Source organism: Carya illinoinensis, chromosome 3 (genome assembly GCF_018687715.1).
Source record: "Carya illinoinensis cultivar Pawnee chromosome 3, C.illinoinensisPawnee_v1, whole genome shotgun sequence".
Taxonomy (NCBI): Eukaryota; Viridiplantae; Streptophyta; class Magnoliopsida; order Fagales; family Juglandaceae; genus Carya; species Carya illinoinensis.
In genome coordinates this window covers 18,825,528-18,886,475 of record NC_056754.1, presented here as the reverse complement: position 1 = coordinate 18,886,475, position 60,948 = coordinate 18,825,528, and the positions used below count along the sequence as shown (strand labels likewise).

General features: G+C 36.5%; 4 protein-coding genes across 10 annotated transcripts; 3 read left to right on the top strand and 1 right to left on the bottom strand.

The window, feature by feature from the left end:
• Positions 1-3,608: 3,608 nt before the first annotated feature.
• Positions 3,609-5,326, top strand: LOC122304091 (protein FAR1-RELATED SEQUENCE 5-like). Its single transcript, XM_043116134.1, has 3 exons — positions 3,609-4,931; positions 5,017-5,078; positions 5,183-5,326. Exons 1-2 carry the CDS (start codon positions 3,661-3,663, stop codon positions 5,063-5,065), a joined length of 1,320 nt encoding a protein of 439 aa, XP_042972068.1. The 5' UTR covers positions 3,609-3,660; the 3' UTR covers positions 5,066-5,078; positions 5,183-5,326.
• Positions 5,327-8,032: 2,706 nt separating this feature from the next.
• LOC122303632 (probable LRR receptor-like serine/threonine-protein kinase At5g10290) lies at positions 8,033-27,090 on the top strand. Of its 6 annotated transcripts, XM_043115497.1 has the most exons (14): positions 8,034-8,232; positions 8,873-8,931; positions 9,363-9,503; positions 10,514-10,658; positions 11,071-11,203; positions 11,370-11,441; positions 12,492-12,635; positions 12,727-12,798; positions 12,932-12,997; positions 18,558-18,628; positions 18,733-18,876; positions 20,054-20,395; positions 24,907-25,301; positions 26,482-27,090. In XM_043115497.1, exons 6-14 carry the CDS (start codon positions 11,383-11,385, stop codon positions 26,794-26,796), a joined length of 1,608 nt encoding a protein of 535 aa, XP_042971431.1. In that variant the 5' UTR covers positions 8,034-8,232; positions 8,873-8,931; positions 9,363-9,503; positions 10,514-10,658; positions 11,071-11,203; positions 11,370-11,382; the 3' UTR covers positions 26,797-27,090. The 6 variants fall into 6 exon arrangements, with proteins under 6 accessions (XP_042971427.1, XP_042971429.1, XP_042971431.1 ...); XM_043115493.1 differs by lacking the exon at positions 10,514-10,658 and having other exon boundaries at positions 8,033-8,232; XM_043115492.1 differs by lacking the exons at positions 8,873-8,931; positions 10,514-10,658.
• Positions 27,091-31,265: 4,175 nt separating this feature from the next.
• Positions 31,266-33,739, bottom strand: LOC122303631 (protein SENSITIVE TO PROTON RHIZOTOXICITY 1-like). 2 transcript variants are annotated; one of them, XM_043115490.1, is made up of 2 exons: positions 32,488-33,739; positions 31,266-31,747 (listed from the first exon to the last, which is right to left on the bottom strand). In XM_043115490.1, the coding sequence occupies exon 1, from the start codon at positions 33,634-33,636 to the stop codon at positions 32,506-32,508; it is 1,131 nt and encodes a 376-aa protein (XP_042971424.1). In that variant the 5' UTR covers positions 33,637-33,739; the 3' UTR covers positions 31,266-31,747; positions 32,488-32,505. The 2 variants fall into 2 exon arrangements, with proteins under 2 accessions (XP_042971424.1, XP_042971425.1); XM_043115491.1 differs by lacking the exon at positions 31,266-31,747 and adding an exon at positions 31,773-31,977.
• Positions 33,740-43,456: 9,717 nt separating this feature from the next.
• Positions 43,457-52,590, top strand: LOC122304580. Its single transcript, XM_043116843.1, has 5 exons — positions 43,457-43,648; positions 43,882-44,229; positions 50,169-50,273; positions 50,331-51,131; positions 51,250-52,590. Exons 1-5 carry the CDS (start codon positions 43,457-43,459, stop codon positions 52,588-52,590), a joined length of 2,787 nt encoding a protein of 928 aa, XP_042972777.1.
• The last annotated feature ends 8,358 nt before the right edge of the window (positions 52,591-60,948 follow it).

Here is a 60,948-nt window from a genome sequence, read left to right as displayed (position 1 = left end):
AACTAAACAAAACCAAAAACTCGGAACAAAAGCACCGGCAGGGACTGTAATAGGAGCGTGCGATCCACGCGCCGCCATCGGAGCATGAGACGACAGTCAGCTCCTGAGAAAACAGATGCCCCGGTCCTAGATAAGCCGCGCGTGGCGACAGAACAGAATCCTAGGCAGTGGCGTTTGAACTTCAATCACCCCGCTACGAACCGCGCGTGCTATCCACCCGCCGCTGCGTTCGGCGAACTTCCTCTTCCTTCCGACAGATCGGCACATTTGAAGGTCCACTGTGGTGCGCGTGGAAGCCGTCGAACACCGGAGGCCAACAGATCGAAACATCTCCACCAAAAAAATGCCGGAATCAAAAACGGAAAGAAAACGGAAGAAAAAACTCCCGAAAAACAGAGAGAAACAAAGAGAAGAGGATGAAGAGGAATAGAGGGGAAGAGGGAAAGGAGATGGAAGGGAGGAGCCAAAGCTCCTCCCCCCTAGATCAGCGACACTAGGGTTTGGAAACCCTTTTTCAGAAAAAGATAGAGAGAAAAGAGAGAGAGGAGAACGCTATAAAATAATATAATTATACTATAATATCAATAGACTAATATTTTAACATATAGAAACATTATATTATTATTAATATAAATAATCCGTAAAATCGGACTATATAAGACCAAAATTCAATAATAAACATTTCAATGATAAATAGGTCTAATATCTATTTTTAAATCTGTAAAACAGATATATACCAATCTAATTCTAAAAAAGATCTAAAATACGATCGAATCACACCGATCACGTCCCTATACAGTAGATGTTCTTACTACGGGAAGAGGAGCTGAATCTAGGAAAAACATACAAAACCGCTTCTAAGCGGTCGGGCTGGTAAATGGCTGTTAACAGCCAGCCAATAGAAATTAGACACGTCATCTATTACACCTTAATAGAAGTAGAACCGGTTACACAGGATTGAAGGAAACAATCTGAAACCGAAACCGAGTGAAAAGAACAGCACCCCCTCTCTAAAGTCGAACGACTCTGAACCTCACCCCAACATTTTTCCACCTGAGCGTCGTCCACCTCGCCGACGCCACCTCCACCAGTCCACCACCTAGATTCCGAGGCTGAGTCGTGCTTAGTTTGCCCATGATTTTAGTCGGCCACGAAGCCGATATTCACGTCCAAGCCTGAGCGCCGACCACCTCCAGACGCCACCTCCACCAGTCCAGCACGATTCCGAGGCTGCCACCTCCGCCATTGATTCAGAGGCTGCCACTTCCACCACAATGCCTGAAAGTCGACCGATTGTTGACGCCCAGGTAAAAACGATTTTCCGCACACTTTGTGTTTATTTTTATTTTTGAATCGGTTGATTTATTTTTTGAATCGGTTTAAAGCTTTGTTAAATTGAAGAGAATTCCTTTTATGTTTATGGTTCGGATTTATTTTTATGTTTCCGCACAAATCATAGATTACTGGATGAAACTTGAACCTCATCAACAATTCATCCCCACCAGAGGTCCCTTTAGAGTCCGCAAGTTCATTTCTTTGTGTGAATTTTCTGAGACCCGTTAATACTTTTGTCGACAGTTCCTTCATTTTATTTTCTTTTAGTTTTTTGTCTATTTGTTTTGGTTCATATTCAACCAGAACTATACATGTTAAAGAGAAGTTTTTTGGTTTGGTAGAAACAACTTGTTATCTGGTTGAAGAATTAGGAATTTAACGCAAAGTGAGGAAATGGGGGGTCTGCGAGTTATTTTCTCCTCGATTTTTGTGGTGAGTTTGGTTTTCATTCAGGGTAATGCAGACCCAATCGAGGAGAAGCAAGCTTTGCTTGACTTTGTGAACAAGTAGACATATTTTGTTGTTTTGCTGTGAGAAGATGAGACAAGGGAGAGGAGGGAGGGGAGAGGATGGGCTCGTTCAGTGGGTGCAAGTTTTCACTTGAGATGCAAGTACATCAAAGTTAGAATGGGGAGTCTACTTGTCAACAGCACATTAGAGGGCTGTTATTTGATGATTATTAGACCGACCAGTCTAAAGTTATTCTCAAAATGGTTCTTTGCACCCATTTGGGAAAGAAAGGAATTTATTCATCATCATGGTTTATCTGATATGATGATTACAATGGCCCACCAATTGTTCAAAGTATGCTCCACTTTTACTCCATACTCAATAGCGATCACAGGACCATGATACCATTCATCTTGAGTGCTATTGTACAGAATAAACATAGAAAAAAAGAAGCACCTCAACCCAAGTGCCCCCAACCCCTCCCCCCAAAAAAGGAAGTACTTCAATGTTACACCAGAAAGGATCCTGCAACAAACAAATTGGTAAACTAGACGTATCTGGAAACCTACAATGAAGTTAAGAAAAAGGTCAAAATGGTAACCCTTGAAAGTCTATTTTCAACTTAATTGAAAGTTATTTAACTTCTTCGAAGTTCTATATAAAGTTCTCGTTCTTAAATTAAACACTTGAGTAATTCCAATAATATGCAGTTTGTATTACAAATATTAAGATGAAATATATTTTTTTTTAATGTAAATATAACCATAGAAATAGCCCATGTACTGACTTGTATTTCTTACTTTGACACAATAGGACAAAACAATGAGTTCTGATAGTGATGAAGTTGAGATATTGATGAGTAACACAAGTGTACAAGGTGGTGTGAATTTAGAAGATGTGAATTTTGAAGATGTGAATTTGGAAGATGTGAATTTAGAAGATATTGTTAATTTGGAAGATGGAGTCCAAGTGGAACATGGAGCGAATGTTGATGGAGGAGCCAATGTCATTTCCTCGTCGAGTAGTGGTCCTTCGGAGCCATTCATTGGTATGTTATTTGAGGATGTGGAAGACGCCCAAGCATTTTACAAGGCATATGCAAGACGAAAAGGTTTTGCAATTAGAACGAATCATACTCGGTTGTCGAAAGATGATAAAACTCTTTGTGCAGTAGACTATGTATGCACAAGAGAAGGATTTCGGCGGGCAAGTCGGAAAGAACAAGATCGAACAATCCCTGAACCAGCTGAGACGAAAATTGGATGTAAAGCAATAATGGGAATAAAAAAGGATGGTGAAAAATGGATAGTCAACAAGTTTGTGGTTGGTCATAACCATATTTTACTTACACCGAGAAGTACTAGTTTTCTTCGTGGACACAGGGGAGTTAGTAAAGTCCAGAAAAAGCTTATTATGACTTTGAATGAGTCCGGTGTACCGACAAGAAAGATTATGTCGGTCTTGAGTAAAGAATCTGGTGGTGACTTTAATGTTGGCTGTATTGGCAAGGATGTTGAAAATTACGTGGGAAACAAAAGGAGAAAAGTTTTTGAAGAGGGAGATGCACAAAGGTTATATTCCTATTTTGTTGATCGACAACTCAAAGAACCTGGGTTTGTTTTCTCCATGCAAGTTGACAAAAATGGGTGTATGGGAAGTTGTTTTTGGGCTGATGCGCGATCAAGGGCTGCATACCAGTATTTTGGGGATGTTGTTACATTTGATGCCACGTACTTGACTAATATTTATAAGATGCCATTTGTGCCATTTTCTGGAGTTAATCACCATCATCAAACCATTATGTTTGGTTGTGCTCTGTTAGTTAGTGAAACAGCCGAATCATATACATGGTTATTACGAACATGGCAAGAGGCAATGCTTGGTCGTGCTCCCTCAACTATAATTACGGATGATGACAAGGCGATGGCAAAGGCCATTGGAGAGGTACTCCCGAATACAATTCATAGACTGTGCTTGTGGCATATTTTACAAAAGTTCCCCGAACACTTGGCTCATGCATATAACAAATATCCGGACTTTCAAAAAGATTTCCGTCATTGCATCCATGAGACAATTACAACTGAGGAGTTTGAGCAGGAATGGGCTTTGATACTAGTGAAGTATGAGTTAGGAGAAAATGCTTGGCTGCAAAATCTTTATGCCCGACGGGATAAGTGGGTTCCGGCGTACTTACGTTCAACATTCTGTGCTGGTATGTCAACAACTCAAAGGAGTGAAAGTATGAATAAATTTTTCAAAGACTATGTCAAATCAAGCACTATGGTTAGTGACTTTGTGCATCAATATGAAAAAGCTATAGATGCACGTTATTTCAAAGAGAAAGAGAAGGATGTGCGGACAAAATCTACACGGGCGATAATGAAGACACCTCTTAAAATTGAAGAGGAGGCGGCAATGGTTTATACAAGAAAGTCCTTCATGATCTTCCAAAATGAACTTTTCGATAGTCTACGATACCAAGCAAGAAAATTATCAAAAGAGGGTGAGACCAAGACATATGGAGTCAATGCTTATGGTAAAGAAACACCTCTTTACCATGTGACGCTTGAGGGTGATGAAGAACATGCAACATGTACTTGCCATAAGTGGGAGTTTATGGGAATTCTTTGTAGGCATATATTGTGTGTTGTTGGGAAGAAAATGAAGTTAGATAGATTGCCACAACATTATGTGCTAGAAAGATGGACTATTAATGCTAAGAGCCGACCCATTCCTGACATACCATCTCCTGAAGGGCATATTCGGGAAGGACTAGATGAGCCTACGATGAGAAAAACCAAAACAATGTTACAACTTTACGACATTGTCGAACTAGGCTCACAGTCAGTAGCGAAACATAATCACCTCACATATGCATTGGAGAAGGTTCACAAAGAGTTACTTGAGATGGAGGATAATGTAGAATGTTCACGAGCATGCGAACCAACGAAAGATTATCACAACATGGGAAGTCAAGTTATATCGAACTTCTCACAAACGGTCCAGGATCCTCCAAGGGTGCCAACAAAAGGACGTCCAAAATCTTTGAGAGCGAAGAACCCAAAAGAAACACATGCGACGAAGAAGAGACACTGTAGCATTTGCAAGAATGAAGGGCATGCTAAAAACAATTGTCCGTCGGTGAGGTAATGAAGATTTATATTATTTTGTCTTTATAAAGTTTTTAATTGAAGATAATAGATTGGGCCAACAATTGACTTGTTTATGTAGGGATATTGGGCCAACAATTGACAACATATCGCAACACGTTGATCCATAGTGCTATATTTATGGTATGTTATGTTATTTGTCTTTTAGCATAATGTATTGGTCGTTATTTGTCTTTTTATACAACCTTTATTGTTAATCTAATCCAATTTTATTGTTAATGTGACAGGGAGATTATGTGGGTGGAAGCTTGGGAAGAGTGGGCATGTTGATTCTGAGCTAGTAGTAGAGTTCTTGGGAAATTACATGTTTATTGAATTGTTTTGTTAAATTTTGTTAAATTGGTAGATGGAGGTTGTTAAATTCCGAATAGATGGAAATTAAGTTAGTCAATTTTATTTGGGCGGAAGCTTTGTACAATTTTATTTTTTGGTAACTTGGTTGTTAAATTTTGTTAAAAACAATTCTAAGTTAAATGTTATTTGGGCGGAAGTTTTGTTAAATGGAAACTTTGATTATTTTGTTTTTGGAAGATGCATTTTGTGCCATTATATTTTTTGGAAGCTTTGATAGCCCCATCGAGGTGGAAGCTTTGTATGTATGGAGAAAATTGATTATAAGGACATGTAGAATTTAGTCGGGTTGCTAAAAACATGAAGGTTGTTTGGAGTTTGGTTGCTAAAAACATGCAGGTTGTTAGGTTTTTTGGACTCCGGCGGCACCCTTATGATTATAAGGGTAGAGTGCTTGTGCTTGATTTAAGGGTCAATTGTTAGCCGTATACATGGATATGCAAAAATGTAACGTGCAGGTAGACTATGTAGGGTATTCTTCAGCATTTGAACATTGCAATTTATTCCAAAAAATACCACTCAACATGATAGATGGACTTAGAGAATTAACTAACCAAAACATCCAGTTACATAAACTAACCATCCAGTTACATAAAGGGCCAACAAGTTACATCCAGTTACATAAACTAACCATCCAGTTACATCTATTCAAGTTACACTAACTAACCAAAACATGCCTTAAATTACACTAACCAAGACGTCTTAAATTACAGCACAAACCAAAAAAAATAAAACCATGACAAAATTAACACAATCAAGACTCTATTGTACTTCTTCTCCATTGATTTGAATCTAGTTTGTTCGATGCGTAGACGTTCATGAAGTACCCTCTCGTTCCTTCGTTCCGCTAACTCCAATGTCAGCTTACAGCAGTTGTTTTGGTCACTTTGAAGATCAATCCACTCAAAAAATTCACATTGTTGCTTCATTTTATAATTTGGACAATTGTAAAATCTTCTACCAAAACTATTGGATTTTCTTGAAATCCGTAACGATGCTTGGCATCCACAATAGCAAAATGGTCGCTCAACACACGCTTTGTCTTCCCCTTTTCCAGTACACTCACTTGAAGCAGAAGAGGAGGCCATTCTCTAGAACTTGCTGTAAAACAGAGGCATGATAATCTATGCTAAAAAAGAACCAAGCAGCTAATAAATTTCACAAACTGTTAACACAAACTAACCAAGCAGAGGAAAAAATTCTGAGAATGTTAACACAATATTCCAACTTGAACATAAAGACATCGAGAAGCAAGAAAAATTTCAGTGTAGAAAAAGGGAAGGCATGCATATGTTTGCTTGTTGTTCTTGCCTACAAACACCAAAGTTCTCTATGCCACACTTACATCAGTTCTCTATGCCACACTTACATCAGCAACCAAAGTACAAAATATCACAACTGCAATTATCAGGAAATTGGTACATACATTTTTAATTTCATGTAATGTTTGCTCATTTTTAATTAAAAAAAAAAACAGGAAAGAAAAAGATGTATACATTCAAGCCGCAATCCTACAGGGCAGCTCGAGTCCTCTGCTAAATATGTCAAGATAAAGACTCAAACAGGTCAGTCCAGAGCAGAAGCAGATATAACACCCATACCTAACTTAAATCTAACGGAATGAATTAAAGAAGATAGACGAAAGAAGGAGCTCCAATTAAAGTATTGGCAATTAAAACACAATCAATGACCAAACTCCTAGATTAGATCAGAGAGTGTAGGTCAGTGGTTCTGTTTGGTTAATCTCGTGGGTGTTTAGAAGTCTCCTTGGACCAAGTTTTCTGACCCAATTCTGAGATCCAATTTCATAAATTTGGGGCTAAATTCCAAATTTTAGATCGACTTTTGATCGACACTACAAACCCTAAAAACTGTAAAACTATTTCATAACTATTTGTATATTCACGAAATTGAAGTGTGTGTGCGTGAGTGGTGGTGACAATCTGAGTGTGAAATCAGTGGCTGCAAAAATGCTTACCGGCGTCGAAATCGCAGATTCGCTTTTTGCTTACCGGCGTCGAAATCGCAGATTCGCTCCTTCACCTGCGACGACACGAGCACGATTCGCTCCTTCACCTGCGACGGCACGAGCACGAGCATGCGTTCGGTGGTTCCCTTCGTCGGCAGGGAAGGAAGGGCACGAGCACGAGCACGCGTTCGGGGTTCGAACTATACGATTCTAGGTCTCGTTGGGTGGAAGGGCACGAGCACGGGTGGAAGTGATGATTTCGGTGAGGGCGTTCGGTGGTTCCCTTCGTCGGCAGGGAAGGAAGGGCACGAGCACGAGCACGAGCACGCGTTCGGGGTTCGAACTATACGATTCTAGGTCTCGTTGGGTGGTAGACCAGTCGAGCACGGGTGGAAGTGATGATTTCGGTGAGGATGATTCGGTGTAATAGAAGTCCACCTTAGTTCAGGTGGAAGACTTACGTGTCAAAACATTATTGGGTGGCTGTTAAATGGGAAAAGGCAGCCCGACCGGCTAGAAGGAATTCTCAAAAACATAACATGAAAGAAGCGGGAATTGCCATCCCTCACTTTCTCACAAACACGAGCGAGAAAATGAGGAAACACTAATCAATGGCTGTCTATGGTCACAGGGAGTGGACCCTCCAACGAGCCAGAGACCACTTTTATAGTCTTTTATCTACCGACTCTTTCCAGAGTACATTTACCGCGAGTCAAACTTCTACCACAGGTCCACAAATACATTTTTTTTATTCATTATATATATGTAAGGTCCTAAAAGATCGAAAACCAAACAACCTTCTCTTCAGGATTCGCTGTTAACTCCAAAAGGATTCTCGCTCGGAGCAGCTCATCTCATCCAGCTAAGCTTACTTCAAATAGTAATCCAAACCAAAGGAAAAAGATCAGAAAGTTTGATTCAGTTCTTTACGTTAACCAATTTGATTCCTCTCAACAGGTGTTTCTTCTTCTTCTTTGACGTTTTATTGTTAATTTCTCATATTCTTTTATTTTCTCTTAACTTAAAAGTGATTTTGACTCTCCGTTATTCAATTTTCCTTTTCCTTATTACTTTAACGTTTCTATACGCTTTAGTTGTGAAGAACCTGTGGGAAATAGAAATGAAGATCTCAGAAAAGAATAGTGGATAAACAAATAGTCGTTGTGAACGAGGCGATTAAATACTCTAGTTTGACTTAGTTTCTTTCATCTTCACTGATTTTTTTTTTTTTTAGGTTATCGTTTATCGACTTGATTTGAGCTAGTTTGAGTTTCAGTTGAAATTCATTTTTTTTTTCCCCTTTGCAGTCTTAATTAAATGGCATTGAAAATTGTGTGGGATTGAAAGATCATGGCCAGATTGATTTAAACACTCTGTTTTTGTATATTTTTCTTTGCGTAGACAGGAATACTAATAATTCGAGGGCCCGTTTTGAGTATTTTTGGGGATGGAGGGGTTAATCAAGTCAACGTCAAAAGTCTACTAACTATTTGGTTGAAAGTGGAAACCATATAGAAAGCGGAATATTCTGTTTAAAGTTCTTTCCATGTTAAATTTTTGACGAAATAGCTTTCCCTTATGGTGATTTATGCAACAGAACTCTCGCTGATTGTAATTCAAAATGGAAGACTGGAGTTATGGTTGAGGTCACACTTGGTATGGCGTCTTAGCTCAAGAAGTTAGCTTTTATAGCCATTGTCACATATATATATATATATATATCTAACCTTGACACTTTTAAGACTCACAAGGAGATGGGATGAATGACAAGAGGTTACCGGGGTGGGATATGTAACCCCCTTTAACTTTCAGTCTGTCAGTTTGCTTCATTATCAATGCGTTTTCAGGATTGTGGTATAATTCTTCTGCCGTTAAACACCAGCAGAAGACTACTCTCACACTGACACAGAGAGTTGTAGAGAGACACATCCAATTGACCCTGACAAGGATAAGCATAGAAGTTAATGTTGATTTCCTCCTTGTGAAAAATATCAACTGCTGTAGTCTGCCTTAACTTAGAATACATTATGCATGGGGTTGATCTTGAATCTAAACGTTTACAATTCAATGATGGGATTTCTTTGCAGCGATGGCTCTCATTCACGTGTTCATTGATGATAGCATCTTGCTGGGCGGGTAAAAGGAATTGATGTCATAGAAAATGGAACTTGTTTTCACTGTTTTGATATTGGCTTGCTTGCAGTCTTTTGCACTGCCTGATTCTCAAGGTATGGTAATGTGACCTGCCCGGCCATATTAGTTTATTTATTTATCTATGCTGTACATGTGTGCCAAGTTTATCAACTGTTTTCAGTTTCAACTGTTGCTATGTAATGACGGAAAAAAGCTAAGTTAAACGGTCTAATGCTGTAGATCTCAACAAAGGTGTTGGATTGCAAGTCCAACAAAATTAGAATCAGTGTTGTGCACTTTTTGTACATGGCTAGCCATCCTTTCATCTATTTTAATGAACTTATTGAAATAGAAAACAAATATAAACTGTTGGTTTGTATCTCTTTCTGTGTCTCATACATTTGCCATTGAATTGCTTTCTAGTTCTGGGCTTGTTACAAATGTAAAACAAATAACAAAATATTAGATCTTTTTAGGTTGAGAAGCTGAGTTATTCTTTTTTTTTTTAAGAAGTTAATGGAAAGGTTGGCTCATATATGGATAATTATAGTATTGTTGCAGCAAGTGCACTTTGATATAGGAAACAGTTATTGAACAAGAGTGATGAGAAGTGCTCAACATCAATCTTATGAGAAAGTTCACAGTCAATCAGACTACACGTGTTACTAGCCTGATATGCCAGGAAGTTTTTGAACAATTAGAAACCTTTCAACTTCGTTTTGAATCCTGTTATTGATGAGTAAGATCATGATTTATTCTGTGGTGCAACCCAAAATCATTGGCAGTCAAAGCTGAAGATTAGCGAAGGCAGGATTTGTAGCATTTATCCATTGGATTGTTTTTTGATTTGTTACAAACCTGATTGAGCACGTCTTTTAGCCGATGCAATTTTACCTCCCCCCCCCCCCGCCCCCCCCCCACGGCCTCCCAAAAAATAAAATTCTTTTTCTCTCCTCCTGTCCATCTGAAATTCGAGAAAGATGATTCTGAGGGTTAGTGGGGGTGTACTGAGAGTATCTACTATCCTTTTGAAACCTCAACCATTGGCAATTAAAGCTCAAGACTAGTGAAGGCATGTTATGCATCATTCAATTTTTACTTACAGGAAAAAAAATGCATCATTCAATTTCCTACCTGTGTGCAATTCTTCAAATACGATTCTGAGGCTTAGTGGGGTGCAATGAGGGTACCTATTCTCTGTTCCAAACGTAAACCACTGGTAATCAAAGCTGAAGAATAGTGAAGATACGGTATGCATTATTGATCTTTGGCATGTTACTTATCTTATTTGGAACCTGATCAAGTATGCCTTTTGAATGCTGATAAAATAATGGCTATTTTCTTTATGTAAAACATAAACTAAAATGACTGATTATGACACATACATGGCATGCTGTTTTTAACTCTAATATGACAGATTCTCCACTTTCCTCCCATCCCCCGAAAGAAAAGGAATAAAAAAAAAAAAAATCCCTTTTCTCCTTTCCATGGCGAAGTTCAGTTCTAGAAAAGAAGACTGCAAGGGTTAGTGGGACTTAATGAGGATATCCTTTTTTTCTTTTTTCTTTTTTTCCTTTATGTGATATTTTATGTTTTTATGAAGTGTTGCATCTTAACGTATTAGCTTGATTAGGTGGTGAGTATTCCTGTGTTCTGTTTCAGGTGATGCCCTGATTGCATTGAAGACTTCATTGAAGGCTTCAGTTGATCAACTTGTTAATTGGAATGGCGATCAAGTTAACCCTTGCACTTGGGCCAATGTTCGGTGCGATAGCAATAATATTGTTCGGCATGTGTAAGATACCATTTAATGTAGCCCTCCTTTTATTAATCATATTAGTCTTGGTGATATTGTTGCCTACAAATCATAACTTCCTTGATTCACAAAAGGTTATATTCTTTTCTAGCATATTTTTTGAACTTTACTCTTGCCCATGCTTATATGTATTGTTTCTTTGCAGAACATTGTTATCAATGGGATTTACTGGAACCTTGTCCCCAAAAGTAGGAACTTTAAAATCTCTTTTGTCTCTGTAAGTATGAAAAACATTAGTGCTGCCAGTGTTGATTCTATAAAACTGGGATTTGAGATTTAAAAAAAAAAAAAAGAAAAGGCTATAAAGCAAAGAATTGAGAAAATAAGCAAAACATCCCATGGAAAATTCTTTAACCACACTATTAATGGCTACTGCATATGCCACTCAATCTTAATTTTTAAATAATATTTTTGATAGATTTTTTTCTCAAAAAAAAAAAAATTTTTGATAGATTCAACAAGAATGGCAAAACAGGCAGCAATAATGTTGTTTTTTTTTTTTTTTTTTCAATTCTTGTAGGCTAAAGTAGGCTAAAACTCAGAATTCCAAAAAGTTAAAAAATAAGACAATATAAAAAATGAAAAAAATAGGGACTTGGCATTGCACAATTGTACTGGATTGGAAAATCAAACCATTAATCTGATAAATTGAGATGATTTGGCTAAAGGCAAAATGATTTATGAATTCAGGTAATCTAGATATTAAATCAAAGAATTAGGGTGCCGTCTCTCTCTTTCTTGGAACTTTAAATGAAAATTGATGGAGTTGAAGCTTTTTTCTTTTTTTCTTTTCTGCTTTTGCAAGTTTACAAATATGTTTTGGCCAATCATTCCCTAGTTTGTGTCAAAAGTGGGTGCTTTAGATATGCCATCCCGCAGCTTGCTCGGTGGATGTTTTAGATATTCTCTAATACCACTTATATATGAAAAAAAGATATGCACTAATACCTTAAAAGATGTTTTAAGAGAGAAAATAACCATTAGACTTGGCATGAAATTTTTGTCATGCCAGCAGATATAGAGTTTCAATTCTATAGAATTGTGCATAAAAGTGGTAGAAGTTGTTGCCATAATGACATCATCTTTGTTGAGAACTTTTTTTCAATGGTCATGGCCTTGAATTGGAAACATGGATGTTCGAATTCTTGCATGCTGGAGATTTCATTTAGAGCTTTATGGTAATAATATTCTCCATCCATTGACATATATGTAAGCAATATGCTTTTAAGCGCTACCATAATGTGTCTCTGTTTTATTCATCATGCAGTCAGTTGCCAGGAAATCGCATAACTGGTGAGATACCCAAAGAGTTCGGAAATCTTACCAGTTTGGAAAGTTTGGATTTGTCAAATAATAGTTTAATTGGTGAAATACCATCTTCTCTTGGTAATCTTAAAGCGCTTCAGTTCTTGTAAGTGATTCCTGCACTGTCAGTTTTAAGGATGTGTATGCATCTTTGATAATCTTTACCTAACATGATGTTGTTTTGATTGTGAATGCAGGACTTTGAGTCAAAACAACCTCAATGGGACTATTCCTGAGTCACTTTCAAGTCTTCCAAAATTAATCACTCTGTATGTGGTATCTTGCACAATGTGGAAATGATGAAAAATTCAAGTTGTTACCTGTTTAGTTTATACTCTGAAGTTTAATTTGTCTCTGAGGTTCTTTCATCACTTGATGACACGGTTGAAACTCTTTTTGCAGTCAGCTTGATTCAAATGATCTCAGTGGTCAGATTCCTGAGCATTTAGTCCAGATTCCAACGTACAAGTATGAACAACATTAATTGTTTTGCGTATGTATATCTAAAGTACTGTTGAAGAAGATTTCTAGGATTTGGATGCTCTCAGGTTCATCTATGGAAAATTTCATCTATACTTGGTTAACTATTATTTATATTTGAGAAATGATATTTGCAGTTGTAGAGTGCGCAAGCGCTATGCAATTCTTTTGAAAAAAAGTAAGTAAATACAAGGCCCACATGAAAAAATTAATTTTTTAATAATGGACCCCTCTCTTTTTCAAAACAATTGCGCAGCGCTTGCATACTTTACGACTGTACGTAGCATTACTCTTTATACTATCAATCCCAAATGGGGATGAGGTGCATCCAATGAACCCAAGTGAAGAATTCTTTCTATATCCATTACAAGACACCAATGAAGTTAGACTGTGCTCTTTCACAATCTTCTTATCTCTTAGGCTCCACCCTTCACAATCTTCATCCCATAATTTAATGTTCTTAATGAACTTAATCGCTCCATAGTCATAGGAAGAAAATTTGTTAATTAAGAAAGGAACCCAAGAAAGAACTGAAATGATCCAATCTCCTCAAGGAATTAGTGTCAAGTATGCATAAATTTTCATTGTGCTATTTGAGAAACTGCAAATTCCAAGGGATAGAGAAAGATGAGCCCCCATGATCTCAAATCTGTTCGCCTGGCCGTCCATTGTGAAGTTCACAGAATAGGAATGAGTTTGGGTCATTGAATGTTTGGGTTGGAATTGGAATTGCTCAATAAAAGGCAGTTTGATCTAGTCTATCCATGGCTGCAGAAGCTGAAGGTATTTTGTACTTGGGTACTCCGAATGTTTTTCCTCTTCATGGGTCTAATTGATATGCAAAGTATGTGTGGAATCAAATAATACGTTTGTTTTTAAATTATGGTTTGTTAGAGGACATGGTTGTAGTAAGTGTAACTTGTGAGGGTATAATCGTCAATTGTATGTAGTATATATATGTTTTTGTACATCAATGAATAAGAGTAGTGAAGTATTTTCCCTCCATAAGTTTCTACATAGTATCGGATCTCACGGTTGTTGGATATGTGGTGTACAATGGTTCTTGCCGAAATCGAGCTCATTGTGGTCTGAACTCATTGGAGTGTTTTTCGGGTGTTGTATCTGACTCTTGTCGCCAGATCTAAGTTCACTAGTGTTTGCAGCTGCCGGATTTGAGTTTGTCGTCATCCTCCGCACATCCCAGTGGCTTCTCTCTTTGTCGTCGGCGGCCCGTAGGTGTTTGAAGTTGTTTTTGGCGTTGTCTCCGGTATTGGACACCAGGGGTGAGTTTCTATTGTTGTCAGTGCATCCCGGTGTGTTCCCTGTCGTCAGCGGCCGTCGGAAGTGCTGCCTGTCTCCAACAACGTCAAAGGGATGTAGTGTTTGGTTGCAGGGATAACCAATCCCATCCTCTAGTGCGGATAACCCCAACCTGGAGTAGGAGCTTGTTCCTAATCCATAATAATGCTTGTTTGGTAACAAAGATAAGGTAATTCCCAAACCACTTATTCTCGTTTAGTATAACCTAATCCGGTTCTGAGTTTAGGTTGGAGTTGGTTTTGGCCGATACTCAATACAAATCGATACCGGCGAATACAGACTTGATATTGACCGATAGAGGCCCGTTCCAAGTCGATACAGTCCGATACCGGTTGAAATAGTGCAATTTAGAGCCGATATATGTTGATACAGTTCGGGGTGTAAAACATTGCAGTACCAATTTTCATCTTTTGAAAACTGGTTTAAACTGAACCGAACTGGTATATATTTATAATTTTTTATATTTTATTATATATATTATATGTTAAATGCTAATTAATATAATATGAAATTCTAATATTATTATTCAAGTCTATTAATCTTATAACAAAAAATTAATATAACGTGATATAACATAAAATTAATCTTATAATTTTTAACATAACATATAGATTTTAATCTTATAATATAAAATTAATATAACAAAAAATTTAATCTTAAACATAAACATTAATATTAAGTTATTAACATAAACTTACTTTGATATATATATATATATATCAATGATGAATACATTTTTGGCATAATAAATTATAATACATATTCTTTTTTATAAATATATTTTTATATATTTGATCAGATACACTCATATAAAAGGTCTATAACTTATATAGACTATTATAGTTAAATTCAATACTACTAGTATGTGTTAATTATTATAAAATAATGTACTTATACTATAATATAAATAAACTGATAGTTTAGTATATATAAGGATCATATTACTAACATAGATAATCCGTAAAACTGGAAAAACTAGACTGAAAAAAGGAAAAACCGGAAGTTCGGTTTTGGTAGTAAATCGGTCTGGTATCAGTTCTTAAATTTTCAAAACCGGTACATACTGGTTTAGTTCTAAACTATGTATAAAACCGGACCGAACCAGACTTGTTACACCCCTAGATACAATGTAATTTTGATAGATACATGGCTGAAATTTTGTTATTTGGGTACTTGGGCTAAGTTTCTATATTTCCAAATTGTGTTTCTTGGATCTTCAAGTTGAATTGTAGTTTTTCTCATATATTGTGTGGAGTTTCAATCTCCAAGTTCAATTTTAATATTTTTTCTGCATCCTTGACAACAAAATTTGAGTCACAGTTACATGATGGGGTGGCCTCCTATGTTGCACCTGGTGGGCGTGGAGGCCGAGGTGGTCGTGTCAAAGGTAATCGCACTCGAGGTCTAGAATCTCGTAAGTGCACCCATTGTGGTCGTACTAACCACTCGATGAATTATTGTTGGGATCTACATGGTAGACCATCTAGATCTGCTAATCAAGTCATTTGCTAAGATATGATTAATATATCAAAGGATGAGCATGACAAGCTTTTGGGTCGCACACAGGTTTCATCTTTCACAACTACTCTTGCCCAATTAGGTACAACATTCTTATGTCTTGCCTCATCCACTCAAGATTCATGGATCATTGATTCAAGAGTTAATGAACATCTGACTAGTTTGTCCTCTGTCTTATTTAAGTTAGATACTGTGACATCTCCAAAAAGTGTTACTCTCGCTAATGGTTCTCTTGCTTAAGTTACAGTAATTGGATCCCCTAAGCTCACTGACTCTATATCCTTATCATCTATTTTCCTAGTTGTCCCTTTAGTTTGCTGTCCATTAGTAAGATTACTCAAAGTCTTCAATGTTCAGTGACTTTTTATTCATTTTCATGTGTCTTTTAGGATCTCAAGACAGAAAACAAGATTGGTACAGGGCATGAAGCTGGTGGTGGTTTGTATTATCTTGATGTTAAACGGTCACCCACTCGAGTCCTTACATCCTTCTCATTATCTACTTATGAATGGCACTATTGCCTTGGTCACCCATCTCTTTCCTTTTTGAAGCATCAGGTTAGGAATTTAGGAAATGTGTCTTCTTTTCCTTGTGAAGCATGTCAAATTAGTAAATATCATCGTGTGTCTTTTGTACCTGGAGTTGATAAATGAGCCACGAGTCATTTTCAATTGGTTCATTTTAATATATGCGGACCAATCAACATTTAATCAAACAAGTTTCAGTATTTTGTCACATTTATTGATGACTATTTTTGTGTGACATGGGTGTTTTTGATGAAGGCAAGATTTGAACTTCCTTCCATATTCAAAGTGTTTTGGAAAGAATTTAAAACCCAATTTAACAAAAGGGTTCAAGTTTGCATTCTGATAATGTTAGAGAATATCAATCTAGTGCTTTTGCTACTTAAGTAATAAATGAATTGTTCATCAAATTTCATGTTCTTATGCATCCCAACAGAATGGGGTGGTTGAACGCAAATATTATCATTTGTTAAATGTAATCCGAGCACTTTTATTGCACATGCATATTCCTAAAGGATTTTGGAGTGATGGCATTCTTTTACTTCTTGTCACCTTATTAACCCAATGCCTTCATCAGTTCTCGATAGATTCTCTCCTTTCTCCTTCACCATGATGGGACATTTGATCTTGTTCCACTACTACCTATTAATCAACCTGTTGATTGTAAATCGGTATATACATTCAAATTTCATCCCAATGGTTCGGTGGAACATCTGAAAGCCCGCTTGGTTGCTAAGGGTTACTCTCAAACATATGGCATTGATTATGAGGATACTTTCTACCAGGTTGCCAAATTCTCCTCTGTTCGAGATTGATCTCTCTTGCTGTTAATTTAGACTGACCCTTATTTCAGCTAGATATTAAGAATGCATTTCTGCATGGCGACTTGCATGAAGAAGTTTATTTGGAGCAACCACCTGGGTTTGTTGCTTAGGGGGAGTATCAAGATACTGTATGCAAGTTAAAAAAGCCATTATATAGTTTGAGACAATCTCCTCAAGCATGGTTTGGGAAGTTTTTTGATGTTGTATTGGCATTTGGTCTTCTTAAATGCCAAAAAAACCCTTCAGTATTTCACCTACATAGTGATACAGGTCACATTTTTTTGGTTGTATATGTGGACAACATTGTAATTATTGGAAGTGACTCTGCTGGAATTGCTAGGCTAAAACAGTGTTTACAGGATCATTTTTAGACAAAAGACTTGGGCAAGCTTAGATATTTTTTTGGAATTGAAGTCAATAGATCTAAAGAGGATATCAACCTATCTCAGAGGAAATATGTATTTGACTTTCTGGAAGAAATTGGCATGTTGAGTGCACGACCTATTGACACTTCTATGGACCCAAATCGTAAATTTTTGAAAGAGGAAGGGGAGTTGTTTGGAGATCTAGGTAGGTATCAAAGACTTGTTGGAAAATTGAATTATCTCATTATCACTAGACCGGACATCTCTTATGCAGTAAGTATACTGAGTCAATTTTTCCAAACGCCTAGGGTCTCACATCCAAATAGACATCTTAGGGTTGAAGCCTTTTCAGATGCTGATTGGGTAGGATCCCCTTCAGATAGAAGATCTACTACTGGATATTGTACCTTTGTGGGAGGTAACTTGGTTACATGGAATAGTAGGAAACAAGTAGTAGTAGCTCAGTCTAGTGCAGAAGCCGAATACAGGGCAATGACTCACACCATTAGTGAGCTGACATGGTTGCAACACTTATTTCAAGAGATTGGGTTTCCAGCTCCTATCCCTCTAGTTATTTTGTGATAATCAAGCCGCAATGCATATTGACTCTAATCTTGTATTCCATGAGAGGACTAAATATGTAGAATTTGATTGTCATTCCATTCAAGAAAAGATACGAAGTGGTGACATTTCTACACCGTTTGTGAAGTCTGCCGATCAACTCGCAGATATGTTTACTACATCTTTGTGTTGGAGTTAGTTAAAACTTATTTGTTTTAAGCTGGGTTTCTATAATATATATGCCCTAGCTTGAGGGGGAGTGTTAGAGGACATGGTTGTAATAAGTGTAACTTGTGAGGGTATAACTGTCAATTGAATGTAGTGTGTGTATATATATATATGCTGTTTGTTATTATCATTATCATCATCATCATCATCATTATTATTATTATTCATATTTACTTTTAACGACACACCTGGTTCTTGCTTGTTTCAGCTTTACAGGAAACAATTTGAATTGTGGTATAAACGCCTCTCTTTCATGTGCATCTAAAAGTGGAGATTCAGGTTGTTGGATTTGATTCATAATGTTGAGAAAGTTTTCTGAAGTACACTGGTGCAGATAATCTTTTGTTTTACTAGCTTAGTGCCAAGATTTTCCCTATTGACAGGTGGTTCAAATAAGCCAAATATTGGAGTCATACTTGGAATTGTTGGGGGATTTGCTGTTATTCTTCTTCTTGGTGGTGTTCTGTTTATTTTGTGGAAGGGTAGACACAAAGACTACAAGCGTGAAGTTTTTGTGGATGTTGCAGGTTTGTTGTCCCCTTTACCCATTAAACTTATTAAGTAGCCTGCGATGTCTAAATTAAATTGTTAATGGTGATTATTTTTGCCCCGTTTTACTCAGGGTTAATATAAATAATTGAAGATATTATGGTCCTCAACTTAGAATAATGTTAAGATTTTTAGGTGATATCTTCAACGTGAAGCCATTAGGTCAAGCCTTCTATGAAATTTAAAATATCAGTGCAGAATTCTTAAGAACTCGCTTGAAATTATCCAAGTTTCTAAATTGGTTTGATGATATTTTATTTTTTTCTAATAGAAAGTATCTTTCAACTAGGATGATCATTTTTTTTTAATGATATTTCAAATTCTCTTGGGTGCAAACAATTTTTATGGGCCATCGGAAGGGAAATTTTCCCTTGAATTACCCGAGATGCACTTACAGGAAGCTTATTGCCTAGGGCCTGTGCACCCTTGGGATTAGTCAAGACTTCGTCTTCGGATACCTGGTGCCAATAAAAAAATAATTTTTCTGTTACCTTATTTTAACTTTAGAAAAATGAATTTTTTACTGTACTAAAAACTAGATCAACATTGATCGTGTTGAAGGAAAAAGATTGCGTGAAACAGAATTATTTGTACAACCTAATTTACTGATTTCTCTTTGTACAATATTCTTTTTTATGGATATTGAAATTACATGCTTTAGCGAAGCACATTGTATTTATTGTTGCTTATGTTTGTGAAAAGCATGGGTATGGAGGCAGACATCACATACTTTATCTTTGGGATGACCTTTTTGAAATCTAGTTCGAAGAAGCCTGCAATCCTTTTTGAATGTTGTAGGCTGGATTAGATTGGTATAGAATATTGAACAACAGTATTCGTCTTTTTATGTGATAAATTACTGAAACTAATGAAAACCTTAGTTTACATCAACACACACACACAAAATTGATCAAAGCTATGAAACTTGGATTTGGAAAACTAAATTATAGAGATACTTGTTTTCGCCTTTTTCTCCATGAGTTCCTCTGTTTATTTTTTCATCAATGTACTTTGTTCTGTGGCATGCTATTGTTTTTCTTAGTCTTTGGGTACTTATTCTCAAATTGATAGAATTGTTATTTGATGTAAAATTTAACTTGAATCTGCCTATGAAAGTTTTGATTTAATATTTTAACTTGTGCACTCACTGCCCAGGTGAAGTTGATCGAAGAATTGCATTTGGTCAATTAACAAGATTTTCATGGAGGGAATTACAGCTCGCTACAGACAACTTCAGTGATAAAAATGTTTTAGGACAGGGAGGTTTCGGAAAAGTTTATAAAGGGGTGCTTGCTGATAACACAAAAGTGGCGGTGAAACGGTTAACTGACTATGAGAGTCCTGGGGGAGATCAAGCTTTCCAACGGGAAGTTGAGATGATAAGTGTTGCTGTTCATAGGAATCTTTTACGGCTGATTGGATTTTGCACAACTAATAGAGAGCGCCTTTTAGTCTATCCCTTTATGCAGAACTTGAGTGTTGCCTCTTGTCTTCGAGGTATCAGTTCTTTAAGGCATGTATGTAAATAGGACCTGTTGATTATTTAATGCACAAGCACTGATGCATTTACACACCCACATAGGACCTGTTGGATACTACATTTGCAGTTGTATACATTATACACAGTCACCACACAGAATATCTAAAACTTTGTTCTGGCTTGTTTTTGTTGGTGGACTTAGCACAGGAAATATCACTGAGGCTATTAAAATGCCTGAAGCTGAAGTACATGCTTCTACATGAGTGATTTAAAAGAGAGAATCCTTAGTTTAAGTTGATCTATAGGTTATGAGAAATAAAGAATTAAAAAACGGAAGAAAGGAAATGGGAACCCAGCCTGTATGGAGAATTAGAGAAGGAGGTTATCCTTGGCACCTTCCACCGGTGGGAGTTTGGCATCCTCGCTGGAAAAAGCTCTGACCTTGTTGTGAAAGGCAAAGGAACACTCAACGATGGCCCAGAGGGTGACAGCGACGGTGGAAGAGCCGTCAACAGCAAGCTCTGAAAGAGATCTGGAGATCTCCAGCATATCTTAGCTAGAAAACGCCAACAAGTAGCAGGGATGAAGTAACTCTTCTGGCGGAGGCTCTACAGTAGACAGTGGAGGGGTGAGATGCTTACTCCGACGAGTTTTCCCTCCCTGGAAGCGACAAGGGAGCTGTTGAACCTTCACAGTCGCTTGTCCCAACGCATGGCCTCTCTAAATGGGAGTGTGGGAATATCTTCGCGGAGGAGGAAATGTGGACGCTGATGGGCTCGCAGTGGGCTACTTGAGATGGGGAGCCCATACCTCTTAATTGTTTGTTACCAACCTAGTCTAATTTTTTTGATTGGGTTCTAGACAGGTGAAGGAAATGAGGAACAATTTATGGTTTTGTTCACTGCCATTGAAGTGTGTCAACTTAAAAAACATGTGTCCAAAAAGCAGAGGGAGCTAAAATACTAATGTCGTCTCTTAATTATGAGGGCAGCTCTAGCCAAGAAAGATCCAAGGGGAAGGGGCTAGCTTCTTCTTTATGAAGTCCAAAATTGTTTGTTGGAATGTCCGATGGCTCAAAGCGGCCAATAAGCATCTTAGTATAAAAATTTTGCTTCATGAGTGAAAGGCGGACATAGTATGTTTACAGGAAACTAAGTTGAAATCTATAACAAGAAGAATTGTTCGAAGAATCTGGAGCTGTTCATATGTGGATTGGGCTTATCATTGGATGTGGCTTTAGGATGTATTCTAGTGATGTGGAAGATAACTTCTTGTGGGCTTTTGCTAGTATCTACGGGCCCAATTTGGACAGTACCATAAGGTTTTTATGGGAAGAATTAGTTGAAGTTCATAGCTAGTGGGGCCTTCCATGGTGCATAGGTGGGGATTTTAATGTTACAAGGTTTCCAAGTGAACGTTCAGGAGAAAACAGGTTGCAACCAGTAATGTTAGAATTCTCGGAGTGTATTTTCAACTTGAGTTTGGTGGACATTCCTCTCATGGGGAGAACATTCACGTGGTCCAATAATATATTAAAAGAGGTTGCCTCGTCCTTGTTCGGATCATTTTCCTATAATGTTGGATTGTGGTGGTATCTAAGAAGGGTGTCGTTACTTAAAGTTCTAAACTATGTGACCGATGTTATTAGAAGAAATTTCTTGGTGCCAAAAATCAAGAGCGTTCGGTCAGTTTTTTGAACATTTGCTTACCGAGCAAGAGGGGGTGGCGGCCAAAATTGGATGGACTAGGTTTTGATTCAATTGAGCCGCATAATGTCTCTTGGTTAGAGAGGCCTTTCGAGGAGTCGGAGGTTCATGGAGTGGTGAGAAAAATGGTAGAAGACAAAGTGGCCAGACGGTTTTTCTATGGAATTCTTCCAATCATGGGGGGATGAGGTGAAGGACGATCTAATGAAGGTGTTCCAAGAACTATTCTCAATTGGAAAATTTGATAAAAGCCTTAATGTCACTTTTATTGCACTCATTCCTAAGAAGATTGGGGCATCAGAGGTTAAGGATTTTTAGCCCATTAGTCTTGTGAATGGGGTATATAAGATCATTTCTAAGGTGCTTGCAAATCGCCTTGGGGAGGTATTGGTAAAAATCATTACAAAATCCCTAATGCATTTGTAAGGGGCAAGCAAAAGTCTGGACTCGGTTCTCATCGCTAATGAATGCATAGATAGTAGACTAAAATATGTCAATATAGGTATCCTATGCAAGTTGGATATGGAGAAGGCATATGATCATGTTAATTGGGACTTTCAACTTTGCTTACTTGGGAGGTATGGTTTTGGGTAGAGATGGTGTTCGTGGATCAGATTGTGTATATCAATGGTAAAATTTTCAATTTTGGTGAATGGTAACCTAGTTGGTTTCTTCAACAGCTCTTGAGGCCTAAGATAAGGAGATTTGTTGTCCTCACTCATTTTCGTTATTATTATAGAGGCGCTTAGCAAAATGATCTCGGCTTTGGTTATTAATGGCTTTGTGACTAAATTCTCAGTTGGTGACCCCAATATGGGTACTCTTAACATTCATTTGTTGTTTGTAGATGATACACTAATATTTTGTGAGGCAGACCAATACCAAATTCGGGCATTGAGGGCATTGCTACTCTATTTTGAAGTGGTGAGTTTAAAATTGACAAATCAGAGTTGGTGCCAGTTGGTAATGTTTGTAACATCTAGTACTTGGCTAACACTCTTGGATGTAAGGTCTCCTCTATTCCTATGAATTACCTTGGTCTTCCGTTGGGGGCTGCCTCAAGGGCTAAATCAATCTAGGATATCGTGATCGAGAAGATAGAACTTAGATTGTTAGGTTGGAAGAGACTACACTTGTTGAAAGGTGGTAGGATCACCTTAATCAAGAGTACCTTGTTGAATTTATCAACTTAATTCCTCTCTTTATTCCCAATTCCAGCGTGTGTCGACCCTGCTTGAGAAACTTCATTGTGATTTCCTATGGAATGGAATCGGGGATGAATTCAAATTCCATCTAGTCAGTTGGGATAAGGTATGCTCCCCAATCTTATCTGGTGGTTTGGGAATCAGAATCTAAGGATTTTCAATCGGGCCTTACTTGGAAAAATGGTTGTGGCGATATAATATGGAACCGGAAGCCCTATGAAAGTCAGTGATTGACTGCAAATATGGAGGGGATGTGTGTGTGTGTTTTTTTTAGAGGTAAGTGGAGCTTATGGGGTAGGAGTCTGGAAGCACATTAGACAATGGTGGGGGGTTTTTACTCATTTCACTAGACTGGTGCTGGGAAATGGATTTAGAATAAAATTATGGAGCGACCTTTGATGTGGGAATAATGTCCTAAAGGAGTCCTTCCCTTCAGTTTTCCGTGGTGCAAGTGAGAAAGAAGCTTCAATGGTTGATCTTATGGTGATATATGGGGATCAAGTCCAACGGAACATCAACTTCAATGAGGCGGCCCAAGATTGGGAAGTTGGTAGCTTTGAGGAATTTTTTAGTCTCTTGTATTCCATGATTCTGAGCACTCAAGTTGTTGACTTGATGTGGTGGGTACCCACACATAAAGGTATGTTTTCGGTTTGCGCTTTCTATAAGTCTCTCACATAGTAGTAGAACATTCAGTTTCCATGGAGAAGGATTTGGCGAAACAAGGCACCTCCTAGAGCAGCATTTTTTGCTTAAAAAACTTCTCTAGATAAGATTTTGACGACGTATAACTTGCAGAAACACAGGGTGATCATAGTAGATTGGTGCTGCATGTGTAAGAAAATTGGTGAGAATGTGGATCATTTCTTACTACATTGTAAGCTTGCTAGAGCATTATGGGATGAAGTTTTTTGTAGATTAGACTTAGCTTGGGTTATGCCCACCTCGATGGAAGCATTGTTGGCCAGCTGGACAAATCTAGGAGGTATCTCACAAATTAAAGCCGTGTGGAGGATGTTTCCTATTTGTATTCTGTGGTGCTTGTGGCAGGAGCAAAATGATTGGACGTTCGAAGACAAGGAGCGCACAATAGAGGAACTTAGATCTCTTTTTATTAAAACTCTATTTCTATGGGCCATAGCTGTAGATTTTAATGGCCTTAGATGTTCATGATTTTCTTGTAGATAGGTGTTACCTCTTGTATACTATCTTGTGTACTTGGACTATGCCTATTCTTATTAATACAATCGTTTACTTGTAAAAAAGAAGAATTAAAAAAACATGAAGTATTAATTGGATTGGCAATGACTAATTCCTTTTAAAACTCTTTGATTTTATATTATTGTTGATATATTCTGCTTAGAAGTGTCCCTAAATTACAGGACTAAGGCCCCCTGCTCACTGGGCTCTTTTATTAAAGAGTTGACTTGTTAGGTGGTGCTGCAGTGGAAATTACTGTTCTTTTTCATATACACATAGTGGAATGAAAATGGAAAGATATTTACGTTGGTAAAGTGGGGAATAGGGTTCTCTATACTTGCATTGTCATCGTCAAAGTATTACCAACCAAGCTGAGCCTTTCTGATGATATCATACTGACTTTTAGCATTGTTGCAGAAGTAAAACCAGGGGGACCCATTTTGGGTTGGCCTACAAGAAAACGAGTTGCTTTAGGGACAGCTCGTGGTCTAGAGTACCTTCATGAACACTGCAATCCTAAAATTATTCACCGGGATGTTAAAGCTGCAAATGTGTTACTTGATGAAGACTTTGAAGCAGTTGTTGGTGATTTTGGCCTTGCAAAATTGGTTGATGTTAGAAAAACTAATGTGACTACTCAAGTTCGTGGGACAATGGGCCACATAGCACCTGAATACTTGTCCACTGGGAAGTCTTCAGAAAGAACTGATGTTTTTGGTTATGGAATCATGCTTTTAGAGCTTGTGACAGGTCAAAGGGCAATTGACTTTTCGCGCTTGGAGGAAGAAGATGATGTTTTATTGCTTGACCATGTAAGATAACCTTGTTATGATAATTTCTTGGTATTATGTGCATATCTCTTACACTCATATCATATTATTGCACACATGGCTGATTTTAATTATGTTACAAGTATTACGTGCTGCATAATATTTATACAGCTGGAGCAAACACATCAATGTTATTTTTCTCGACTGATTTATGCATTATAACCTGCTTTCTGAAAGAGATCTGCAAAAATCATTTGTGCCCCTCACTACCATTAAGGATTCTCGATCTTCTATATCTCAGTTCTTAAACTTCTATGCATCAACATTTAATATGTGGTTAGAAACATCCTATCCAATGTAATATTTAATTTTGAAAGCATGAAACTTTGCTCTTATGAGGTGCGCCATCATCTCTCATCTATCTCACAAGTTTTGGAAGCTTAAAGGTCTACATCCTTAATTGTCTAAGAAGTCTAAAATGCGTGAGAGGATTGTGAGGACCATTAGCTGGACGATTATTTTTTTCGTTTAAGCATGAACTGTTTTTATATCTACTTAGAGATTGCTTTGCACAACTTTCTTTATATTTAATTACTGAAAATTTAGAAAATTTTATGTAAATTAGTTTATATTGATATTTTGACCAAGCTCAATCTTGAACCTCAACTAATAACTTTGGGAAGTTTAAAGTTCTGGGCTCAATCTCTCTGTACCAGCTACTTCCTTCTTTCCTTACTTTCTCCATTTTGATAATTGGAAGTGGAAGCTATCTATTTGTGAAATCTGAGGAACATCTATAGGGTTGCTTCTACACCTTTCTCTCTCTTTTCATATATTATAAGTAAATATATGTTACCTTTCATTAAATAGTTTTATTTGTGTGCGGGTTTGCAGCTAGTTTACTTAATTGTGAATGTACTTCACAATTACGTTGGTGTTCTCCTTAAAATAATATACATAACGAAGATTATTAAGATGAAATGCTTCCTTTTTATTTCAAACATTTAATATTTCTACAATTCCTTAGTTGTATTGGGAGAATTGCAGCTTTCTCAAGCTGGGAGTTCACTGGCTTACCGTCAATTTGTGACTTCTACATTAGAGTATTACCCACTTTTGATAAGGCTCCAGATGAGCATACATGTTTAGTTGTGGCTCATCCCTTTTACTTTGGATGAATTACTTCCGCTAATTAATGAAATTTGTATCTCTCCTTGTGAAGGTCAAGAAGCTGGAAAGGGAGAAGAAACTTGAGGCTATTGTAGATCCCAACCTAAGTCAAAATTACGACATTCAAGAGGTGGAAATGATGATTCAAGTTGCACTGCTTTGTACCCAGTCATCACCAGATGACCGCCCTGCAATGTCAGAGGTAGTACGGATGCTGGAAGGTGAGGGGCTAGCTGAGAGGTGGGAGGAATGGCAGCATATTGAGGTTACTCGTAGGCAAGAGTATGAGAGACTACAAAGAAGATTTGACTGGGGAGAAGATTCTGTTTATAACCAAGATGCTATTGAATTGTCTGGTGGAAGATGAGGTATCGAATAAGTCTGCACCCAATCCTTGTTTAGATTATAGGCATGTACGATCCTTTTTCGGTTGGTTAGCTCAGTGATTTATTTGATATGCCTAATTTTTATACCCAATTGAAAAAATTCATGGCCTAGAAATTTGAACTCTATATATTATTGCTGGGCTGGTTTAAGCTCCTCTTTCTTCTTGTTTTTATATGTATTTTGTAATTTTTCTTGTGTGTTAATTTGATCTGATGAAGTATCATATACACGGCTTTGCCTTTCATAAATATGAAAACTCTCTCCATGTTGGGTATCTGAATGCGTTGCTACAATTCTGATTTAAGTTCTGTCCACTAGAAATATGACACTGCATTGAATGAAAAGTTATATTTCCCTTCACCCGCGTTTGTTTCGCTATGAACTTTACGTTTCTCTCCCACTGCTTGGTTTCGCCATGGCCCGAATGTATTGTACTGTGTTCTCCACATCACAACGATCCCTCTCTTTGCGTTCGATGGTGTAGTTGAATACAGTTGCCTGCCATTGATAGATCTTTTATTGACTTAGATTCGCCCTGACACTAATCGTAATTTGTGTGTTGTATTCGTTTGATTTCAATCAAAACCAGCGTTGATCATTATATGTGATCTGAGCTTTCCTCTTGAAGACTGAGGTCTCATGTGTGAACTGTAAATACCACAAACCCCTATGGAAACAAGAGTTCACAAATCACATGTATAGAGTTTATATCCCTTCTCTTTTCCCGGGACCTCAACGACTTCACTTGACTCTCTCTCTCTCTCTCTCTCTCTCTCTATGAGCTCCTTCACTTTTATAGGTATGGACTCAAGCAAGTACAATAATAATGGTGTGCTTCATGTGAAATAGATGTCTAATCACGCACGGTTATTGGCACATACGCATGTAATTCGTATAGGTAGTTTTTAAGATACACTTTTTTGGGATTCGGTAGACGCATATACATATGAATACATGTGATATGTGGTTACTGGGTTGAGATGCCTTGCAAGGAGGGAACCAGCCCCCCCCCTTTTTTTTTTTTAAGGATAGTCTTACTATGCCTCTTCAATTTGTACACTTTGTGTCCTTAGTGCAAATTGTATTTTTTTTTCCTTTTATTTTAAACATTTTTTAAAATTGTTTTAACATTTTTTTTTAAAAAAAAAAAAAACCACTACAGTCATTTTCTTAATCAATACGTAATTTTTTTTTTAAATAAATGTACTAGGAGGTATAGTAGCATTATGCTTTTACGAATCCATAGGTCGTGGGCATGAAGCGACTGCAAATCCTACACAACACCTACAAGGCCACACTGACAAACAGAAAACATAGAAGACAATTCTAGGACCAAATATACACACAAGTGTAAATGATTTTTTTCTTTTTCTTTTAAGCATTTTTTAAAGATCCTTTACCATTAAGAAAAATAAATAAAAATAAAAATTTACTAATAATTACTTTCTTAAATATTAAAAAAATAAAAATATGAGCGGCATATTTGAAAGTCATATTAATATTTTTCAACATAAAAAGAAAGAAAAGAAAAATCCCCATTGGAAGAGCCCGATAGGAGATGAAATAAAATCTATCTTAATAAAAAATCTCCATTGGAAGAACCCGATAGGAGATGAAATAAAATCTATCTTAATATATAGAATCCGAAAGTTGTCTCTTAATATAGCCAATTAGTGCTTCCATTTCTTGCTCCCTTTTGATTAGTTACTATGTTCGGATGTTGAGATGAATTGAGTTAAGTTGTGAATAGTAATATTTTGTGAGTCCCATCGAGATGAGTTTAACTTTTTTAAATTGTGATGGGTTTAACTTTCTCAGTTAAAATGTATGAAATATGTTGAGATTAATTTAACTCTTTTTATGAAAAATTGAAAAAGTAATTGGTCTTATCAATGATTAGTTTGAGATGAATTGAGTTCGGTTTAACAACCAATACAATCCTAGTTATGAATTGCTAAGCCAAATATGATGCCATTATAATTACAAATAAAGTTCTCCCACTTCCATTTTATGACCAAAGGTTCTGTAACTGTTCAGAATCAATCATAAAGAAGGAAAGAAAAAGGCCCAAAAATGGAAACCCGAAACTCACTTCCTTAATTTGGGGAAGTAAGTAATCTTTCGCAGAGAGCATCGAACATAATCTTTTGCATATATTGATACGTTCTTGCAATATTCCGTCAGGTAAAAAAAAAAATCAGTTTTCTTATGGCTTTATTCTATTACGTGAGTGCTGTTTGTTTTGAAATTTGAGCTCGAGTCCGACCAACCTCCCTGTAATACGTGAGTTATTCTCCAAGTCCAAGTAAAAAAGAAAACGCAACGAATATCAAATGGAAAATCTTCTTGTATATATGTAATAAACTTGTGTTTGAACTTTGGGCAGAGAGAGAGAGAGAGAGAGAGAGAGAGAGAGAGAGCAACCTTCTAGTAAAGAGCCTGATGCCCAGCTCGATTAACATATAACCTGATTTTCTAAATTAAAATCTGAGTTCCAAACCTCCTATCTCTTGTATGAGGAAAAACAAAAAAAAAAAACAAAAAAACAAAAAAAAGGTGTATTACACTTAACTTCTTCCAAAAATATCAAACACTTATCATTTTATCAAACCTATAAGCTGTACAAATTGGCTACTAATACAGCTCCCATTTCAAAGCGTAACATAGTCTCGATCTGCTTCTGATTCATTGCAGCAACAGCTTTAGCCCATTCGCGCATCCAGGCTTTCACGCATTCTCCATTAGCCACTGATGTATCAGCATCGGCAGGGACTTTCTCAACTTCATGAATGCCAAAATTTTGCTCAGCTAAGAGATGTGGTGGTGGTGGCTGTTGATAAAAGCCACCCTTTTCCCACTCATTAAGCTTGATGCTGCACTCTTTGTAATCGATGCCTGCCATTGCCAGTGCTTCTATAGACATTATTCCTTCTCTAATAAATATCAAAGAACTCGATCCTCAGTTCAGTTTGTTCATAAAGAAAGAACTCGTCCCTGATTGATCATGTAGTACTCAGATCGTCAATGGCAACATTTATATGCGGATTCTTGATCTCGTATTCTCAGTCTAGATCGGAGAAAAGAGTGAAATTCACGGATATTTCATCAGGTTTTACATTTTGATACCCGTGATCAATTCATTGTGTGTGGGTGTACTGTTAGGCAGGAGATCAGGACCATATTGCGTCAGCGCATGCATGTGTAATCAAGCACATCATAGAAGCCCTCGTCAGCATCTTAGATATTTATGTTGTTTGTGTTGCTTAAATTAAAGTACAAGTGAGCAGAAACTTCCAAATATCTTTGTCTTTCATCCGACAATTGAATAATTTGAAATCGGACCATCATATCAAAACCAAACATGGACTGGACATGGAAACATTCATATCAGAATTGGGATGAAGTTGGCATTTTTTGTATATATGTAATAAATTTGTATTTAAACTTCGAAAAGGATCAATGGTAGAACGAAGGGATCATTATTTTCAAAGCGTACGTGAATGGAATGGTGGCATTATATATATGTGAAAGTACTGAATCATGTTGTGAGGGGAACGAGCCCCTGAGGCCAGAGGCCTAGCCCAGGACCCTCAAGCGACCCAATACCAAGTTGGTCAGAAAGGCTCCTAGAGTATGGGCCTTGGTTGGACTGGAAGCCCATCACGAACCAGCCCCCTTCAAGGTCGCACCAAGGATTGGGGCTTTGACCGGGTCGCTCCAACCCAAGAAAGAAAATCGGCCCTATCCAAGCATGGATAGCTTAAAGTATGTTACATTTATAATCTGCCTAGTTGTGAGAGGATAAAGACACGTTGCATTTATTACATGATAGAATATATCTGCATGCGACCATGATATGGTAAGATATTACCAGATCAGGGATGAGACAAGTCTGACCCAAACATATCTTGGAGTCCTACGCTCTCCATCAAAAATAGGGTCCAAGCTAGGTATAAATACTCCAACCCCTTCAACGAAAAGGACTTAGATACTCTTAATTTGAGTAATGTTTTTGTTGCATGCTCTCATTATATATATGGTAATGAAATGATGATTAGGAGGTGAGGTTATGGTGATCATGTTGGGGAAGATTACAGCAATGATGTAGGCTTTGGATGGAGCTGAATCACTCCCTGATCACGTTGTATTCTACCTGCATCCACAGTCCACATTTTTTTCCTTTCGGTTTTGTTTATTTTCTTTTTCTCTTTCAATTGGGTTTATTTGATGACTTCACCATTCCAGTAAGCACGATTGATATGTATTTATTTCCCTTTTTCTTCTCACGTTACTTCCCTAGCTATGCACAGATTGTATATTACATAATATTTTCCTACGAAAAAATATTATATTTTCTGAGTGGAAAAAAGGATTAGAAGCAGAAAAAAAGGGGCAAATTTGCACACGAATTCTAGTAGCCATTCGATTTGCATACTCCGCCCCAAAGGATTCTCAAAAATATTAGATTATATTTCCACTAAAAACCGAGTGGTTGAAGTTCTGCAAATTTGACTGACTTTTACAATTCGAACCTATCATTAACATCGATATTGGCAACAAGACGCGGATAAAATTGAAACAGCACCCTGACTAACCTGGAGAATTTCTTCCATAATGCTCTCCTGGCATTTTAGGGTACATCCTAAACTTAAATCAGTGTGTGAAAGGATTGTACCAAGCCATTTTTTCACTGAATGAGACAGAATCAGCTAGGAGGTGACTGAGGTAGCAAAGGGTTCTGATCGGTGGGGCTTGGGACAAGCTCTAAGCATATGATCATTTCTTCCCATGGCATAATCTAGGTTGCCAAGAGCTGCTGAGGCTGAGGCTGAGGCTTTGGCTTTGGCTTTGGCTTTGGCTTTGGCTTCTAGAGTCGAATAGGCTTCCTCCGATTGGGCTTCATGGGGATTGTCCACATTTACATTTGTCTCCTGCATGTGCACATGCATGACCTTTAGTAGCCAGGAAGGTTAGAGGAAGGATAGATGAGTACTTCTACTGACAATCCTAGTCTCTAGCACCCTTGCTAACACTGCAATGAGCCTAGATGGCTCCGTGTTAATGTTCTCAACAACCAAACAGGTGCTGCGCGATGGAGGACCCCGATTCAATCCAACTCCAATCTGATGTATTCCATTCTCATTTCATTGTTTCCACCATGCTGATGCGATATTAAGATAAGAGTGAAAGAATTCAACAACTTAATATAAATAAAAAATAAAAAAAGTTTCTAAATTTCTGCACTTTGGCCAAACTAAATTGCTAGCTAATGATGAATCTTTAAGGAGCTTCATTGTTACCAACAATTGGAAATCATTTCTATAACTCGCAAGTAATCATTGTTGGATGGGAGTCATGGGACAACATTGCTCCATTCTACTATTTGAGTTAACCCATGTCAACAACTTTAATCTCAAAATCAAGAGATCGTGGTCTAAAGATAGCAGGGGATTGAGAACAAACATATCAAACTACACACACACACTTAATTGTTCAAAGGCATGAACTTTATTGCTGCTGATCAATGTGGGAAAATAAATTATTAGAAGTAGCAACAACATATTAAAACAAAAAAACAACAGTGTCCATAGCTATCTTATCACAAAAAATATATTACATACCGTATCCAGATATATAACCCCAACAACAAAGTCTCAACGCAAAGATATACCTTTATCATCTTCCAAAATCATAAACCGTCGAATCCAATGGGCGAACCCAACACATCCCGTAAACAAAAGCTTTCGATGGAACTAAACCCATCGAGTAATCCATCAAAGAACCCGTTATCCGAGGAATTCTCCGGCGTTAATTCACCTCCCTTCACCATAACCCCATCCTCCTCCTCATCCTCATTTTCGTCCTCATCCATAGCCGTCGCTACGGCCGCCTCTGCCAGGTCCTTGGCTCTCTCGTCCTCGTCCCCAACCGCCGGCATGTGCCCCTCGAACAAGGCCATGTGACCGAAAAGTTTGTCCTTGCGCGAGAAGCTGGTCCCGCAGGTACACCGCCATCTGGCCTCCCCACAATGCTTCAGATGGTTCTTCAGGTCCGCCACTACCGAGAAGTTCTTCTTGTTACAGCGATTGCATGAGTACATCTTGGGGCAGTGGCTCCGCTTGAAGTGGTTCTTCGCGCAGATCACTGACTTCAACGGCCGGAACTTCTTGTGCAGCCGGTTCCGGTTACAGCCCTCATACGGGCACGAGAACTTGGTATTCAGGCAGGGATCAGCGCAGTGCCGTCCCGGCTTGGCTAAGGCCTCTGGGGTCTTGTACTGGTTCCCGTGCGCTCTCATATGCATCCGCAGATTCGCGTCGCGCTTGAATCCTTTCCCGCATATGTCACAGAAGTGAATATGCTCAGCCAGCAGCTCCATAGCGTCCAGTTCCACTATCTCTGAGTCATCTGACTCTAAAACTAGATTCTCGTTCTTGACTTCCTCGTTAAAACCCTCTACTTTCAAGGAAGCCGAAGATTCTCCCTGGAATTTCGGAGGCATCGTTGGGTTGGGAGCCGATTCGATTGGGCTCGGGGTCTGGGTGCAGGCGAGGAGGGCGGCGCCGTTGACGATGACTTGGTGTATGGCGGAGGCGATCTCGGAGGACACCAAGTCCATCTGATCTTGGCCGATGAGCTGGTTGCGGTTGACCGAGTCCGATAGGAAGCTCTGCAGGTTATCCATTTTGGTTCGGACCGTGGAGAGGTTCAGGAGCGGCACTCGGGGGTCCGAACTTCCTAGCCGAATCTGAGCGGGATCGAACCCCAGCTCGCCAGTATATCCCGCCGGAGTCGGGAAAGATTCGCCGGTGTTGAACATCTATCCTGATTTTGTCTAGGCGAAAATACTATCAATAATTCAATATCATAGAGAATGAGGAGCAGAAGTAAACAAACTACAAAGTTCGGTACGTATATACCACTTCGACAGTTTGACTTCAGACAGACTGGCAAAAGGCAAAACAAAAGCATCATGGTGCAAGGGACGTGATCCTGACCGTTCAAGTCAATAATAGTACGTGAGGTTGAGATTCGTTTATTCTATTTTTGTTTGAAAAAATTACGAATTGTAAGAGCGAGCATTCTCGTTTGCAAAGATAAAGTTAAAATCACGTGTTTTATCATTTATCTATTCTATTTATGTAAAATTTTCACATTGAATTGTATATCTGTTACTTAAAATAATAAAAAAATATTATTAATTTAATATTTTTTTATCTATTTTTTATTTTTCATATCTTACTATTCAAATCTATTGTAAATTGTATGAATCCAAATACCTATACATAAAGAATTAGTGGTATAATTATTATGTAGCAATAAAATGAAAGAAATTAATAGAAATTATTAAATAGAAGGTGAATAATTACCATACAAATGTAGAGGGTTACTTTAGTTAGGAAGCAAAATATTTATCTTGTACCTCTTCAATGTAGATCATTTAAAGGAATTATTAATCAAATTTTAGTTTGTAGTTACTTTGACTATATCAATATGAAGGCTCTTAAAAACCTATTTAGTTACTCAAAACATCTTATCTCATTTTATTATTATAATTTTCATAAATTTTTACATAAATATAATAAACAATTTAACTTTTTCAAATTTTAAAATAAAATTAACATTAAAAAAATTATATTATAGTAATATTTAATTTAACTTAAAAAAAAACATCTCATCTCATCTCATCTGTATAACTAAACATTATAAATTTAGTTCAATCTTAATTATTAAAACAATTACCTGACATTCTAATTAGGTGTGTTTGGTTAGTGAAGTAATCTGAGATTACTTAATTATTATTCATTATTATTAACAAACTATTTACTAGATTTTTAATATAATTTATTATTTTTTTATTATTTACGAATCATTTTAAATCATTTCAACAACTAAACGTAGGTATATGATGTTAAAATTAATTTCTTTAATTTTGAAAAAAGTGACGGTGCCTCTATTTTATTATTAAATGGGTAAGAAGTCTTTTAATCGCTTGTCAAATCGAAATCGGTTATTTCGTTTATATATTTATAATTTTTCTTTATTATAAGATAAACTTAACTTATCACGTAATCAATTCTCTCTCTCACTCTATTCTACATTAAACAGATTTTTAAAAGGGTAAGGTGGAGATAATGGATTCAACGTTCTCTCCCACTTAATTAATATAAAAATATTTATAGTTTTTAACAGAGCATATGCCAAGATGTCCGCTGCTCCTTCTGCGATGTTTCTTAATCAATGATGCAACTAAAAAAGTTAATAATCAGAAGACCTTAAAAGAACATTTTCATTATTTAAATATTGGCCCAATCGAAATGCAATCTTTTGTTTTATACCCAAAACGCTTTCATTGAGTGGTGATAATGCCAAATCGTCTGCACACTTTTTTTTCTCGAATCTCGAGTATTCAATTATAATGGAAAATATAAAAAAAATGTAAAATGAATGAAAAGGTCGCCGATTCAACCATTTTTTCCGGATCAGGCCCTAGTGCCTAGTGGTCCCCTACTCCCTCGTTGGGTACTGTAGTTTACCTAAGAAAAATGATAAATATATAATATTATTTTTTAATAAAAATAATATCACTTTATAAAAATACCTTCATTTTATATTATGTGTTGTAAAAAATATTATAAAAAATATTGTGTATCATTACTTTTTATTAATTTTTTTTATTATTATTCATAAAATGTCTAAGATCACTACATTATATAAATATAACTTTAATTAAGTTGAAATTCGATCGCACGTTGTATTGATAAAGAGATTAATAAAATATGACGGTGCCTACAATTAAGTGTATCTATGTAAAATAATATTACTTTTATAAATTATTTTATAAAATATATTTCTCATTTAAAATAATTAGGTTTATATTATTTTCCATTAACTTGATAATATCAAAGAGAAATCAAATCCTTCCTCTTTTGTCTTTTTCTTCAATAATTATTGATGACTGCGGCCAACGTGAGTTGGAAAGCGGGACCGCTGGTCCTGCACTACATCAATTTTTTAAGACTATCAAAGAAAAAACCAGCAAACCTGGTTAGACTGGGCATTCATTCAACAGACACAGTAATCTAATTGGACGATCGATGGATTCTTATTACACGGAGACGAACCAGCAACGTGTACGTACGTGTGAGTTTTGAGCGGTTTGAAGATTTCTTTAAGCTTCTTCAACGTACTTCATTATCATATGGTAGGATTTGTGATTTTATACTTTTAGGTACCCTCTTAAGGTGCCATATGTCAAAATATGATAACGAAGGTGAGGCTGGACAGCGGGGCTCCCTCCCCCGTCAAAATATGATACTAAAAAGTTAAAAACAACGTGTATATAAAACATGTATATATATATATATATATATTAATATGAAAGAAATTTTTTTATCAAAATAACGTCATTTTAATAACAAAATACTTTTTAAAAAAAATAAATGCCGAAACATTATTGTTTTGGAGGTTTAAGTTTAGGTTTTCTCATTCTCCCGTAATCAGTTCTCTTTTTTCCTTTATCTCTCTTACTTTTTTTTTTTTTTTTGTCTTTCTGAGCCCTACGCCCCGCTCTCTCTCCCTCTTGCAGTCGCGATTGAGGCGTGGCCTACATTGGCATATTCTTTTCTCCCCTTCTCTCTCTCTTTCTTCTCTGATGGCTTTGCGAGAGTCTAGCGATGTTTAGTTCTTTTTTTATTGTTTCTTCATATCCTCAAATTTCTTGCATATATATTGTGTTTTGGTTTTTTATATTTATTATTGTAGATTTGAGATGGTTTCTACCATGTGTTTAAATTATTTTGTGTGTTTTTTCGATTAGAACACTCGGGGACAAGGGCCAAACGGATGAGGGGTCTCCTCCCAACCCCCGTCCATGCGAGGGTGAAGTGCAAGAAGGGGGGTCGACCCCGCCCTAAGGGGTGGATAGCACCCTTAACCATAGGCCATTAATTACCAAACAGTTGTTGTGAAAGATAATATTACAAATAGAAAAGTGATATAGAAACAAAACGATCTCACAAAAATAAATCTACAAATTAGTATGATTTCATATGATATGTTAAACCTAATTTATAATAAAATGTAGTTTTATAATCTAATGTATTACATCGATCAAAACATATTAATTTAAATTTATTTTTATCAAATCTTTTTATTACTAAAACATTTTTCTTACGAGTAATATATGGAGTAGAAAAGCACCAACTACGCGTGTGTGTGTATGTTTAGGCCATTTGGATGTGATTCAAAGCAAAGAAACGAGTCGTCAATTTGGCTGGCATGTGGTAGTACTCATGTGACAGGACCCACTCTAGTCGATTATAACAACGACAATATTGATAATTATTAATTATGATAGTAATAATAATGGCCTGTAATGATAATGCATGGGACTACAACGAAACGAGTTGATTCGAATTCGAAGTACGTACCCTTGAATTTGAATAAAATTTGAATATCCTTTTTCAAACTCGGCTTGTAACCATTAATGTTATTCAAATTAGAATTGAACACGAATAGCTCAAACTTTAACTAGATTTTTTTTTTTAAAAAAAATCTGAATCTTATTTTTTGATTAATAAAAAAATTTAAATTTTACAAAAGAACTCTAACCATTTAACTATTCAATGAAATAGTTTTTATTAAAAAATTCTTACAGTATAACCTTAATAAACTAAATGAATTTATATGTATAATTAAAAAATAAAAATATATAAGATAAATGTCAAAAACTAAACTATTAATATATATATATATATATATAATATTGTTAAGGACGTGTCCCACCATCCTCTATGCAATCGTTCATCTGCAAATACTAAGAAAACTTCTGGGTGATACATTTGAAAATACTCCGATACTTAAGTCAATACAGTATATCTCTCCAAAAATACAGAATTTAGAAGATCCTTTGTTTTTAGTGTCACCTGGTATATATAAGGAATGCCCGTTGGATTCGATCACCATTATATGAGATTACTTTTCTGTGATATTTATCATATGCTGTGTTTATTCCTGTATAACTGAAACAGTCATGTACATGCATGAGACTTGCTTTTTCCCGAATAAAGTGGTGTGTAGTGTGCAGATCTCTTGTTGGGCCTTTTAATTCGAGCTTGGTTACAGAGGACTTTCAGATTGGGCTTGAATACGAAATGGGCCCTCTAGCTATCCCGTTAATTCCCTTCGCATCATGGTGTGGGGAATTCTATGTTAACACTTTTTAAAAAAACACTTTCATTATCATCATAAAAATTTCTTCTATTTTTTTTCATGTACCTGGCTATGGGCCCCTTTTTCTTCTCAGTCCAATTTTTAAACAATCCCTAGCCCATCTGCCAACCACTACATATCCCGCTATTCCTTCATATTTTCAAAAATCAAAGAGCCCCTCATGATTGACTGTTAACGTTACATCGGTAAAGATTCCGTGTGACAGTTACCTTTCTGCTCCAGTGTCAGGTTATGATGCCTATGGCTGGCATTTGGTATTCGCCCTTTTTAAATACCCATCTACCAATCTTGTCCATTCTTTCCCTTACTGCATTTCCCTATTCTTACTCTTACCCGTGCTTTTCCTTGTTCTTGCTTCTTGGCATCTACCCATCTTGTCTCACTCATTTCCATGCCATCTTTATTCTCAAGATTCCACGGCTGAATACGACAGCAGCTTTGAGCAACCTTCCCCTGCACTAGGGGTGTAACTAGTTCGGTTTGGTCCGGTTTTGGACAAATTTTAGGACCAAATCGATATGCATCAGGTTTGCTTTTTTCAAAACCAATTACGCACCAGTTACCCTCTTAAACCAGTACTCTAATTTTACCAATTTTCAGTCCAATTTTACCAGTTTTAATGTACTATATTATATATTATATAATATATATATAATTTTAGTATAACTAGTAATATGCACTATATAATATTAGTATAACTATTAATACAATAAATAAAATGATATAAGATTTTAAAATTTAATATATTAATCAGTAATTTATCATATAATATAAAACTATTTTATATATAGTTATATATTATATATAAATATTATATACAATATAAAAAATTAAAATATATATAAACTGGTCCGGTTCGGTTTTAGAAAAAGAAAAATCAGGACTGGACCAATTTTGACCGGTTTGGTCCGATCCAGTCCGATTTACCGGTTTATTGGTTTTTTTTACACCCCTATTTTGCACTAGGAACCCCAGTCTTTGACGAGTATGGGTGGCGTTCTGACTTAAGACAGAAACATTTTCCAGCGATTATGGATGAATTCCGCATCCCTAAAGACGTGGTGTTAGAAGTTTCTTCGTTTGGGTGATGTGACGACAAAGGGTTCTCCGGTAAAGTTGCCCCAACTACCTCCCTTTTGTCTCATGGACTAAGACTTCCTTTCTATTACCCTCTTCGTGACATTTTGGACTTATTTCGTTTGGCACCCTCTCAACTCCATCCCTTCACATTGAGGGCATTTCTCTCCGGCTGTGTGGTTTTTCTTATGGTTCTGGAACCCCTCGGGGACATTTAACCCGATTTGATTGCTCAAGAATTTTTTTTTCTTTTACAATGTAAGGCCCACCACCAAGGACAACGTTGCTAGTTTTTGCAAAAAAGACAAAGGGCAAATGTTGACTCATTTCGAGACTCGGCATTCAAAATGCCAAGAACTGGATGAGTAGGTTCTTCTCTATTATTTGTCAGGGTTGGGAGTTTTCCGCCCCTAAAGCTTCTTTAAGAGATTTCCCAGTTAGGGTAATTTGGGACATCTTTCCTGATGATAAGAGCTTGTGGGCGAACATGGAGCCTTTATCAATTCAGGAGATAGCTCGAATTGAAACCGTTTGCTCTTGGGTTTAGGCTCATCCTAACCAGTTTTGGACCGACTTCTTATTGATACCCACGTAAGGCCCTTTCCATCGGGGTCCCATTTTCCCTTCATCTTGGGTAGTCACCCTGCTTTCCTTCAAAACCAAATCTCCTATTTTAAAAATCCTAGGCTTTACCCTTTTGTTGAAGTATTGCTTGGTTTTAGCCTTTTCTTGCAGCATTTTGGCTGCTGTTATTTCTCTTCCCTCCTCCATTAAATCAAGGTACTCCTATATTTTCTTATCATTTTGGGCAGCTGAGAAGTGATTCGTTCGATAACTTGTGAGCCCTACCTCAACTAGGGGAATCGTCTGGCACCCATATGCCAATGCGAATGGGGATTCCCCTGTTGGAGTTTCTGTTGATGTTCTATACGCCCAAAGTACCCCTGCAGTTCATCCGCCCATTCTCTCTTTTTCTCCATGACCCACTTTTTCAAAATTGAGAATAATGTCTTGTTTATTGCTTCTACTTGCCCATTCACTTAAGAGTGGCCTGGTGAGGGGTACTTTACTTTGATCTTCAACTCCACACATCATTCTCTGTAATGGTCAGAGTCAAACTGGTGCCCATTGTCTGATATTATGCTTTGAGAGATTCTGAATCTGCAAACTATGTTGTTCCACAAAAACATTGTCACAGTCTTGCTTGTCACACTTGCTAGTGGCTCGACCTCTGCCCACTTTGTGAAATAATTAATGGCGACAACCATGAACTTTAATCCACTTCTCCCTGTCGGAAAAGGCCCAACCAAATCGACGCCTCATTGTGCAAAAGGCTATGGTGCTGTCATGGATGTTAATCCCTCTGAAAGGGTGTGAGGTACCGACGCATGCATGTGGCACTTGACAAACTTTTTAGTAAATTCCCGAGCATCTTTCAACACGTTGGGCCAGTAGTATCCTACTCTTACTACCTTCCTGGCTAAAGTCTTTCCACCAGAATAGTTTCCTCATATCCCTTCATGTATTTCTGCTAAGATATACTGTGCTTCTTGTAGGGAAATACATCACAACAACAGAGTTGAGAAACCCCTCTTATAAAGGACTCCATCAATAAGCATGAACCTTACCGCATTTCTCCTTACCCTTCTTGCCTCCTTCTTTTCTATTAACTTTCCTTCATCTAGGTACTGGACCACACTATTCACCCAATCTTAAATATTGGAGCCCAAGACACCTACTCTTTTCCAATGAACGGGATCTCAACGATTCTCCTTTCCACTTGTCATGGGAGAGGTGTCTCCTCCATTCCTGATGTTGTACGTGCTAATTTATTTGCCACTTCGTTATCCACCCTTGGTATCTACGTTATATTAAAATATGAGAAGAGGTCACGTGCCTTCCAAACACGTGCCACGTACTTTTTCAATTTCTCTCATTTTGTAGCGTATAAACCCAACACTTGATTTACAACCATCTGCAAGTCTGACTTTGCCTCTATCTCTATTGCCCCTATCTTGGTAGCTATAGAAAGCCCTGCAACAAGTGCTTCGTATTCGACTTCATTGTTGGTATCTTAAATATGAAGGAATAGTAGGGTATGTAGCGGTTGGCAGATGAGCTGGGGACTGTTTAAAAATAGGGTTGAGAAGAAAAAGGGGCCCATAGCAAGATACACGGAAAAAAAAAAAAAAAATTATGATGATAATAAAAGTTTTTTTATAAAAACTGTTAATATAGAATTCCCCACACCATGGTGCGAAGGGAATTAGCGAGGTAGCTGAAGGGCCCATTTTGTATTTAAGCCCAGTATGAAAGTCCTCTGTAAGCAGGCTCGAATTGAAAGGCCCAACATGGATCTGCACACTACACGCCACTTTATTTGGGAAGAAGCAAGTCTCAAGCACGTATGTAATTGTTTCAGTTATGTAGGGATAAACACAGCATAGGATAAACACAGTACAGGACAAACATCACAGGAAAGTAATCACATATAATGGTGATCTAATCCAACGGGCATTCCCTATATATATACCAGGTAACACTAAAAATGAAGTATCTTCTGAATTCTTGACTTTTGGAGAGATATACTGTACTAATTTAAGCATTGGAGAATTTTTAGGTGTATCACCCCAGAGTTTTCTTAGTATTTGCAGGTGAACAGTTGCATAGACAGTAGTGGGACACGTCCTTAACATTGGCGTCATTTGTGGGATTCTTGGATTTGGTCTCTCGTTACAGACCAACGTAGTTCTCACATGTTGATTGTAACCCGTTCCTTAGCAAATCGAGAGATGGATACACTGTCAATAGCCATGGAAGCACGACTAGCAGCAACTGAGAAAAAACTGAAGAAGGCATTGGAGGCCATGGAAATCCTAAAGAAAGAAAACAATGATTTACAGCAAAAGAATGGTAAATCTAATGATGCCACCGTACTCGATCATAGTGGCGCTGTACCAGGTCGCAGTGAACAAGGTGAGGGAGAGGCGCAATACAATGTAGAGTTAAGCCTGAGAAGAGCAGAGGAGAAGAAGATGCATGATGAATTGAAAGAACTAGCGGGAAAGTACGAAGAGATCGCAAGGAGAATGGGGGATCTTCCTCGGTAGAATGCTTGCTAAACCAAACTGAACTGCCATATAACGAACAGATTATGGTCATGCCACTCCCACCAAAATTCAAAGTACCCATATAGACATGTATGATAGGTCCAAAGATCCAGTATACCATTTGGAAAATTTCAAGGTCCACATCACGCTCCATGGTTTTCGATGAGAGATTGCGTGCCAAGTTTTTCCTTTAACCCTAAAGGAAACAGCAAGAGGGTGGTTCGGAACCCTTAAGCCAAGGTCACTAAGTAGTTTCGAAGAGTTGGTTAAATAATTCCTAACCTAATTTATGCCCAGCAAGAGGCGTCAACGCCCAGCCGCCTACCTGCTAAACGTGAAACAAATGAAGATGAAAACTTGAAAACTTACCTTATCCTTTTCAACAAAGAAAGGTTAATAATAACCAACTAGGATGAAAAGATTACCCTCCCCACCCTCCTAGGCGAAATATGGCCCACAAAGTCCTTTTATGGTAAAGCTGGCTAGAAAAACTCCTTCCATGCTTAGAGAATTTGTAAATAGGGCTGATAACTTTGTTAATGCGGAAGACACACTGTAGGCTCTAGTGGATCCTTGAAAGAAGGACAACAAGGTTGAACGGAAGAGTGCGTAGGTTGACAGAACAATCGTTGCTAGTCAACAATTAAGGAGGAAAGAAAGGGTACTAGATCACAATTCCAAACTGATGCATAGTAATTTAAATGTACGGGAAAAAGAGAATGAGAATAAGGAATGGCATCAACTTAAGGCGGGTAGTCGCTTCTACAAGTACCACTAGACAAGGTTGCACTGAACTGAGGACTGCACAACCATGAAGAAAAGAGTAATCAAACTAGCAGGAACGGGATAGTTCGAACGGATGATGGCAGAATGCTCAAAACCTAGAAAATGCCAAGAGTTCAAACAAGGTGCTTGGAGGAGTAGTAGCCTTGAGCAACAATGACAGTATCGAACCGAGGTCCACCAAGACGACAAGGATAGGGCAACAGAACAAAGCCAAGCGCTGGCACCACCCCTATCACCGCCAAAGGTGGTGGAGTTTAGGGACAAGCAGAGTCAACAACATGCCGAAACTAATGAACCATTAGAACTTATGACACTATATCTAGATTGCCCCGGAACTACCACGCGTATTAGGACCCAAGTCCCACTGATGGAAAGAGAAGCCTTGAAACAGTTGTTAAACACAGGGATGTGTTTGCATTAAGTCATGAAAACATGCCCAACATAGACAATAACATCATCGAACGCTGCATGTGTGTGGATCCCACCCACAAGATAGTACGCCAAAAAAGAAGGTCGTTTAGTGCGGAGAAGTATGCTGCCATTAACAAGGAAGTAAAGAGATTACTTGTTGTTGGGTTCATCAAAAAAGCTCATTACCCAGAGTGGTTATCCAACATTGTCTTGGTAAAAAATGCTAATAGGAAGTGGAGAATGTGTATGGACTTCATTGACCTAAATAAAGATTGCCCAAATGATAGTTTTCCTTTACCACGCATTAATGTTATCGTGGACGCAACAACAGGATACCGTATATGAGTTTCATGGACACCTACTTTGATTACAACTAGATAAAAATACACGCAGCAGATGAAGAGAAAACCTTGTTTATAATGGATTGGGGGCTGTATTGCTATTAGGTTGTGCCATTCGGATTGAAGAATGCAGGGACAACTTACCAAAGGTTGGTTAATCGTATGTTCAATGAGCAGATTGGGAAATCTGTAAAGGTGTATGTAGAAGACTTGTTAGTGAAGAGTAAGGAACCCATCAGGCAGCTTGACGACCTGCGAGTGGCATTTGGAATCTTACGCCGTTACAGAATGAGACTAAATCCTGCAAAATGTGCTTTTGAAGTTGAGTCAAGAAAGTTCTTCAGATTTATCATATCTGAAAGAGGAATTGAGGCCTCTTCAAAGAAGATAGAAGCCATACTCAACATGAAGCTGCCAAGAAATCTGAACGAAACTCATCGGTTAGCAGGCAGGGTAGCTACCATGAGTAGATTCATAGCCAGATCGACAGACAAATGCCTCCCTTTTTTTTTTAGTATTACGCAAGACACATCCCTAGAATGAAGAGTGTGATGAGGCCTTTGAAAAATTGAAGCAATACCTGGCCAGCTCGCCACTCCTAAAGCAGCCAAAGAAAGGTAATAAACTTTGTGCATACCTAGCAGTTACCCAACACACAATGTCTGCTGTCCAAGAAAAAAGAGGAGGGAGCCGCCCAACATCCTGTGTATTACATAAGTCGAGCTCTCAGGAGATTAGAAGTACGGTATCCTCGAGTCGAGATGTTAGCCTTCGCCTTGGTAACGACGGCAAGAAGACTCCACCCATACTTTCATGCCCACACAATAAAGGTACTTACAGAGAGCATGTTAGCAAAAATCCTGAGAAAACCTAACAACTCAAGAAGATTGGTAGGGTGGTCGATTGAAGTAAGTGAGTTCAGTTTAAAATATATACCAAAGAGGGCAGTAAAGGGTCAAGCGCTGGCAAACTTTGTGGCAGAATTTTCAAGTTTTCCCCGAGAAGACACGGTAGCTCCTCCTAGAAAGCCATGGATACTTTTCATAGATGGCTCGTCATGCCGGGCAGGTGAAGGCCTGAGGATGCATTTACTGAGCCCTTACGATAAAGAACGACACTACATGAAAATGTTAACAAAAATAATAAATTAAAAGTTATAGTTGTATGATATATTATTATACAAATTATCCTATATATACTTTGGTAACATAATAAATAGAGAAATGATATTTAAAGTCTTAATGTGTACAAGTCTTGTCTACTGTATTTGAAAAAAGAAATGGATAAGGGATTGTTTGGAAGGTGAGATAGTTTCATCTCATTCCATTTCATCTCATTTAATTGGATCTCATTTTCTTTCCAAACATCACTTAAAACACAAACATCTTTTAATTTCAAATTCTCATTTCCTTCCTAATCATTACAATTTTTTCAAATTTCCAAACAAAATATAAAAATAATTAAAAAATTTCAAATCCTAAAATAAAAATAATATTAAAACTTATATTCTAACAATATTTTGACTTTAGAATATTTTTATTAAACTTTTTATGATCTCTCATTTTTTAAAATCCCATAAAACAGCATAAGTTAAATCATTTTACTATTATTCATATATTTCTCAACTCATTTCGTTCCTCAAGCATCCCTTAAGTATAGGATCTACTTGAAAAAAATAAATTTTTAATGGTGAGCCCCACTCTTTTTTAACAAGAGTGCGTAGGGCTTGCAATCTTGAACACTATATGATTGTATCTAATATTACTCTAATAAATATATTAAATAATATAAGCTATAAATAAATTAATAATATATAATGAGTTTTGCTACATACAAGTAAAGTTGCATACTAATCTGCGTACCAATCTATTTTTTGACCAATCACATTAGATTGGTGCACATATTAGTAAGCAGTTGTACTTACAACTAGATTTTTTCATATATAATTAAGTATATAAAATATAACTAATATATAATAAATATAATACATACATATATAACACATATTATGAGCTTCAAAACAAATTCAAACGTGTCACCTCGAGCTTATATGAATTTTGTTCACGAGCCAACTAAACCGAGTCGAGTAGAGTTTTATAAGTTTTTTGCTCGTTTAATACTTAAACTTATATTACTATTTATGGACATGTCACTTGTTAAATAAATCGAGTTCGAACATAATATACACAAACTATTCACGAGCTACTTTGTTAATTTGCATATCTAAATTAATGCATCAACTATGAGCGTGAAGCTTAGACCATCCACAACGTCCAAGCATTTTCTACTTTTAGATCACTTTTCGAATTCATGTATACCTCCCATTTCTTCCATATTTGAAAGGGTTATTTTCATGTACCACATGGTCTCCATGCTTCTTACTTCCATTAAGGCGGAGTACTCGGATCAGTGTAAAACATATTAATACTAAACTTGCGTGATTAGAAAAAATTGAAATAATATTTAGCCTTATGATGTGTGAATTTTGTACATTTTTTTTTTTTTTTTTGAAAATTGATAAATTTAAGATTTACATGAAAATCTTATGTTCTAATGGTTGACTTCAATTTTTTTTTAAAGAAATGTACAAACTTATACATTCTAAAACTATATCTAGTAGTACTCTTTTAATAATTAAAAAAAAAGGGTTAAGAACCGGATGTGATGTCAAGTGTGATTTATACCCTCCAATATACAGATGACACGTCATCATTCCAAGGTTATTAGAATAGAACTAGCCTCATCTAAATAATCCCATACAATTCCCCTCTCTCTCTCTCTCTCTCTCTCTCTCTCTCTCTCTCTCTCCTTCCTCAAGTCGCACCCCTCAGTGACTCTCTCTCTCTCTCTCTTCAAGCTCACCCGAATGGTGAGCAGATTCCGATTCCTTCCCTGATTTCACTACAAAAAAAGGGATAAATTAGGCTATTTTTATTTCTGGCGACACTAAAATCGCCGGAAATAGTCATATTTTTATTTTAGTTGAAATTTTGTGGCTAATTAATAAAGTAGCCAAAATTAAAGACCTTTTCTGGCGAGTTTTGGTCGCCAGAAATAGTTATGTCGTCTTAATAACTTATTACAACGACATGAATTTGCCACAATTTCTTTCGCCAATTCAAATCCCCCCCTCCCCCGACTTCCTCACTTTCCCCCTCTGTATCTCTTTGTTTCTCTCTACGAATACGATTTAGCATTCTCAATTCTCACACATTTTGGACCGTTGTCGCCGCCATTCTCTCTTCGACGCCGGTGAGTTTCTCATTCTCTCTCTCTCTCTCTCTCTCTCTCTCTCTCTCTCTCTCTCTCTCTCTCTCTCTCTCTCTCTCTCTCTCTCGGATTCGATAGCTACATTTCTCTCTCACTATCTGTCATGGAGCCACCATTTCTCTCATTTTCTCTTTGATTTTCTTTCTGTTAGCTACATTTCCTTCGCACGAAAGCAAGGCACTCCAGATTTGTGACAGATTTGTTTTATTGTTATTTTAATCAAGGGATTTTCGATTTTAGGGTTTGTAATCAAGGGATTTTAGGGGTGAACCTATAGATATACAATAATATTGGTTTGTTTTCTCTCAAGTGAATTTTAAGAGAGTTGTTTACTGATGTTTGGGGTCATTTTTATATCAGTTGTATTTTTTTAACTATTGTATCAAACTTACGGAGACCCGTCCATGGCTACCGAGAGATGACTGCAACAAACGGGTGAATTTTGAATCTCGATAGGGAATATGAGTTGCTTTTCCATCTATTAGTTTAGAGATCACCTACAATAACAGACAGTAAATACTAGGGCTTTTGCCTTAAAAAATCGTATTTGAGGGTGATAATGAAAATAGTACTAAATAAATAGAGGTACCTAAATTGCAAAAGCACAAACGTTTTATTCAGAGAAAAAATATCTACTACTGTTTGAGTTGTGGGCAAGCAACATAATTCCTTTTTTATTATGTTTTCTTAAGCATTATATATATTTATACTTAAAATTAAATTAAGTTTATTGAGCTCCTATCAGAACAAGTCTTGAATGTTTGGTTATAGATTTGCTTGTAGTTTCTTTAACTTGTTCTTGCAGTAGGCCTTTCAGGCTGACAAAATGCCTTGCTGATTCTACATTGCCCAGAAAAGCATATTAGTGTTGTAGGGTTTGTATCCATCTGGAAAATGATTTATTACTTATTTTGGATTTTTTTTTTAGCTCAAGCTGTGATGGAAAAAACAGTGTCATGAGGCTGATGTTACATTGCCCAGAAAAGCATATTAGTGATTGTTTATTCAAATGAGGTTGATGTTTCATGAAATTCTAAAAAAATATGATCACTATTAATGTCAAATGTTGCATGAAGTTGATTAACCAACATGCTTCTGCATGTGTGAGTACTTGGATTTCAAGTTTAATGTAAGAAAAAGGAAGAGGATGTATCTAAACAAGTAATGGCAATAGTTTAGTTAAAGATAAAATTTATCTAAACAACATGCTTTTGCTATATCATGCCTATGCTATCATTAATACTTCTCCTGGCCTGTCCTGTGTTTCTGGGTCACATGCATGTGGGTTCACAACACATTTGTATTCTATGTGCAAGTACTGGAATTATTTTTGTGGAGTACACTGCCACTCTCTGTCATGTGAATTTAATTGGGACTGATATTGTAACTGATATTTTAGGTTTCTGTGTTTTGTACAACCCTGGTTCGTATGATGAGACTGATAGAATAATTTGGAAGACGAAGTAGATTTCTCCTATTCCTACCCACAGTATCTATTCTCCAAATGGCGTGTTACTAATTTTAGTTTTATTGTCAACTTTTTTGCCTTCTTGTTATTTGGGTTGGTTTGTTATGATGTCCATGGAGTGCTATTATCAAACTCGATCTATGTATTTTGTATGTGCTTTATGGGAAGTTATGTTATTATGTTGTAATAATGACTAACCAAACAACTGGGACATATTATGTATATGCGAGTTTGTTGATAATTTTCACTCAGAAAAAATCAAATAAAAAAAAGATAATTATAACAAAAAAAACCCTAATCATTGGCAGCATTCAAGAGACATGTACGTGCCTATGGGATGAGGTAGTAAACTTTGAAGATTTGAGGCCAACAAACCTATTGGTACCATGTGTATGGGCATGTTGGGGCACTCACAGTCGCACAGATAGGGTGGCATGCATTGAGCACCACATACAGGGACAAAGCTAGGATGTTTATCTGATTGGGGGCCAGCTCCAATATATATATATATATATATGATGCTATCATAATTTCCTGATTCATTATGGAATTGTCGAAAAAATATACTAACTGCATGTAATTAATTAAGAAAAATATTTGGTGGAGTGGGTTTAGATTTTGAAAAGCTTTTCAAATGAGTTTCTATGATGTTACCAAAATGAAGCGATCAAATTTTTATTTTTATACTTTTTTTCTAGATTCTGATTTTGATATATGGGATTGCTTAGATATTTATATCTGTCTATTAAATATTGCTCTAATCTATTAAATATTTGGGTGGGTGTATTCTACAGTCACAAGTCAATGTGACTAGCCAGCTCTTTTTATGCATTTTCTCCTTCACATATTTTAGGTTTTCTTTACTTTTCGGTTTGTGAACTCAATTAATTGGGGGTTTATTTTTAGAAAAGTAGCAAACTGTAGGCCCAAGTCTCAAATCGATCATGATATGTATAGTAGTTAAAAACTTGAAATCTCTTAAGGGACTGAAAAAAACTTGAAATCTCATATTCATTGTACCCTTTCAAATAGCATCAAGTTTTGTCAACATTTTTATCGCATGGGAGCGAAGCCACGTGAGCAAGTCTCAAAGAAAGAGATAGAAACTTTTAAATTTGGTATACAGATCCACAAGTAATATGTAATAATAATCTCAGAACATTTAATAACACATGAAAATAATAATACAAATGATACGAAAATCTGGATACGAGTTATATTAAATAATATTACAGCTTACAGTTGATGGACTTTACAGTCATTGATATTAATATGAAAAATTATTGTGAAATGAACCTTGTTAGAGTTGAAGTCTTAAGGGCATGTAGCCCAATTGCTTCTTATCTTGTGTTGTTTTATTATTGTCACAATTACATCCTTGAACATTAGGCCCACTAGTGGCCCATGTTAGGGTTTATGCTTTCCATTATTTCTTTTAAATTCTGATTGATTAGGACATAGGTGAGTCCATGTGTGGAATCCTATTACAGAATTTATTTATTTATTTATTTTTTAATAATGTTTCTTATTAAAAAAGGGTACTGTAGCAACATCTATGAAAATTAAGCTAGGTTTACGTCCTCCTACATGGAAGTATCTAATCATGCTTGTTTGGAGTAATTTTTTCTAATGACCTGTCCATGCTTGTTTCTAGATGGATAAGAGTTGGATGCAAATCACTGATAGATTTGGATCTAGGGAATATGCCAAAGGAATTAAGGAGTTTCTTACCTTGGCCCAATCTCATGCTACAAGTGAGGCAATCTGTTGCCCATGTGTTCGATGTTCAAATAATCACTTTCGACCAATAAGTTAGGTAGAGAGACACTTGTTCATTAAAGGTATTGACAAGAATTATACGGTGTGGATTTTTCATGGTGAGGAAAAAGATTTAATTATAAGTGATGATGATGATGATCTACATGATCTCGAACAAGAGGATGACTTCATTGATAACGTTGATGTTATGTTACGAGATATTCGGGCTGGGAAATTTCCTGATGTTCCCATAACTGAGTCATTCCATGCTGAGGATTCGTCATCAGTTGATATTAATTCATCTCGTACTTTCAATCAATTGTTGGCTGATTCTCGACGTCCTCTTTATGAAGGTTGTACAAAGTATTCTAAACTATCATTCACTATCAAGTTACTGCACATTAAAACACTTGGTGGTTGGAGTGTAAAATATTTTGACATGTTTTTGCACTTGCTAAAGTCAGCTTTTCCTAATGCTCTTTTGCCAATCTCATATAAAGAGTCACGTAACTTGGAAAAAGGCTTAGGCTTTACCTACAACAAGATACATGTTTGTTCGAATGACTGCATACTTCATTGGAGGAAATATGCCGATAAAGATGAATGTCCTAAGTGTAAACTCTCTAAGTGGAAATTTAGCGGAAGTAAGAAGAGACGAATTCCTCAAAAGGTTCTACGACATTTCCCGTTGAAACCCAGGTTGCAGAGATTATTTATGTCACAAAAAACAGCAGCTGATATGCGGTGGCACAAGGATCAGCGAGTCATTCAGCAGGGGATTCTAAGCCATCCTGCTGACTTTGAGGTGTGGACAACATTTGATCAAGAGCATGCTTGGTTTGTAGAAGATCCAAGAAATGTTAGACTTGGTTTAGCTAGCGACGGTTTCAACCTGTTCAATAATTTAGCTAAGCCTTACAGCATATGGCCAGTGGTTCTTATCCCTTACAATTTGCCCCATTGGTTATGCATAAAAGATCCATTTTTTTATCACTTCACTCTTGATTCCTGGACCAAGATCACCAGGAAATGAAATTGATGTCTATCTTCAACATTTGATAGATGAATTGATTGATCTATGGGATAATGGTGTTGGTACATACGATACGAAGGCCAATGAGACTTTCCAATTGCATGCAACATTATTGTGGACAATCAACGACTTTCCTGCTTATGGAAACCTTTCCGGGTGGAGTACTAAGGGGAAAGTGGCTTGTCCATCGTGTAAAGAACAAACAGATTCCATGTGGTTGACATATAGTCGAAAACATTACTACATGTGTCATCGTCGATTCTTGCCATCGAGCCATATCTGGAGAAAGAAAAAGACTATTTTTAATGGTAATACAGAGCATCGTGACCCACCTACTGTGTATTCTGGAGAAGACATACTCATTCAACTCCAAAATATTCGTGATGCAAATTTTGGTAAAGCTATGAAAAAAAGAAAGCGTACTATAGAGGAGTTCAATTGGACAAAAAAAAGTATCTTCTTTCAATTACCATATTGGCCGACCATAAAGATTAGGCATAATCTAAATGTAATGCACATTGAGAAGAACATTTGTGACAATATCATAGGAACTTTAATGAATATCTTGGGCAACAGTAAAGATCATCCTAATACATGTCGTGATCTTTTCAATCTCAACATAAGGAATGAGTTACACCTTATTCAGGATGGACAACGCATTAGCATGCCACATGCATGTTATACACTATATGGAGTTGAGCGAACTGGTTTCTGTAGTTGGTTGCATGATGTGAAATTTTCAGATGGTTTCGCTTCGAACATTGCCAGATGTATTAGTGTGCCTGATTGCAAAAGCTCAGGAATGAAAAGTCATCATTGTCACATTTTCATGCAAAGATTACTTCATGCTGCAATTTCTGGATACTTACGCCAAGATGTACGATTGACATTAATTGAGTTGAGCACTTTTTTCAAAGAATTACATGCTAGAACATGTAGGGTTGATATCTTAGAGAAGCTTCAAGCTGATATCGCTATCATTCTATGCAAGCTGGAGATAATTTTTCCGCCTACCTTCTTCGATATAATGGTGCACTTAGCCTACCATTTGCCACATGAGGCGCTACTTGCAGGGTCAGTTCAATATAGGTGGATGTACCCTTTCGAGAGGTATTTTAGAAAATTCAAAAGATATGTTAAGAATAAGCCCTACCCAGAAGGTTCAATCGCTGAGGCCTACATCCATGTAGAATGCTCGAATTTTTGTTCCATGTACCTCAACGATGTTGAGACTAGATTCAATCCTCCTGAGCATAATGTTGATGAAGGAGATGAGGGTGTATGAGAGGGACTATCTGTTTTTTCACAAAAGGTGCGCCCCATGGCTTTCGCATCACGTCACCGATTAGATGATGACATTTTCATAAAAACCAGATGGTATATTTTTAATAATTGCATAGAACTTGGGGAATACCTTAAGTAAGTAACCAAACTACTTACCAATTTAGTTTCTAAAGATACTGATTTACTTGTGTTGATTAACCGATGTTGGCCTTTTGTCTAGTGAGCACTACTTGCAGGTGAGTGAAGAGTATCTCGACAATGCCGATAATATGCATGCTGCAAAATTTTCAGACTGATTCAAGTCACATGTATGTAAACTCACTCTTGGTATGTTTGTTTTACGCCAAAACTAGTATTGTGTTTACTTTATGTGATTCCTTGTTTGAACTTTTTATAGATTCAAAGTCTACGTGCTGATAATTCTTGAGAAGTTTTGGAAGATTTATATGCCTTAGCATGTGGTCCTGACCCTTGGGGTGTGACGCCCCCAAATTCCGTTTGGGATCGAACGGACATTTGAAGCATCGAGACATGCAACACAAGGTTACCTGCCCCCGTTCATGACATATAAGATGCAATGTTCCTAACATGCATCTAACATTATGCAATATTCGCAGCGGATAATTTTTTTCTTTAGCAATACTATGCACCAAATTGAAAATATCCCAAATGTTTAAAACATATTTCATACATAAAGACCCATTGAGTAGATCACAACACTAGTCCAAAATGGTTATGATCCAAAAAAATACTAAAGATGCAACTCCATTGTACAAGTAGTAATTTACGTTAACTACTATATTAACATTGACGTCGCACCATCGCTTAGTCAACTGTGTCTAGTTGATCAGCTCCTGATTCTCCTTCAGGTCCTGTAACAAGATCTACCATTCGGGGGGAATGGTAGTTGGGACTACCAAAGTGAGATTTGATTACAAATCTCAGTAAGTTAACAAAAAACTTCCACACAAGCTAATGATGCATGCATGACAGTAAAAGAATAAATGCATAATCAAATTCATAAGTAATTAAAGCATAACTTGGTGTACAACATAGCATAATTGACATAACTTAAATTGAAACATGAACTGAACTTGACTTGACATGAACTTGATCTGAAACTTAACTTAACATGAAAAATACATACTCCACAGTTGTTGTGGCCCCATGTATTCTACGTGTAAATACATACTCCACAGTTGTTGTGGCCCCATGTATTCTACACAAACTTGACTTAACATGAAAAATACATACTTCACAGTTGTTGTGGCCCCATGTATTCTACGTGTAAATACATACTCCACAGTTGTTGTGGCCCCATGTATTCTACACAAACTTGACTTAACATGAAAAATACATACTCCACAGTTGTTGTGGCCCCATGTATTCTACGTGTAAATACATACTCCACAGTTGTTGTGGCCCCATGTATTCTACACATATTGAATGTACTCAAGATGAAACGTGACTAAAAAACGAAAGGACTGGAGCCCTGACGTAACATAACGTGATTTGAACATAACTTGAAATACATGACCAACTTGAGATAGAAACATTTCGTAACATGGCATAACATATAATAGACAACATATTTAACATGACATACTTGTAATGTACAGTAATACATGACAGAATATATTATGTAACAGATAAAAATTGATGACAGAATAAATTCTGTATAATAGACAATTACGTGATAACTTGGCATGGCATGACATATATGATAACATACATACATACATTGTAGTTCCTTTACTTAGCACACATACACAGTAGACTGCTAGTAAGTTAAAAGCTAACTTACCTCGATCTCCGCGTTTCTTATCAAACTTCAAGTGCGACCATGAGGAACTGTAATTAGTGATTCTAAAAGTTAGAACTAAATCACTAAATATTTGAAATATGAAAAATACTAACTTAAAGAGTAAAATTTTCATTTTACTCTCTACATGTGGAAAAATGACCGTTTTACCCATAACTTAAGGATTTTGCATACTAACTCCAAAAGTTTCTAAAATTTACATTCCTCATGTAAATTTTGTCCTAAACTTAAATATCAACTCAGAAAAATTTAAAACAAAACACAACTATGAAGAACACACTATGGTCGAAACATCCATAGGCCATTTTCCTTTATTTTTGTTGCAATTCCTTCCAACTTCAAAACTCATGCTTAAACCAAAATTTTGCAACAAACATCTTCCAATCCTAAGTTCAAAACCATACTTAAAACATCCATTTAGAAAAAGCTAATAATCAACACCAAACTTTTTTGTAAAAAGATCCAAGCACTTGAATCACAAGTTTTGACCTTAAATCAAAACATCTCCAAGAATTTCAAAAATCAAATCTTACTTCTAACATATTCATAATATCATCCTAACATCAACCATGCTTTAAATCATCAAACTAAAGTCACCAAAATCACAAAAAAACATTTGGAGTTTTTGGTTTTATACTTAGTCCAAAAAACAGAAACTTTTTCCTCAACTAATTTTGATAAATCTCTTGATCTATGACTTATAAATATATGATCTTCAAACCAAACCATTACATGGTTTAAAAAGATGTCCTAAAACATATACAAGCTTCTAATTCAAGATCACATGGTTAGAAATTAACCAAAACATAAATTTAGCCAAGAATATCCACACTTTGGCTTATCTGAATATCTCTTTGCATAAAATTTTATATCTTTGAAACTAACATCAAATATCTTCAAAATAATAATATAACATGTATATAAGATGTTTAGGATCCTCCAATAAAATTATCAAAGTCATTAGAATAGGTTTAGACCACCAAAGAGTTAAACTTTCTCAAAACAGAAACTGTTTTTCCTCTTCCAGTTTCTAAGTTTCTAAATCTAAGAAAATCTTTCATCAAAACCTTTAATCATGCAAAAATCATCAACCAATAGTCATATATACATGTTAACAATACTCCATAAAAATTTCGGACCAATATCTATCCATTAGCTTGGTCAAAAACTCCAAACTATAACATATTCTCCAGTTTACCTCCCAGAATGACCTTTCTATAGTTTATACAATATTTTACTGACCAAATGATCTTCAAATGGGGCAAATAAGATATTCATGTAAACTAGACTAAAAAAGGAACAACTTATATGAAGGAGACTTTATGATAAAACACTTACAACAGCTTCGAAAATGGCGTGCAAAATACCTCCTAAAAGCTGTCCGAGAGAGAGTGTTTGATATTCTTTCAATGGAAAGTGTAAATGAAGATAATTTCGTGGGGAGAGGTGGCTGGAGATAATTATGGATGAGATATGGAAGAGATGAGGCTGGAGTTGAGAGTTGAGTGTAGTTTTCTCCTACCCAAAATATCTATAAAAGATTATCTCATAATATTCTATCCAATAGTATCTACAAAAAATCAACTTAAGATATTTTTATCTAATAATATCTATAAAAATCAACTCAAAATATTTTTACCCAATAATATTCATGAAAATTATCTCAAGATATTTCTTTTTATCCAATAATATCTACAGTTTTGAACAGACGTTTTGTCCGAAAATATGAAAAAATGTTATTGCGCCATAAGACTTTAAATAGCCCTCCGAGTCTAATGGCACAAACCATAATACATTTTGACACTTCTAACTATCTCCAATAATCAAAACACACTTCTGATACCATAGTAAATAATAACACTAACTATGTAGTTAGACAAAAACCTATACGATTAATGGATTCGTGAAAACTTATGGGGTTTTCACGAGGTTCCTAAAGTTAATAGAAATTTCACAATTGAATTTCTATCGGGCTGTTACATGGGGTGTGTCCTATTCTGGTTGCATAAGCAACGGTATAAGATTTCATACCATAAATCGTGAAGAATATTGTCGCACCCAAAACTTAGGTGTCATGGTCATTAGTGAACAACTAGGATCTAAGAAGCTTGAGTTCTTTGGTAGACTAACAAACATTTTGGAAGTCCGCTACATGGGTTGGCATCATGTTTACTTATTCAAGTGTGAATGGTTCGACATCTCTGATTCCAATCGAGAGATATGTATGGAACAACATCTTACTAGTGTGAATATGTCTCGTATAGCTTATAAGGACGAGCCTTTTGTTTTGGCGTGCCAAGCTTCACAAGTGTTTTATTTAAAAAATCGTAGCATCCGTGGTGATTGGTATGTAGTGCAAAAGGTCATAAATAGAAATGTTTATAACCTTCCACAAGAACCCCTTATTGAAGATGATGCATCTGATTCTAGTGATGATGCATACCAAGAGGATAATTCTAGCAATGCATATGTGAGTGTCCATGCTAATGACATTCCACTGCAAACAGACATGCACAGGCTTAATGTAGAGCCAGAGCAGATTGGTATTGAAACGTCGGTAATGCAAAGGTCAAATTGGGATCACTTTGAGCAAGGTTTTATCAAGAATGATACTAGTGAAGATAGTTCTAATGACAGCGCTGAATTGGAGGGTAGCATAGAAGAAGATAGTCTCTCGACGGAGGATGAGATGAACTAGCCACTTATTTCTCTTGAATATAAGTATTTTTTCCAATTTAGTATCATTTTGTGTAAGTTGCTTATTAAGTTTGTTATTTTTAAAATAAAATTAGCAAAGTTTATTGGTATATTAACTGTGTGATTGCAGGAATATGTTGACAACTGAAAGAGGCAAAGGTAGAGGTAGAGGCCGAGCATGTGGCGTGAACTATAATGGAGGAAGATCTCAAAGAGATGAAGTTCGAAATAGAGTACCTATTGCTGCTCTTAGAGATGATGCATTCTCAAGCTCAGATGACTCAGCTGAGCAACCCAATGTCGTCCCGAATGACATGCCAGCAGTTGATGTGCCACTAAGCACAAACCCGTATAGTATTAATCTAATTTTTACTGGTATTAGTGTTACAAATTGTTTAACATTATATGCTTAACATGTTGGTTATTTTAATTTTTGAAACTTAGCACCACCTTGTCAGAAGCGTGGGCGAGGAGAAGCCAAATGCACAGAATTTGAGAAGGTGCAAACACATAGAAAGATACCCTTGAGAATAAAGGAAGGTGAAACTGCACCTTATTGTGAAAATGCACTCATTTTTACTACAAGAATTATATGGTTGGTTAAGCATTATATGGATTTGAGTAATGCAAGCTGGCACGATGTACTAGCTAATGAAAAGGAAGAATTGATTTCAAGAGTTCAGGTACAAGTATTGAATTTCAAACATATTCAAATAGAGTATCGAATTAATTTGTTTGATGTTTGCCTCTAGAATGACTTCATTCTTGATTGGATCAAGAAGAATCATCGTGATGTGGTTGCGAAGACACTACGCAAGCGGTTTAATCATATTCGCTATGATTTACATAGAACCTATAAGCTATATGATAGTAATGAAGAAGCACTTGTGAATGTGCCATCATGGGTGACACCAGCCACTTGGGTGAAGTTATGCGCTCGATATTCAAGCGAGAACTTCAAGGTAATTTATCAGTCAATACTTAATAAACATTATGTGGCATTTTTTTAATTAAAATAGTTATATAATCCTCTTGACACTTCTATTTTTCTTATTTATATCATGTCTCGTGTGAGTGCAGCGAATGTCTGAACGAAATAAATTTAATAGAGAGAAGCAACAAAGCAATCATATAGCTAGACGAAGGTCATTTGTGCGGCTAATGGAGATGAGGGTAAGTGATCTCCATTTTGGTTGAAATATACCTTAAGATTTCCTATATATATTTAGTCTAAGTTGAATGTAATTTGCTTGTATTTGAAGTCTGGGAATGATGAAACTGTGGTTGATTTCTTTAAAGAAGTGAGGTGGTCAAAAAAGAAGGACAAATTTGTAACTCCTATGATGGAAAAGCAATATGTGAGTATTAAATAAAATCCAGTGATTTTTATAAAAAATCGTCAAATAATTTTTCATTCTATAAGTACATATTATGAACACTAACATGTATGATTTTCTTATGGTTGATAGGATAAGATGGCTGCAAATATGTCAAAATTGGAGCCTGAGAAGCGGACTAAGGAGGCTGAAATGATAATTTTCAAGGGAGTTTTGGGTTGAAGGTCAGGATATGTAAGGGGGCTCAGAGAGATGGTTATTCCCGAATCATCTAGACAAGCAACTGATGCCCAAATAGTAGAATTAACTGAACGTGCAGAAAGACATGAGAAAGAGGCTGCAGATTATAAGGGACAACTTGATGACTTATTAGAGAATGTCATGTTACTGCAAGCCAAGTACGACAAGTTTATAGAGAGATATGAGTCAGAGAGACAGACTCAGGGATTGTAAATTTGTAGTTTAACAATAGTGCTTATCGTTAAATAAATTTGTAGTTTTGTGGGTTCTTTTAAGCCATTTGCTTTTCTTAATGACATCAATAAACCTTAACAATAGTGCTAATGGTTTATAGATTTAAAGAAATGAAGTGCATAAAGATTTTAGATGAGTAATTTTAAAACTTTATTTTGTTGAGAAATTTATTGTTGGCCCAAAATAATTTTACTTATTTGAAATGAAATTTATAACATTTCAATTAATTTTAGAGTATTTGTGAGAAAAAGAAATATTTTATTTGCATAGAAGAAAGAAAAGAAGTTCATTTGATTTGAGTGGATAAAAATCAATATAATTGAGAGGAGAAAAAAAATAAAAATTGTGAATGACAAAGGCATTTGTGGTGAAATAATAGACTTTTTGCAGCGACATTTAGTTGCCGAAATAATTAAAGCTCGTTAGTCGGGAAAGTTTATCTTGGCACAAAATTGCTGGCGAATTCAAGACAAACTTTTTTCGCCGCAAATGTTTGTTTTTTGTTTGTGGCGAAAAATAGGCTTTTTGCGGCAACATTTAGTCGCCGAAAAAACCCTTATTTGTTGTGGTGTTTAAAAACATGGGTTTCCTTGAGAGTTTGGTTTGTGCTTTGTAATCTCATGCATTGGACCTCAGGCGATGTTATGTGGTTGCAAGTTATTCTTCTTGTGGAGTGGCATTTGAATTGGTTACTTGAAGCTTGATCTTTTAGAATTCATCGCCATGGTTCAAAGGGATTGTGCCGCTAACTTTCTAGTTTTGTTAGTTGGTATCATATCATGCCTTCGAGTGAGAAAGGAAAAGTATAGTTGCAAGCACAATTGTGCACTAATCTATGTACTAATGTGATGTAATTGGTTAAAAAATAGATTTGATTAAAAACAGTGTTAATTTAAATTTTAAGTATAAATAAATCAATATTAGTATACAGATTAGTATGTGACTGTGATTGTATATAGCAAAACTCAGTGAGAAATGGTCCATTTGAAAGCTTGGTTGCATAATAGATCAGTTGGTGGTGTAATATGTCCCAAACAACACCCAAACTTGAGTAGGGTGGGGGGATAACTTGTGTGATAAGAAAAAATTATGGTTTGATATGCCTGATGCAATACTTAAAATAGAAATATATATGTATTGTCCTGTAACGAGAGACTAAAAAGTTATATGGACTGTTAATGTTAGTTTATATGGATGTGGATTATTGCTAATAAGGATAGTTCAATCATTTTCCTAAATCTCAGAGACTCGACTATCAAATTTCTGGAATTTGTTTTAAAAATGAAATGATTAATATATTAATGATAAATATCTCAAATATCTCATTGTTTTCTTAGGGGTAGATATTTTTTTATTGGCGACAATTACTAGATTAATCCTATTAGGTAGTACGATCTCATGGTAGCGAGTTTACGGTGAGCCTGCAGCTTTCTAACTCGTTGGGCCCCCTATATATGGGCCTCTTACTTAGTATGGTTGGCTCGGTCTAGTGGAGATAAAAGAGCTCCTCCATGTGTTATTGTTCAAATGGGGTTACTGGATTTAACATCGAGTGCTGATTTCAGCATTAATGTGGGCTTTATTGTACCGTCGGTAATATATTTTTAGTGGGTGTTAATTATTTAGGAATTTAATTGCTCCTTCAATGCCATTGCTGTAAAACCTTTAGATGGGGTTGAGAGAGAGAGAGAGAGAGTGCAGACAGAAGATTGTATGGGATTATTGAGGTGAGGTCGGTCTATTATAATCTACTTAGAATGATATATTTTCGTTCGGTCATTGAAGGGTGTAAAACCCCTCTTGACACTAGAAGTTATTCTATATATATATATATATATATATATATTTATTTATTTATTTATATTTTGAAGTGACCTAGTTTGTGCAAAGAATAATGCTAGATAAGTTATGTAAATGTCGCATACTTTTTTTTTAAATGAGGTTTATTATTATAAAATTAATTTTCTAATGTGATTCTCATAATTACTCAATTTTTTTTAAAAAAATACGTGACACTTATGCATTCTAT

Excerpts from the sequence above, each read along its gene's own strand:
- LOC122304091 (XM_043116134.1), top strand. The coding sequence starts at position 3,661 with ATGCTTGGTCGTGCTCCCTCAACTATAATTACGGATGATGACAAGGCG. Across the intron at positions 4,932-5,016 it reads AACAATTGTCCGTCGGTGAG|GGATATTGGGCCAACAATTG; the intron begins GTAATGAAGATT and ends TTGTTTATGTAG.
- LOC122303632 (XM_043115493.1), top strand. The coding sequence starts at position 9,437 with ATGGAACTTGTTTTCACTGTTTTGATATTGGCTTGCTTGCAGTCTTTT. Across the intron at positions 11,204-11,369 it reads AATAATATTGTTCGGCATGT|AACATTGTTATCAATGGGAT; the intron begins GTAAGATACCAT and ends GTTTCTTTGCAG. Across the intron at positions 18,629-18,732 it reads ATCTAAAAGTGGAGATTCAG|GTGGTTCAAATAAGCCAAAT; the intron begins GTTGTTGGATTT and ends CCCTATTGACAG.
- LOC122303631 (XM_043115490.1), bottom strand. The coding sequence starts at position 33,636 with ATGTTCAACACCGGCGAATCTTTCCCGACTCCGGCGGGATATACTGGC.
- LOC122304580 (XM_043116843.1), top strand. The coding sequence starts at position 43,457 with ATGCCCAACATAGACAATAACATCATCGAACGCTGCATGTGTGTGGAT. Across the intron at positions 43,649-43,881 it reads GGTTATCCAACATTGTCTTG|GTTGTGCCATTCGGATTGAA; the intron begins GTAAAAAATGCT and ends TATTGCTATTAG. Across the intron at positions 44,230-50,168 it reads CTCATCGGTTAGCAGGCAGG|ATGGATAAGAGTTGGATGCA; the intron begins GTAGCTACCATG and ends GCTTGTTTCTAG.